The sequence below is a fragment of the Enhydra lutris genome, unplaced genomic scaffold (assembly GCF_002288905.1).
Source record: "Enhydra lutris kenyoni isolate GAN:26980312 unplaced genomic scaffold, ASM228890v2 scaffoldscaffold6, whole genome shotgun sequence".
NCBI classification, from domain to species: domain Eukaryota; kingdom Metazoa; phylum Chordata; class Mammalia; order Carnivora; family Mustelidae; genus Enhydra; species Enhydra lutris.
Window position 1 is genome coordinate 20,950,755 of NW_019154090.1, and position 60,632 is coordinate 21,011,386.

General features: G+C 51.7%; 1 protein-coding gene across 1 annotated transcript; it reads left to right on the top strand.

Moving 5' to 3' along the window:
* The first annotated feature begins 13,364 nt into the window (after positions 1 to 13,364).
* LOC111141771 (transglutaminase 2) lies at positions 13,365 to 46,115 on the top strand. The gene is made up of 13 exons (XM_022494576.1): positions 13,365 to 13,484; positions 16,517 to 16,696; positions 21,302 to 21,544; positions 25,055 to 25,173; positions 27,599 to 27,727; positions 28,804 to 28,981; positions 32,802 to 32,937; positions 33,608 to 33,711; positions 35,558 to 35,800; positions 37,382 to 37,654; positions 42,160 to 42,320; positions 43,358 to 43,494; positions 44,290 to 46,115. Exons 1-13 carry the CDS (start codon positions 13,475 to 13,477, stop codon positions 44,435 to 44,437), a joined length of 2,061 nt encoding a protein of 686 aa, XP_022350284.1. The 5' UTR covers positions 13,365 to 13,474; the 3' UTR covers positions 44,438 to 46,115.
* Positions 46,116 to 60,632: the final 14,517 nt, after the last annotated feature.

The following is a 60,632-nucleotide window of genomic DNA, read 5'->3' on the forward strand; positions in this document are numbered from 1 at the left end:
TTTTTTTTTTTTTTTTTTAATTTATTTTACGGAAAGAGAGCACAAGTAGGCAGAGGGAGAGGGAGAGGAGGCAGGCTCTCTGCTGAGCAAGGAGCCTGATATGGGACTCTATGCCAGGACCCTGGGATCATGACCTGAGCCGAAGGCAGCCTCAAACAGACTGAGCCACCCAGGTGGCCCTATTGGGTCACATTCTAGACAACCAATAAATGCACTGTAGAAATACACTTGTGACTTGAAAACTGTTAGACACGTACTGAAACATAACGGGTGACAAGATAGTCCTTATAGGCGGTTTTCACAAGAACAGGAACCACTCCTGTCCTGTGCACTTGTGTGTCTCGTGCGCTGTCGGACCTGCTTGGGACAGAGCAGGTGCTCAGTAAACATGTGTTGGGTGACTGAAAGAGATTCTACTGTTAGTCACTAAGTATATGTAAGCGGAAATGTATTTATATATGCCCAAACTTACAAATACACATAGATTTAAGTATGATTTAGGAACACTGAAAGAAATACAACAAAATGCTAACAATTGTTCTCTCTGGTAGTGATATTTTTTAAAAAGATTTATTTATTTATTTATTATTTGGGTGAGAGGGAAAGGGAAGAGGGAAAGGGAAAGAAAAAAAATCTCAAACAGGCTCTGTGTTGAGTGCAGAACCCGACGTGGGGCTCGATCTCATTACTGGGAGATCACAACCTGAGCTGAAATCAAGAGTCAGATACTTAACAGACTGAGTCACCCAGGTGCCCCTACGATATTTGATGTGGCTTTTACTTTGTTCTTTTGGCTCTTCTGTAGTTTATAAATTTTGAACAGTGGACACACTTCTATATCCATTAGGAGAAAACCACAGATGTTTGGTTAAAGCCGCAGAAAGAAAACATGCCTTTCTCATTTCTCATTTCTCTGGCTCCCTCAGGGCTTAGCACAGAACTGGGCCCAGAGTGGGCCTCAATTCAAGCTTGGTGACCAAGTGAGTGCCTCTTCGTTTGCTGCCTGAGGGATTTCTGTTCTTTCTCAAGGAACCTGAGGGAAGATAATCCTAACATGTTGGTGCTTCTCCCAGCTAAAACTGGCCAAGTGCCAAAGTCATGGGACTCTTCCCGAGTGCCATTCCTGAATGTTTGTGGAGCCTGTACCTGGGTGAGGTCATGCTCAAGGGTCTTTAGCAGCAAGATCAGTGACTCAGTCCTGGTCCTCCTGTGCACCTGTCAGGACCTGGGGCCATTGCTGCTTTGGTCTGTCAGCAAGGAGGCCTGATGTCACTGCTATTTGCTGGACTTAGCCAGACAAAGGCCCTGTGGGGACCAGAAAGGGGTGTCTGTCCTTCTTCAGGGCTAATCCTTGGTATTAACAGGATTTCCTCAGTGGACAGGCTGTACCACCTTCATGTACACAACTGTTGAGATCTTAGGTCACATTAAGAGGAGCACAGGGACCATAATGAGAAAAGTGAGAGTCTCAATTAGCTCTGTGACACCCACAGCCACATCTGGGCAAGTGAGCAGATTATCTGCCTCTGTTTCTCCATCAGCTTCTGCCACACCCTTTCTCCCAGTGGCCAGGAAACCTGGTAATGGCTGGGACCTTAGTGAGGGTTGGGGGAAACCCTAGAATGCTCGATAACAGTGCCATCACGTCATGTATCACACCCATAAATCAGACGAGAACACTGAAGCTCCAGAGGGGAAGGGATATGGTCAGGGTCCCACAACCAGAAAAGAAACCTGTAGGGAGAGGACTCCCTTATCAGTCACGACTTTCAGAGACTCCAGGGCAGGACTGAAGGGGAGAAACAGAGAAAGGGATGCCACAGAAGGATGGGAACTAGTCCTCTTGGGGAGAGTTTACCTCGCAGGACCTGCAAAGATATCCCAGCCTCAGACTCCACCCACCTAGAGAGACCAGGAGGGAGAAAATGCTTCTGACCCTGGCTAGCTATGGGCATCACTTCCGCCCTTGCCCCCTGAATTTGTTCAGACTTAAAATCAGGCTCAGGGATCACAATAATTATCACTAAATTCAAGCTCTAAACTTCCATGGTTAAAAATTACACCACGATCTTCCCCAAAACTCAGCCCTAACTCCATCACCCTCCTGCTTAAAAGTTTTTCTCTTGGATTCTTATGACTTGACCTGAGCCTGGCATACAAGGTCCTCTGTGGTCTGGCCTCTTACTAAACTCTCCAGCCTTGACATTCCTTCCACATCCCCCCAAGGTACAAGCCATGCTGGTTGACTCCACCTTCCCATAGGTTCCACAGAGTCTCCCTCATCTCTGTGACTTTGTCCCTGAATGCCCAGATAGGTCCCTTTGCATGACATGTTTCTCTTTGCCCTATTTGCCTGACAAACCCTTACTCACACTGCAAAACCCAGATTAACTGTCACCTCCTCCGTGAAGCCTACCCTGATCTGCCACACAGAAAGAATTAATTTCCCATTTGAGTCCCCTCAGCCCCAAGCCTTCCTCCACCTCAACCCAGTTCTGTCCCATAGTTTATGAGAATTGCTGTTTATATGGTGAGTGAATTAGAATCTATTTCCTCCACTGACCTGACAATTCCTTGACAACGGAACTGTGTCTTATTCATGGCTCACCCATAGGAGGTGCTCAAAATGTTCAATAAATAGATTATCTAGTAAGTAAAGTCATCCCTAAAACAAACAAAAAAACAAACAAACAAAAACCCACAAAACAAAACAAAACAAAACAAAACAAAAAAACCCTATCTGCAGTCTCTAACTCTTTATGAGTTTCTGGACAGTGTGAGCCTCAGCATCCCTAGCCATCAGATTGCAAGGCTAAACCTGCTGGTTTCTGAGGGCATGGCCTATCTCTTCTTACAAGCTGTGATAACTCAGAAACCTCAATGATGCCATCAGCTCACTTAAAAGCTAGTTAGCTAATGAGGAAATGGGGACACAGAAAAGTTAAGAAATCTCTAAGATAACACAGCATCTAAAGTGTTGGCCAAATCTTTACCCTGTCATTATTGAATTTCCTTTGAGCTTACTACAGCCTACTACTCAGACGCAAAACCATGCTCAGATAACCACATCAGGGAAGAGCATCTCAGGCTCCCAGTGGATCTGGGAGGGAAGGTTAATGAAGGCCAATGTCCTTCTGGCCACTGCCTTTCAGGATACCCCAATGGGTGGCCTATCTCAATGCCAGCAATCCAATTCCAGTGGCTTCCTTGGAGCTGCTGGTCTAGAAAGGTGCACTTTTCCTAGAGTTACTGATGGCCATTGAGTGGGTGAGGAGTGGGGGTGCCCTTTGCATTCAGCTGGCAGAATGTGTCATAACACAGGACCAGGACCTGCAAGAAAGGGACAGGTGGAATGCAAACCCAACCTGCAGACCCAGGGCCCATCCTGGCTCCCAAAGTCCCACCCACAACTGCAGGCAACCCCTTGCTCTCTCTGACCCTCACCCTTCTCATCTGGAAATTGGGGGGTGCAGCCATTCATCAGGCTGACAGAGGAGCACTGGAGAGAATGACAATGTAGAGTCCTTGGGCAGCCAGCTGGGGATGGAAACCAACAAAAAGCACTAAGGTGCGCCCATGTCCTCCACGCAGAGCTAGCAGCATTGGGTCTTGGTGATGCCAACGTCCCCTTGCACATGCCCAACGGAGCACACGGAAGCTAGGTCCTCCAAGCCCTTGGGAATCGTAGGAGTTATAAAACTAGCCAACATTTGTACAGTTTTTCCTGGGCCCCATGCTATCTCAGGCCCTAACTCATTATTCCTGAGTCTGGGAAGTGGGTGTTCCCTTTATGCCCATTTTGGGGGTGAGAAAATAGGTGCAGAAGTGGGAAGCCACCTGTGTCAGGTCCTGCAGCTGGAATAAGCCTGGGTCCTGCCCAGAGCTCCCAGGGAGGGTGGTGGCCTGCTGTGAAGGTGGGTCCTCATGCAGGATTTGCCCTGACCTGGGATGGGACACCAGTCACCTCCCTCTTTCCACTTCTTCATCTCCCAGCGAGCCAACAGCAGCCAACAGCCATCAGGAAAGGACAGGGTTAATCTCATTTGAGCCTTCAAAAAAAGGACCCCAACCTGTCAGGTCTTGTTTAGAAATCTGAACATTCTGAAAATATTGACAAAGCAAGGGGGCTGCATCCGTGAGAAGATTCTCCGGGAAAGAGGTGATGCTAATCCAAAGTGACAGGGGTATTTTTATCTGAGGCCAGAAAAGCAGAGGGTGCAAATTGCTCCTCTGGGGGTCAACCAGCCGGGCGCGGGCTCAGGAAGCCCTCTGTGGGGGCTGCCATGAGGTGAGTGCGGGGTTACGCTCCCCCACCAGTTCTATTTCTCTGGAATAGTTCATCCGAAGACCAGGGCTTGATGACTCTGCTCTTACAGTTTCAGCGTGTGGGAAGCACAGACTCTAGGGGCATCTGGAATTCACTATTTGGTCCAACCTTGTCATTTCTCAAATGGGCAAACTGAGGCTGGAGGAAAGGAGTGAAACCTTGATTCTATCAACCGCCCATCAGCGAACATTAGTTAGAACCGGCATGAGGGAGCTGTTCTCCTCCCACTCCCATAACTAGGAGTTTAGAAAGACAGCTATGGCTCCCTTCATGACTTTGATTTGGATTCAAGTCCCTCCTGTGTGGTCCAGGGCCAGGTATTTAGGCTCTCTTAGCCCGTCTCCTCGGTAAAATGAGGACAATAACCCCTAAACCCCATAGTGTTGTGGGGAGAATTATAGGAAAGAAATGTAGGTGCACCCGTTCAGTTCTTTGGTTGCATGAAGAGACACAGACTCAGCGAAGCTTAATATCCAAAAACTCAGTTGGAAGGGCATGGGGACTGCGCACAGATATTTACCCAAAAGAAGAGACGAAGTCTCAGGAAAGGCTCTGATTGGCTGAGTTTGGGTCTCAGGCCAGCCCTGTACTCCAGTTGGGCAGGGCTACTGATTGACAGCCCCCTAAGCCAATAGAAAAGGACAGTTGCCCAGAAGCAAACCGGTGGACAAGGCGTACAAAAAGGGGTCCATGAATTTGCAGAGACCTGTGTGCATTGGAGTTTCTTATTCTGGACGCTGAGGTCTGCCCTTTCAGGGATGAGGTCAAACTTCCCACCTCCTGTGCCATTGAGACATGGTGACTGCAGGCCCCCGTTAGGCTGGAAAGGTCTGGCTTCAGACTAACTGGGTCACGCTGAGTGTTGCCTCAGCCCTCCAAGCGTTTGGCTGGGGTAGACAGTCAGTCAAGTGGCTCATCAAAGAGGAAGGAGAAACAAGTGGTCAGTTCAGCCAAACAAGTGTTCAATTTAGTCAGAGAAGCTCAGCCACTGCCCTAGAGGGCCATTTATTTTCATGAAAGAAAGTGTGTTTGATTCTTATTGACTGAACTGGGTGTGTCAGACAGACACAACCCATGACTCAGCCTCAGGGGGTGGGGGTGGGGCAGAGATGCTGGGGAATGATGCGGAATCTGATGCCTCATCCCCGGATGGGAACTCAGCAGGCACTCACCCCGAGGCTTAACTCCCCTTGCCTGAAATTCTAGCAATATTGCTTATAATCTTGGACTTCAGAGAACCCATTCTGCTCCTCCCAAGCTGTGTGACTTCGGACAAGTCTCTTCACCTCTCTGATTCTCTTTTCAACTAAGAAAAAGATTTTTGGAGCACTTTCTTGGAGTGTGTGTGTGTCAGGGGGCGGGGGGGGGGAGCCTGTGGTGTTCCAGAAGCATCGTAAGACATCTGTAGGGCTATGGAATAAACGGAAAAGCAATATATAGTCCTCAAAATTCTGAATTTCAGATGTGGGAACTCTTATCATGAGTTTCGTCCTTATTCATGTCCTGTGTTTGTGGGCTTTATTTGTTAAGTTTGTGCCGATATTGTATTTTATGGGTTGGTTGTGGATTTTTATTTTTGGGGGGGCACACTTATTTTCTGTTTTATCTCTGTCTATATTTTTTCTACTAACTTTGCCAGAATTTCTTTGTTTTAGAGTATTTCCATTTTTACAAAGACTTGATTCTAAGTGTAAAATGGGTTATTCTTTTCTTCTGAAAAATCAGTCTTTAAGAACCACGGGGGGGCACCTGGGTGGCTCAGTGGGTTAAAGCCTCTGCCTTTGGCTCAGGTCATGATCTCAGGGTTCTGGGATCGAGCCCCACATGGGGCTCCCTGCTCAGCAGGGAGCCTGCTTCCCTTCCTCTCTCTCTGCCTGCCTCTCTGCCTACTTGTGATCTCTATCTGTCAAATAAATAAATAAAATCTTAAAAAAAAAAAAAGTAGGACCTCCTTTAAACAAACAAACAAACAAACAAAAAAAAAAACCACAGGGATACGTAAAAACATTTCCCCACTTAGCAATTTTCTCAACTTCCAGGGAATACTGAAACCACTTTTAATCACTGCTGCCCACCCTCCCAATCATGGCCCCCAAACCCCTCCCGCCAGTGTCAACAATTTGGAGTGCATTTTTTTTCAACCTTTCTGTATACTTACATTGACATACTTTACATATATTTCCTTATTCGTTCACATAGGAAGTGAACAGTCACGTGGAAGTCATCCCCCACATAATATCCTACCATTTCCTTTCTTTGCTCAACATTATGACGACTTGGAGTTGATCAACCCTGGCTGTGTGCGGAGGACTACCTCTTCCTTTTTTCAACTGTTGCCATCCCCTCCTTGCTGGGCACTCAGGTTGTGGCCAGTTTTTGCCATAACAAATAATACTGTAAAGACCCTCCCTGTCCATTTCCCTTGGGCAACATTCAGAAGCGCTTCCGTTAAGTTCTTGATTGGAGAATGGGGTACTATTTGTCAAAGATCTCAAAGATTTTCCTTGATGTTTTGTTTGTTTTAAAGCAACCCTTATTTCTTTTTAAAAAGATTTTATTTATTTATTTGACAGAGAAAGAGATCACAAGTAGGCAGAGAGGCAGGCAGAGAGAGAGAGGGAGGCAGGCAGAGAGAGAGAGGGAAGCAGGCTCCCCACTGAGCAGAGAGCCTGATGCAAGGCTCGATCCCAGGACCCTGAGATCATGACCCGAGCTGAAGGCAGAGGCTTAACCCACTGAGCCACCCAGGTGCCCCAGCAACACCTATTTTTAAACACCATGCCGCTGAGATATAATTCATACCCAAGAAGATTCATCCATTTCAAGTACACAGTTCAGTGGGTTCTGGTAAACTCACAGACTTGTACAACCATCACCAAATCTGATTTGAAAACGTTTTCTTCACTGCCCCCCACCCCAAAGAAACCCCAGACTCATTAGCAATGACTCCTCGACTCCCACTCCCTTCAGCTCCTGACAACCATGAGTCTACTGTCTGTGTTTATGGATTTACGTCTTCTGGGTGTGTCATGTACATGAAATCGTATGATGTGTGGTCTCCTGGGACTGGTTTCTTTCACTGAGTGTAATGGCTTTGAAATTCATCCATGTTGTAGCATGTGTCAGGACATCGGGCAGTTTTATCATCAAATAATCAACCGCCCCTTCCCGACTGCTTGTTCGATACCAGGCATGGTGTTAATCCTCACAGAAAGCCCAAGAAGGGTCACTACCGTGATCGTCCCTGCTTTACAGATGAGGAAGCCGGGGCTTAGAGAGGTGTCGTGATTTACACCCCCACTCCCCCTGCCATTGCATGGGAAAGTAACTGGCAGAGGTGGGGATGAACTCGGGTCTTTTGAGCTCCCAAGCCTGTGTCCTCTTAGCTGAAGTACATTGCTCCTATGAGAAGCAAGAAGGGAGTGGAAAGTGCCTTGTGGGCTCAAGATGCAGCTCACAAAGGGACTTTTACTCACAGGATGCCCCTGGGTTGCTGTCATGAGCGCTGACCAGTGCCCTGTGTGGCTGGACAGAGTAAGCTGGACTATTTACCCAAGGCCAACGGCCCCAGGCATGGCCACAGTCGGAGCTCCTGCGATGGGGCTGGCTGTTTGTGCAACATTTGGGGTTCCTCTCTCTCTCTCTCTCTCTCGTCTGTCTCGGCACCTCGTCTAATGCTTTTCTTTTTCTCTCCGATCCCAATTTCTCAACTTCTAATCTTGGGGATGCTTACATCAGACCAGGATGTTATCTCTTTGTTAAGACCGGGTGCCAAGTAAGGGATAATGGGTTGTGAGCCTGCTCTGAAGCGGGTTTTCCCGTGAGTAGAGCAAATCTTGCTGCCTGAAATGGTCAGCACTCCACTCTCCCGAAGTCCTACAACTCTCCGCTCCCTGAGGTTGTCTGGAAAGATCACAACTGAAACCACTTAGTGGGGACAACAATAATAGAACCGACTTTTCTCTCGGGAGGGGCTTTCACTTCCTCTTGGGATCTTCTCCTCCTCATAGCCCAGTCGGCTGGGGTTTTGGAGTCTCTTTTTGTAGGAGACAGAGACTTGAGGCTCAGATGCTTAAATCTGGGGCAGTGGGAGCTGGGTCAGCCCCTGCCATGCCGGTTCACACTTGTCCCATCCCGCACGCCTCTTGTCCCACCCTGCTCCCTGGGACAATGCGGTACCCCACTGCAAGTCACATAAAAGCAGCTTTCTACCTTTTCAAAATGAGGAACAGAGGTGCGGGCCAGAATTTACTTGGTATAGTGTTTGGAGGCTCTATTCCAACCCTGGCTGTGTGGCCCCAGGGAAAGTTGGTGGCCCTCCCTGAGCCTAGCAGGAGGTCTTTCTATTCCTGGGATTGTAGCAGAGGTAAGGTGGGTGCAAACATCTCGTTTCTGGGGCGCCTGGGTGGCTCAGTGGGTTAAACCTCTGCTTTCGGCTCAGGTCACGATCTCAGAGTCCTGGGATCGAGGCCCACATCGGGCTCTCTGCTCAGCAGGGAGCCTGCTTCCCCTTCTCTCTCTCTGCCTGCCTCTCTGCCTACTTGTGATCTCTCTCCCTCTGTCAAATAAATAAATAAAATCTTAAAAAAAAAAAGTCTCATTTCTGAGGGATATAACAAGAGTGGAGAGAGGCCCCAGAACCACATTTTGGCTCCTGGTCCAGCCACAGGCAACAGGCACCCCGCTTCCTGCCAATCAAGGCTCTGGGGTTAGCCCAGGCTTGAACAAGTCTCTTCCCCCCACCCCCACTATTGCAGGTCACTTACTCACTCAACAAACATTTATTGAGCAGGTGGGTGGAGGGAGATGGATACATACACTAGTTCTGTGACAGTACCCTGCATGTCAGGGAAAGGAAGTCCCACTGTGGGTGAGCTCCAGGAGGAGGTGGCCTTTGGGAAGGGCGCAGAGCCTCGGTGAAACTTTGAGAGGTGAAGAGGGGATGGCATCCCAGGCAGAGGGCGCAACTCAAGCAAAGGCCCAGAGGCAGATTACCTCAGAGTGTTTCTGTGGCCAGTGGCGTAGCGTGTGAGGCTGGAGAGTGCAGATGTGGACGACATGATTGGAGGGTAGGTTGGGCCAGATGTGAAGGGCCTTGAATGGCAGGTGGAGAGCTCGCCTTGCCTCTGAGGTATTTCAGCGGGACAGGCCCATGCACACAGCTCCCAGAAGGCTCCCTTTGGCTCCACGGCTCCCCTCATCATCACAGCAGTCCCGTGAGGTCTGGGAGGTGATTCGTGCTTTCAAAGAAACAGAAACTGAAGCCCCACCAAAGGGAACTAAAGTGCCCACATTTCCAGAGCTAGGGGGCATTGTGAAGGCAGAGCAGCCGACAAGATGGCTGGTTTTTCCATCTCTAAAATGGACACATTGGGAGGGCCCTTCCCAATCAGGCACTCTGCTCTTTGCTCCCCACCCCCGGCCACCAAGATCCTAGCCCCAGACAGGACACCCGTTGAAAGGTCATGCCTGTGCCTTGACATTTTCTAAAAGTCCCCTGTCCTACACCCCTACCTCACCCCATCCCACCTCAGGGGAGTCTGGCCCTGCCCTCCCTGGGCTCCCTCATGCTAGACACTGCTCATCTGTCATTAGTCACCAGCTGGTAGAAAAATTGAGGCCTTCAAATGCCCTATTATGGTCCCACCCACTGCTGCCCTGCCCTCACCCCTCCTCCTAGCTCAGCCATCCAGGGCCATCTCTGGCCTGGAGGTCCCTTGCCCTTGGGGAATGGCAGAGCCCAGCCATGTCCTGGAAGCCCAGCTGTGCTGTGTGACCTCAGGTGGTTTACCCAACCTCTCCAAACCTTATTCTTTTCTTCCTTTCCTTCCTTCTTTCCATTCTTCCTTCAGCTCTCTCTGACTCATCCATCTCTCTCTCGTGCCACAAACATTTATTGAACCTACACCAGACACCATGGCTCAGGAGCATGGACCACTGCCTTTGCAGGCCTCACTTGCCAAGAGCTGTAGGACTGAACATAACCCAGTCCCCTGAGACCCCCACCCCTGGGGGCCGGGATGGGACAGGACTGCGCTCTGAACCATGGGAGAGCCAGCACAGGCTTTTGAATCAAGCCCGGGTTCCAAGCCCCTGTTTCCTGACTGTGTGACCCTGGGCAAGTCACTTCACTGTTCTGAGCCCCAGTTTCCTTACTGAACAAAATGACAGAAGCCATATTGTGAGGTTTAAATGCCACATCTGGCTGGTAAGGGGTTATTCAAAAGTTCTAAAACTTCACCTTTGTCTCTACCTCGAGCCTTGGAGATCCATATGGAGGCAAAGGACTGATCTCTCTAATGGTGGGGGTTAGGCATCAGTCAGGGACCCCAGGTATAAGACTCACCTGGGATGCAGGGAGTTCTTCTGAGCACCTCTACCCCAACTGTTCTACGTGGTCTGCAACCTGCTTTACTTATACATCAGACTGTCCCTGTTCGGGGGGAGGGGAGTCCTGATTCTCGATGGCATCATCATTAAGTAGTTTTAGGTATTGTTTTTTGAGCACTTACTACTGTGCCTGGTACTGAACAGACATCATCTCTAATCCCCAGAGGTGGCGGGTGGGGGGGGATCCTTATTATACCCATTTTGTAGAGGAGGAAACTGAGGCTCAGAGAAGTCTAGTAATTGCCCAGAGTCACACAACCAAGAGTGACCTCAAATGCTCCCCATCCAACCGTTGCACAGCACTTCTCCTGCATGGGATGACGAAGGACCAGCCTCCACTCTTCGAGGACCTGGAGTGGATTATCACCCTCTCTGGGCCCCTGTTTTTCCTTTAATAAAATGGAATTTGGAATCCTTACATGTCCAGTAAGGTAAAGTAAGGCAGAGTTTCCCAGCCCATCTGAACGGATAGGAAAACTGAAACCCAGAGTAGGGTGGGGGTGGGGCATGTCTTTAGGCCCAGCCTGGGCCCTGGCCCCCCCACCCCCTGCCATTTCCTGGAAGCCAGTCCTGACCTCAACTGACCCTCGATTGCTCAAGTGACTGCATCACTCAGGTGACCTCGGTTCTCTGGAAAGGGGAGAGGAAGGAAGCAGAGATAGCTGTGTGGGCTGGGGACAGGCCTGGGGTCTGGAACAACCTGGTGGGTATTCTAATAAGACTCATGTGGGTTCCTGTGCCCTAGGGAGTTAGTTCCCAGAGGTTACAAGGGAGATAAGCAGCAAGTAAAGAAGTTAGCGTTTCCAAATGGAAAAGAATGGACAAAAGCAAAATCCACCCTTTCAACCAGGGCGGGGCCAACCCTTGTAGAACCATAACAGCCTGCAGATCTCTTTCGGCAGAACCTGACTGTCCCTAGGCCTCCTGTCCTTCAGGGCCAGGTTTGGGGACACTGGCATCTTTGTTCCAAAACTCAGGGACCCAGGTTGTCAAGTGCTCATTACATCCTTGGTGGTCCACCTCACTCCAGGCCTGTAAGGGAGGAACACTCGCCCCCATTTTGCAGAAGGGAAACTGAGGCCCAGAGAGCCAAAATACCCACCTGTGGTCACATGGCGGGTCATGGTCAGAGTGGGAACTCAAAACCGGGTTTCTTAACTAATGTCCACTCGCCCTGCTTCTTCCTCTGAGCTCTTGCCAGCTGCAGGAAACGGTTTTTACAACATCTGTAAAATGGGGGGCAATTACAAGTTTCGCTCCCAGTGTTACTTATATTTTACAGGTCAGCACTGTTATGAGTTTGTTCATCAAGACCCCAGGCAGGGCCCATTGGGCCCAGGGACAAGCATACATGGAAGCAACATGGGTTTATTCCTTGCATTGTGTTACACAGGAATGGGAACGAAGACCAGTGTGGTAGCCCAGATCCATCAACAGATATGGAACTCATTCCAGAAAAAGACTGGGGGAGACCTACAGGCCCCGGTCTCTCCAGGGACCCTCTCCGCTCAGGCCTCATGTAAGATGTGTCAGAGGCTCTGGGGAACCAGAGAGACCAGGATGGGCACAGCTAGGGTGCTGGGTTCCCGGGGTCAGAGGCTGAATCCCTAGAAGTTCAGGCTTTGGTCTCTTCTGGAACACAGGGGATCTGCAAGGAAGCTCAGTGGAGGGAGAGGGGGAGAAGGGAGGGAGGGATGGGTGGGTGAGTGGATTGATGATGGATGGATGGATGGATGATGAGGGGGACAGAGGGTTGGATGGGAGGGGCAAATTATCAGAGCTGGGCTACAGGAAGAGGTGGGGGTGTATCTGTTTGTGGGCATATTGGCGTGTCTGCACATGAGCCCGTGTCTGCATGTGTCCGTGTGTCTATGAGCACTCCAACCTGCTTTTGTGTCCACACCTGACGACGTGTGTGTGTGTGTGTGTGTGTGTGTGCGCGTGTGTGGTTGGTCCATGTGCGTGCGGGAGCTGGCTGCATCCGGACACCTGTTGGTCTGTGGGTGGCTTGGGCTGAGGACCTGTCCGTGTGTGTCTGGCTGTATCAATGTCCTAGCGGGTGTTGGTGATTTGTGTGTGTGTGTGTTGGTGATTTTAATCTGATTTTGTATCCATGTCACTGGTTCTCTGTGTCCAGGTTCATCTGCTGTATCTGTTGGAGTGTCCGTGTCACTGAGTGCCCATGTCCCAATGTCTCTGATTGTGTCTGTGTCTGCTTCATCTGTATCTGAGTGTGAGTGTGTGTGTGTGTGTGTGTGAGTGTCTGTGTGTTCTCCATCCGGGGCAGACCTGACTGTGGATCCGTGTCTGTGGGTCCAGGTAAGCTGTGTCCTGGTGAAGCTCTGTGTCTGTACCTGCCTGTGTCTATTTCTGCACCTCCACGTCTCTGTTACCCAAAATCTGATTAGGTGTCCAGGTGTGTCTGTGAGTCCTGGTCTCCTTGTGCAGCCCGGTCCGTTGCTGTCCCAGCCTTGATGTCTGTCCGTTCCCGCAGGGGGCGCCCTTGGCCAGCGGCTGTTCCCTCCCTCCCTCGGGCTCCTGCCCCTGGGGGCACCCTAACTGAGCGAGAGCGGTCCCAGACTGGGCAAAGGTGGCCCCACCAGGTCCCCGCCTTCCAGCACGGCCCCGCCCCCTGCCGCCCAAAGCAGGCTATAAATTCACAGCTCTCTCAGCTGGGGCAGTGCTTGCCTTCAGTGGTCGCACTTGGAGGGTGCAGCCACCAGTCGGAGGAGGAGGAGCTGCTGCCACCACCTGACTATGGCCGAGGGTGAGTATCAGGCTGCCACCACTCGGGCGCCCTGCCCCTGGCCATCCCTCCCTGGTCTCAGGGGTCCTGCCTGGGAAACACCTGGCCAGGGGCTGCTCAGTCCCTAAGTCCCCCAGTTTGGGAGCAGCAGGAAGGCTGGGCTGGGTGAGGAGTGCCTGGCTCCCAGTCCTGGCCCAGCTTGGGCCTTTTACTTTCCCATCCCCAGGGCATGATCATTAACCCCTGCCTCCCTGGATCAGATGAGGCAATGGAACGTGAAGATGTGTTGTAGACTGTAATGTACTGGGCTAGTGGACCATTGTCACTTGTCCTCAGTCAGATAGTGGGGATGGGTCCCATGAGGCTGTGCAGAAGGGTCTGGCCTGGCCTCAGAACGCTTAGTTTTGGTTAGTCCCTGCCAGCTGGAGAGGCGTGCGCGTTCTCCCTAGTGGTGCCTGGGAGACTGCTTGCGTCCGGGGCCAGAGAAGAGGTTCCAGCACCCTTCGAGGGACTGGCTTGCTAGCAGACGGGTTCTCTAAGATCCCTCCAGCCCTCAGATTCTGCAACTCTGGTCTTGGGCCACTTGCTGACCCTTAGTTTCCCCTCCAGTAAAATGGACAGCCCTGCAGGTCTTGGTACCTCCATGAGGGCCAAGAGTAGTAGAGAAGGGATCTGACCAATTTCTTACCTGCTCCTCCCACTACACACGCGCACACACACACGTACACGGTGGCAGCACTTCTGTCTCAGGGAAAGGATTTCTGCAATGGGGGATGTCAGTGCCCAAATGCGCTGTACCCCCGTCCCGGTTAACTCTTGGGTCAAGTCCACTTGAAATGGCCTCGGCACACTGCAGCCCCTGGATGAAGGTGTGGGGAGAGGGAATGTGAAGAGGGAGGCAGGGCGCGTGGAAAAGGGAAGAGAGGGAAAAACCTGTGGACCTGCCTGACTCGCAGTGTGACCTCAGGCCACTTTTAGTCCCTATCTGGGATCTGGCTCCCCAACACAGGGGCTCGAAAGGCTGGCTGTCATGGGTGACCTAGGTGGCTGCTTGTCTACAATGCATTTTCCCATCCTTGTCCCCAAGAGAGGCTCCATGAGGCTAGGGGACCCTGGAGGTGCTGACTGTATGAGTCACCTGCCCTAGTACCTCGGTGGCTACTTCCTACAGGGGTCCCACTGGCCTGGAAGACTGCAGCTCCTTTCTCAGCACAGAAATCCTAGGATCCTAGAACTCAGTGTTTCTGCGCCTTTGGAGCTGGTCATGATTTCTGGCAATCCTTCTTCAGACCATAGCCCAAGAAGGCACCCCACCTGCCCCAACCCAGAAACTGACCATCTCACGATGTTTGTGGGGACGTGGGTGGGGGGTGGTCTCTTAACCACTTAAGCTTTCTGGAATAGAAGTTTCCAAAAACAAAGTTTCCTTACCTCAGCAGGCCAGCAGGAAGCTCTTTCTGGTGGCTCAGAGGTCTCTCCTGCTGTGACTGCAGAGGGGTTCAGCTTCCTCAGGCCTCCTCCCATGCTCAGAACAACACAGGAGTGGGAGGCAGAGGAAGGAAAGAGTGGGGGGATGGTGAGCAAACCCTGAGCTGTGAGTGAGGTGGTTTCCAGCACAGGCTTCAGACTCCACAACCCTAGATTTAAATCCCTACACTGGTGCTTGCCGTTGGACCTGGGACCACAGAATATTTCCCTGTGCACTGGGGAGCTGGTGATAGTATCCTTGTGGGTGGAGAGGCTATGAGCTTTAAGTAGAGTTAAGCCATGTCAGGGTCCTCCCTCAGCAGTCACCAGGCACTGTGGGAATCTTCCACGGCAAAAGTCAGGGGGACCTGAGTCAATGTGTCCGTGGAAGTACCCATTTGCTGGGTGACTTTGGGCAAATCCCTGCCCCTGGCCTCACTCAATTGGACCACATACTCTCCAAAGACCCCACAATGCTGAGAGTCTACCTTGCTCACTCTCCCCATGCTACGGTCTTCCTAATCGTGACCTTGAGCTTGCCAAGATTTATGAGTTTTGCACTTTCCTCAGACCTCCACCCACCCACCACCCCTGCCTCCGCCCTGGTCTTCAGCTCCCTCCAAAACTATAAATAGAGCTTTCACATAACAGACTTCTGCCCTGGTCCAGGCCTTGGGGAAGGGGTGCCCAGCATTCTCTCCTAGTCCTCACAGGAGACTTCTGAGACTTCAGAAGAGGTCCAGAGAGGGAGAGAGACCTGCCCAGGATAACACAACAGGACCAAAATGGAGGTCCAGAAGACTCCAGACTCCCTGCATTAAAAAAAAAAAAAAAAAAAAAAAAAAAAAGTTTTTATTATGGAGAATACTGAACATACATCAAAGTAGAGAGAAGTTCAGAAGAGTTTTTTAAAAATAAGGATCCACATAGGCCAAAATGTCTCTTAAGTTTCTCTTAACTTATAGTTTCTCCCTTCAATGATTTTTTTTTCCCTTACAATTTATTTGTTAAGGATCCTCCGCCTATTGTTTCCCAGAGTGTGTGTTTCTGTCAATTGCATCCTGGTTCTCTGTTGAACATGTTCCTCAGTCCTCCATATTTCTTATAAATTGAAAATTGAAACAAAAAGGCCAAGCCTGTGTAAATAACCTACGCCAAATACTGCTCCCCACCTCATTTTTAACAAAAGGACCCTTTCATAAGGACAGAACAGCTTGCGTTGAAGAAAGCAGGTAATGGGCAAGGCACCAGGCTGAGGGGTTCGCAATGGTCCTGGGGACAGATGAGGAAGGTGACACCTGGAAAGGGGACTTGCCTGAAGTCACACTGCTGGAAGGTGGCAGAGATCTCCCCCACATGCCACAGTGGGCATGACCTTGTGATTGAGAGTTGGGGAAATATGGCCCAGTTAGCCCCAGGGTGGCGGGGCGGGGTGGGGCATTGGGAGGGGGTAGGACAGGTAGGCAATATTTAGAGAGGGCTGACTCCCAGATGACCCTGGGGGTCCCCACGTCCAGGGAGCCCCCGGGGTCACAGCCAGCTGAGGGAGGCCACCCCGGCTTACACCCCTCCCACTGTCTCCATAGATCTGGTTCTGAAGAATTGTGACCTGGAGCTGGAGGTCAATGGCCGTGACCACCACACAGCCGACCTGTGCCGGGAGAAGCTGGTGGTACGGCGGGGCCAGCCCTTCTGGCTGACCCTGCACTTCGAGGGCCGAAGTTATGAGGCCAGCCTGGACAGCCTCACCTTCAGTGCGGTGACCGGTGAGTCCCTCCACCATCCCCTTGCCCTGACCTGTTTTGTGATTTCATGGCCCCCTGACAAAGGGGCATGGGGCTCCATTCCTCTTTGCCCCCTGAGAAGTTCCTAGCAGCCACTAGCTCCATTTTACAGATGAGGTAACTGAGGCCCAGAGCGTGGAGGGGGTAATGCCCCAGGCCACCCAGCCTCATAAACAAGTGGGCTGGACACCCGGGTTCCGAAAACCCATTATCACCAAGGAGTGGGGCTCAGCTTCTGACCACAATGGTCTATCAAGGTCCGGCCTGCTCTTCCCCACATCAAAACAGCTTTCAACTCTTATCGACAGCTACTTCCCCAAATCCACATAACCCAACCAGGCCTCTGGCTCTGGCCCACGTTGGGTACATCTGGGTGGTAGAGAGAACCTAGCAGGCTCCGTCTCTCTGAGAGGACAGTTTTGTGTTCCCATAATTCCTTCTCCAGGCCCCGGTAGGCTGCCTCAGGCTTGGGGGCTGACAGACCTGGATTCTGGTACAGACTAAACTGCCCACCCGCTGTGTGACCTTGGACAAGTTGCTTAGCCTCTCTGTGCTTAAGTTTTATCCTGTGCAAAGTACTCACGGTGGAGGGTTGTTAGGGCAGAAGGGCCGGACATGGGAGATTGCCCTGTAGATGTTAGCTGCTGTTGCTGCACTTGCTCCGGGGCTGGGGTGGGGTGGGGGTGGTTCCAGCGATGGGTGAAGGGACAGTGAGGCCCCAGCCACCCTATCCCCGATGCCCAGTGCCCAGTCTTCTTGGTTTGCCATTCCTGAGAAAGGAGCCTTGAATGCCGAATCTCTGGATTGGGCTTTGGATGGGAACCACTCCCTTGAAGTCAGCTAGGGGCCGCCTGGCTGGGACTAGGCTGGAGGGTGAGAAAGGCCAGTTCTTTCTGAGACCTGCAAGGGCAGAGAGAGCAACAAACAGGCTCAGGCCTATATTTACCTGGCAGCCCTTTGATAAGGCTTATCGCTGAGCCTGCAGACTGGCCACGGATATCCACCCCATGCCTTTCCTCCCTCTCCCTCCCTTTCTGGCAGGGATACACCCACTCTCCAGGGCTGGCCCCCCTCACAGACAGCCAGCAGCTTCAGGGCCCATTTTAACTGACCCGAGGAGCCTCCAGGAGCCTCTGATCTTTTCAGCCTCAGTTTCCCTCTCTATAAAGTGGAACGCTGTGGTGCCTAACAGGATACCCTGAGAAGAGTCAGGCTTGGGATGATGAGAATCACAGCACCTATAGAGCACCTGCTGTATACATGCTCGTCCTAAATCCTCCCATCTTGGAAGCATAAGGAGACCCTATTTTATGGATGAAAATACTGAGGCTCAGAAAGGTTGAGTTACCTGCCCAGGTTGCATAGTGAGTTAGGGACAAAACAGGATTCAAACCCCGCCCCCAGCGTTGAAGTTTTCCTTGCTGCCAGCTGACAGCAGGCACATTGACCTACTTACCATGAGGGCCAGCCAGCCGGGCCTCAGTTTGTTCCTCTGTGAAATGGAATGGTCGAGGAGTTGCCAGTGGGAGCTACCTGTGACTTCCACCTTCTTTCACTTCTTTTACTCTCAAGGCATTCCCTTTCTTCTTCTCCCTGCATCTAGGCAGCCTGCGGCTCGGTAGTTAGGCCCTAAATTAAGGGTTGGGTGATCAGCTGCTCTTCCACCCTAGCAACTCATCTCTGTTCTCCAGTCTCCACCGGCTTATCTCAGACGCAAGCCAGTCCACCCTGATCACCTCCAGAGCCCCGGCGGGCAGTCTGGGAAGACATTCCCTCTCTGGAGGCAACACAGCTTCCATGTCTGAGTTACCAAGAACTCTCATGGAGTGGGGAAGCCTGAGGGACAATACCAGGAAGCTGGGCCTTTCACCTCAAAGCCTGGCTTGGATTAGCACCCAGCCTCGGGCCTGGTCTGGCCACCCTGCTCTGGTGCCAGAACATTCTAGCTTGTAATCAGCCTGTACTACCTCTTTAGGGAAACTGAGGCCCAGAGAGGGGAGAGCAATGGCGAAGGTAGCTCAGTGAGCAGAGTGTGTGGCCTGACCCTGTATAGACCGAGATGCTGTGTATTTTGCCCAGAAGGTTGGAGACCTGGCAGGCTCTGTTATGGGGAACAGACCACAAGAGACAAACATCGAGACTGAGGTCAGCATAAAGAATCTTCATGAGGCTGATAGAGGGCTTTCCTCCAGAAGGTTTCCCTCATCCACTCCCCCAACCCCACACCAACCGTGGTCTAGGAGAGTCCCCAGGACTCCTGAATCTCCAGGTCATTTAGGCCCAGAGGGGTCCCTGAAACATCTCTGGGCGCACAAACAGCACCACGTGGAGCGGCAGCCAGTGCATTTTCCGAGCTGGCTTATGTGAGCCGTGGTGGGGCAGCCTGTCCTCATGCCCCCTGCCCAGGGCCCCTTAAAAGAAAGGTGTGCGTGTGTGTGTGTGTGTGTGTGCGCGCGCGTGTGCGTGGCTGCCCCAGGATGGAGAGAAGGGGGAATGTGTTTCTTGACCTGTCCTTGAGGGTGGTACGTCAATAATGACAGTGGCTGTGGGACCCAGCCTGGGCTGTTACCATGGTGACCAGATCATTGATTCTCCAAACAGGGACATTTCTGAGAATGAAGGAACACCATTAAGAATTAAGCTGGGGCCACGTCTGTAAACAGGGACTGTCCCAGGCAGACTAGGCCATGTGGTCCCCCTGACTTGGTCCCTTTCAGACTCAGTTTCCCTCTCTGTAAAGTGATTCAGCTGAACAAGGTAATCTCTACATTTCACTCCAGTCCCCCAAATCTGTGGTTTGGCTTGCAGATTCTGACTTTTAATGGTCCTTTTTGGTGATGCGGAGGAACGCTCGCGTATCCTGTGTACTTACTGTTTTAGTCACTATTTGGAATGCTTCCTACGAAGTCTCTGACAGTCCTCTGAACTGCGTTAGGACCTGGGAGTGATGGTAACAAAAAATAGTCGTTTACTGAGCACTTAATTTGTGGCAGACACTGTGCAATGTACCTCCACCTTTTTAAACTTTACAGTGACCTTATAAGGAGGTATTTGTAACTGCCTGTAATTAACCCTATTTTACAGATGAGCAAATTGAGGCACAGAGAAGCTAAGTAGCTTGTCCAAGGTCACAGAGCCAGTTTGAGACCTAGAATCAGACCTTCCCAGGCATGTGGTCTAAGCCTGTTTTCTTCTTTGATGAAGAAAATTGCAGATCAGAGAGGCCTGTTGACTTAGTCCAGGTCACACAGTGCTCAGAGCCTGAGCAGGAGAACCAGACCCTGGCTGCCTCCCGGGGACCCAGTGAGGCCCAACTGCTCAGGAGCATTTAAAGGCTTACAGCCAACTCCTGGCACCCAGACAGGGCCCCGGAGGCCTGTGTCATGCCTGTTAGCTCATGGTTATATTTGGGCCTGGGCGTGGGTGGGGCTGGAGGGTTGGGAGGAGGGGCAGAGTGTGGAGAGGGAACCCCTCAGGGAATAGGCCCCCATATTGTCCGCAGCAGGTGGGCCGGGCTACACGGAGAGAGATGGAAGAATAAAAATAAACTTTTCTGGGCAGAGACTAGGCAGAGAAGGTTCTGTTTCTCCTCTCGGCCACCCAAGTCCAGAAAGGATGACCAGCCCCTCCTCGCCCTCCCCTGACTCAGACCTGCCTGCAGAGGCAGGGCCTTCCCCCCACAAGAAAAAGCAGCCAAGCTTGAGGCCGGCTCCCTCTCTCACGGAGCCTTCAAGATCCCTACAAGGAAGCACGGGAATGAGAGGTGCCGTGGAGGACAGCCCAGAGCCTAGAGACCTAGGCTCAGACGCTAACTTTGCCCCAGACCCCTGGTGCTATCCTTGGGAGACACTCCTTTCTCTGATCCTCAGTTTTCCTACCTGTACAAGGGGTCTCAGGGGAAGCGGGAAGTGCCAAGGCTGTGGGGTGGGAAGGGGATGGTGATGACCCCTCCTTGGAGCTGCCTATGGAGACACAGAGGCCAAAAGTTGGAGGGAGCTGGCGGGAGACAAACACCTAAAGGCTGGACGGGCCAACACCCCACAGCAAGGGGCCTCTCAGATGGGCTTCCGTGGGGACATCGGAGGACCGAGGTCCTGTCCTGCTCAGAGTCTGAGCTGCTTCTTCTGAAAGGGAAAGCTGCTTCCTATCAGGGAAAGCATTCAGGTGGGAAAGGGAATGGTCCCGAAGGATTCCTGTTTGTGCTACGGGTGGACACGTGGAGCCCAGAGAGGGGGAGGGTCTTGTGCACAGTCATGGCTGCCCAAGCAGCCTGACTGAGACCATGTCCTGGGTGGAGCTGTCCCCTCTCCCAGGAGAAATCCGTCTGGTGCCTGTGGCTTTTTCCAAATTCTTGCAAAAGCACCCCGCCAAGCTGGGGTCCGATCCTCACTTTGTAGAGGAGGAAACCAAGTCGCAGAGAGATGACCTCTTGCCAAGGTTTCCTCAACAGTCAGCAGCGGTCAGCAGCGGAACCAGGCCTCCAACCCCGGCCCACGGGACACCCCCCGGCCTGTGCCCGGCCCCTCTGCCAGGCCGGCTCCCTCCCTGCCCACATCTGGCTCACGGCCACGGCCTTTTCCCCATCAGGCCCAGCCCCCAGCGAGGAGGCCGGGACCAAGGCCCGCTTCCCGCTGTCCAGTGCCGCGGAGGAGGGCGCCTGGACGGCCGTGGTGATAGACAAGCAGGACGGCGTCCTCTCGCTGCAGCTCAGCACCCCGGCGAACGCCCCTGTCGGCCTGTACCGCCTCACCCTGGAGGCCTCCACCGGCTACCAGGGCTCCAGCTTCGTGCTGGGCCACTTCACTCTGCTCTTCAACACCTGGTGCCCAGGTGAGCCGTGCTCTCGGTGGAGGGGGGGACGCGGGGAGCTGGGCAGGGCTGGAGCACCCATGGGTGCCATGCACAGTGGCGAGGGGGGATGGGGCCGAAGATGGAGGGAAGGCCTCTGGGCGGCGCCCGTGCTCCCGCCTCACAGGAACCTTGCGGTGTCCTGTTGCCCCACCTCATGTCATACAGGAAGAGACAGGCACTTGAAAGCAAAATGCCTTGCCCGAGGCCACACAGCTGCCAAGCGACCTCACCCCGCATCTGAGGCACATGTGTTCCCCGAGTCCCGTGACCTGGGCGTGCAGGTGTCTGGGGTTCACAGTCCCAGTCAAGAATGGGGTGCCCAGGGGATGCCCGGGGCTGTGGCTCCACACCCGGTTCTGGTTCCTGGGGCTCTGTTTGAAATTTCACCAGACCGACTTGGGGAGGGGAAACTGAGGGAGACAGAGGCGGAGGTGGAGGGTGGCCAGAAGCAGTGGGCAGGAGCAGTTTGGTGACCTACGTGCCTCCTCGATGCTTCATCTCAACAATCCCAACTGGGAGACTGTCCGTGTCCCCGCAGGGCTCAGAGAGGTCTAGTGGCTTCTGGAAGCTCCTCAGTAAGTGGACAATGCTGGACAAAACTAGCAGGCTGGCTCGAGGAGGAAGGGGTGGCAGCCCCGGCCTCAGTTTCCCTCTCGGACTAACAGTGCAGTCAGAACTGTCTCCTTCTTGCTCCTGCATAGTGAGGCAGAAAGACAAGCCTTGTGGGTGGGCCCCAGCCTAGGAATGGGGTGTCCTTCCTCAGAGCTGGCACCCAGCCACAAGTTCTGGCCTCTCCAGCTCCAGAAAACCAACTCCTTCCTGGGACGCTGCTTTATATTTTTCTTCTCCATTTTGGGGCATTTTATAACATAGTTGAGAGGATTTTTTATTTTCTCTTTTATATATTTTGGCTTGTATTTTTACTTATCGCAGTAAGACATGAGGATGTCCTCTTCCTATAAGCTTTAAGCACTGTAGGGAAACAGCTCCCACTTTGACTCTCCTTGGGGAGCGGGATTATTAGCTGTCTTGGGGGACTCATCTCCTTAGATTTCAGTGTATATGTCTGGAGACACTGCTACCTTAATGGGTTTCTGCGTCCCTCTTAAACACAAAAGGATCCCACAGTACACATCAGCCTACGACTTATTTAACGTTCCCACTCCACCACACATCCTGACGATCTCTCCACATCGGTGTGCATACACATCTTTTTCTTTTTTTTTTTTTTTAAAGATTTTATTTATTTATTTATTTATTTGAGAGAGAGGGAGAGAACACAAGCCGGGGGTGGGGGGCGTGGCAGAGGGGGAGCCAGAGGGAGAAGCAGGCTCCCCGATGAGCAGGGAGCGCGATGCGGGGCTCGATCTCAGGACCCTGGGATCATGACCCGAGCCCAAAGTAGATGCTTAACCAAGCCAACCAGGTGCCCCTGCATTTTCTTTTTAAGAGCTCAGAGTGCCCTGTATCTAGCCAATGTGGATGGTTCATTGATCTGGCCCTCTATCCCGGGGAAATGAGGTCGTCCCCAGGGCATCCTTACAGGAAGGGTATCTATGAAGCACCCTTGTTCACAGGACCTGGGGCCACATGGAATGGTTTCTCGGGACAGAAGCGGCCTTGCCGGACCCCATTGTAGACTTGTTTGGATTTTGTCAATCTACAGAGCTTATGGCTAGTAGGCCACCTGGCCCAGGGAGGAGGAAGAAGCCAGTGTCCCCAGCTGCTCACCAACATGGCAGGGTTTCAGAGCTCAGGGAACAGGGAATGAGGTTCTGGGGATGTCCCCTTCCTCTGGCCTTTCCTCCAGCCCTGCTCCATCCCTGCCCTGTGGGTTGGGGTGGCTGTCAGCCAAACAGCACAGTGACTAAAGTGACCCACATCCCAGGGTGGGAACCTGGAGGGGGGCGGAGGAGCTGGAGATGCAGAGGCAGGAAGTTGGGTTCGGTGGGGGTGGGGCTGCTAGGTGGGAACACTGCTGTCCCTCTGGGACCTGCCCCTGAAACCAGAGCCTTCCACCCCTAGCTCAGTGAGGACAGGAGGATAGGAGGGAGCGAGCATGAAGTATGTGCGGGACCTCTTGTCCCCAAGGCCTCCACCTTGACCAGCAGAGCTGGGGGGAGGGCACAGTCTCTGCTACCTGGGTCAGGGTGGGGACAACACTCTCACCCCAGTGACAAAACACCGTGGGTTTTTCTTTCTCTTTTATTCTTTCTCCTGCACCATCAGCTGACTATAGTTCATTTGCTGGAAGGCTGATTTTTATCTGTGGGGGGGTAGCCACAGTGCAGGGTCTAGAAGGCAAAAGAGGCACGGCCAGTTCCACATTTACTTCGCTCTGTGCCATAAGAGGGGGCCCGCAGATGGGCCTGACGGAGTCTGGAGGCCCAAGGGCCCTGAGCAGCTGTGTTCCAGGCCAGTGCCACTGTATTTTTAGGGACCCATAAAAATATTTTAATTTCTTTTAAAATCAGAAGAAAAAAAAGAAAGTTTAGGTCAGAGAATATGTTTTAATATGTAATATTAATATATTTGTCATCATACCAGTGCAGTCATAAAATTTATTATTATTATTATTATTATTATTACTGTTATTATTATTTTTTTTTACAGAAGAAGGGGCCCACTGAAGTAAAAATGCCTAGGGCCCACCAAAAATCACAAAGTGGCTCTGAATTTCCTCTTCCCAGCCTCCGTTTCTTCACCTATGAAGTGGGGGGTGGTAAAGGCCAGCTTGATCTTTGACCCTCTGCCATCTGACCCTGCTGGTCCCAATCCTCTTTTCTGTGGTTGCCAGCCATGGGGAGCTAAGTGCCATCCCAGCAGTTGTCCCTGTCCTGTCTCTGGCCCTCTGCTTAGCAAGTCATTCCGCCAGACTCCGAGTATCTAAATCTTAGTCATTTCTCAAGGTAGCAATCACAGGCCACCACCTCTAGAGTGTCCTCCCTGACCACCTCCCCCACCACTGGACAGGACCCCACTTCCCCTGAGCCCCAGTGACCCTAGTAGGCTTTCTCTCTACCTTGAATTGAGCTCCTTCTCACACTGGCTCAGGGCTTAGCTTGCAGAGCCCCTTTGCAGGTCTGCATCCCATGTCACGCTCAGGGAAGACAGAGATGGGGACAAAGAAGGAGACGTGATCTCCCCAAGGTCATACAACAAGTGAGGATCAACTAGGAGATTCCTGACTCCTGTGCTCCTCTATCTCTTCGGTGGCCATCAGTTTTCCTACCTGTAAAATGGTCTTTCAAGGTCCCTTTCTCATCGCACTCTTGCGGAAATTAAATGTAATGCTGGTAACACTAGCCAAAAACACCTCATCTCATGGGTATGGGATTATTAATGAATGATTAGCTTTTCTGATTCAAAGATAGAAGGACCTCCGAGACTCTGACCTGGCCCTGGATCTTGGCCCCCTGGCTGCTGTGTCTTTGGGGACCCTGCAACCTGCCAGACCCAGAGCTGAGGTCCCCTCCTTCCCTCCCCCAGCGGACGCTGTGTACCTGGACTCAGAGGAGGAGCGGGAGGAGTATGTGCTCACCCAGCAAGGCTTCATCTACCAGGGCTCGGTCAAGTGCATCAAAAGCATACCTTGGAACTTTGGGCAGGTAGGGCCACATCCTGTCCTTCCCAACTGCTGCAGGCCCCCTGGGTATGGGGCCTTGGGTCTGAGGAGGTCAAAGCTGCAGATATGTGTGCTGGTCTCTGAGCTGGCCTCCCCATGCTGTCAGGGATTCAAGGGCCCTGAGTGGCTGGAGGATCAGGGGAGGGGTCCAGGCCAAGCCTGACTTCCTACAGCAAAGGGTTACCCTACCCACTGTGGGAACAGCAACCCCAGATTCAAAGTGGAACAAGAATCAGGAGAGCCTTTGGGAATTGTGGGGCTGGCAGAGAAAGGGAATATTGCAGGCCATATACCAAAATGATAGAAATGCTATTATGTGTGCTGAGAGGAGGTTTTATACTATTACCTAGATCAGTGGCTTTCAAACTTGAATGTATCTATAATCACCAGAAATGTGTGTTAAAATGCAGATCAGGGAGTCCCGTCCCTAGTTTCTGGCTCAGTAGGTCTGGGTGTGGGCTGAGAATTTGCATTTTGACAAGTTCCCAGGCAATGCTGATGCTGCTGATCGGTGGTCGTAGTTTACGAAACACTACCTGTATCAGTTAGCTACTGCTGAATAACAAACAAGCCCAAAATGTACAGGCTTGAAACAACACCTGTTTATTATTACTTGCAAATCTATGGGTCAGATGGGGCGTGGCTGCCTAGGCTGGACTTGGCTGACCTCTGCCAGATGGCACATCTGTGTTCCATGTGGTTCCTTGTCCCCCAGCAAGTCAGCCCAGGCTGGTCATTCGAAGTAGGGCTCTTATTTCCTCTGCCATCCAGCCTCCCATGACAATTCTTGAGACAGTGCTGAGAAAACTCATAAATCAAGAGTCGTCACACTTCTTCCTGGCCCTGGTGTGTTGGGGGGTATTGGCCTTTTGGGTCAAGGTTCACCATGAGACTTTTTCCCAAAAGCCCCTGGGGTAGGATTTCCATATGCAGGCCCCCAGAGTCCTGCCCTGGGACCACAGGGAAGTCTTCCCTGTGTGGTATGGGGCTCTTGCCTCAGTTTCCCCATCTGAGTACTGGGAATACTAATTGCGAGAATATCTGCCCAAGAACCTATCACCCGCTCTGGGATGTACATGAAATGGTGGTGTGGGGGGGAGGGGTACAAAAAAATACATCATAAAGTCAATTGGCTCTTATTTCCCAGCGATCTGTATCCCCCCCCACCCTGAGAAACAGAACAAAGTCAAGTCCTTCCTTTCATTCCCCGAGTTCCTGTTCTGTGTCCAGGCTTGTGCTGAGCCATTGAACGCAGCCCTCACGAATCTTCAGGAAGCCATCACAATCCAGAGTGATAAGACTGAGAGGAAGGAAGTGAATAACTGTGGATGGGAATCAGGGCGATTCCTGTCGTAGGCAAGATCTGAGCTGGGCAATGGAGGAGGTGGAAACATGGTATACAAGGCAGAAGGAACTGTATGAGCGAAAGCTCAGAGGTGGGAGTTTATGTTGTGCTTAAGAAGAATTCTGTAGCTCAGGAAGTGCTTTATGTCTGAAGGAGTCCCGAGAGATGAAGTGGGAGAAGTCACCAATGTCCGGGTTGTGAATGTCAGGCATATGGCAATAGAGAGCCACAAAATGGCTCAAAGCCATTGAAGCCTGGTTTGGGACAAGACGGCAGAGGTGAGTAACAGGTCACTGCTACTGGTCAGAGTGGTCAGAGACGTAGTCCGGTGTAATGGGACAAGGAGGGAGGGCCCTACTTTTGATAATGGTAACATTTGAGTTGCAAGGATAAGAAGGTGTGAGCCACACAGAGAGTGGCAGGAAGAGCATTCCAAGCAAAGGAAACAGTAAGTGCAAAGGCCCTGGGGCAATGAGTGGTGATAATGAGGTCAGAGATGGGGTGGAACACAGATTGTGAAGGGCCTTCCTTGCAGGTCACAGGGAAAAGTCTAGATTTTATTCTAGGTGCAGTGGAAACAGGAGATAATTTACCTCCGTTCCAATCAGAATAGTGTATTGGGGTGGAAGGGGTTGGGGGGTAGAGAGGATTCTCATCAGCTATGCAGGGTGAGTCAGGCCTTAGGGGAAATGAGATATTTGGCACAGCAGAGATGGGAAAGGGGCAGTGGCAGGGCCTGAGGTGACTCTGAGGAGAGGGAAGCCCCAGGGACACTGTGGTTTATACTCCACGTTCCCAGGACTCCCCCACCCCCCAGCCAGGCCCCGAATGCAGGCATATCCCTTCCTCTTTCTCACAAACTCAGTCATTGTTGTCCCCCCTCCCCCACCCCATCCTGGGCCAGGAAGATCTGGCATCACAGAGATGGGGCAGACCCAGCCCAGACTTACCTAATGTGTGAGATGAAACACAGAGGACCTATAGCTGCAGGACTGCAAGGCAGGCTTCCTGGAGGAGGTGGCTTCTCATTTCTTGCATCTTTCTCTTGTTTTTCCCAACACAGTTTGAAGATGGGATCCTGGACATTTGCTTGACGCTCCTGGACATGAACCCCAAGTTCCTGAAGGATGCCTGCCGTGACTGCTCCCGCCGGAGCAGTCCTGTGTACATGGGCCGGGTGGTGAGTGCCATGGTGAGTGAGGGGCTGCGCCCCACCACAGGGTCGGGGCCCATCGTGGGTCCTAGTAGGGCCTCCCACCTTCCCGTGATGATGGAGGTCACACTCCACTCTGGGCTTGGTTGGGGGGACCCAGGAGATGGGGAAGTCTCAGCTGAGAGAGCTTGTATTTGGAAAGACAAGATTTACACAAATAGGGGTAATGTCATGTGGTCCCTAAAAGCAATTCATCTATTAATTCACTCATTCAGCAAATATTTATTAGGTGTCACCTGTGTCCTAGGCACTGGAGAAACAGGTAGGTGTAAGGCATGTATGGTCTCTAACTTCATAGAGCTTATATTCTCGTGGGTGGGTGGGTGGGAGGAAACAGACATTGACAGAAACACTGCAGGAATGTGTCATAATCAGAAATGATGATGCAGGCACCGAAGGAAGCCAGAGGTGTGAGAGTGTCTAATTCAGAGTCCAGCTTCAGGGAGAGGCTGGGGGTAGGGGGCGGGAACCTCCGTAATTGATGATCCCTAAGCTGATATAGTAGGTGGGAGAAGAGTATTCCAGGGAGAGGGCACAGTATGTACAAAGGCCCTGAGGTGGGAACGACTTTGGCAGGTTCGAGGAGCAGAAAGGAGGCTGGTGGGCTGGGGTGGAGTGAGCGGGGAGGAGTGGGGTGCAGGAGGTGGGCAGAGGTGAGACCATGCAGGCCTCATGGGCCACAGTCAGGAGGTTCGATTTTATTCTCAAGGCAATGGGAGGGTGAGGGAAATGACACAATCCAGGCAGGGGCCGGAGGGGTCTTCGTAAAACTCAGATCACATCTTGTCACCCTCCTGCCACCCCATGGCCAAATTCACACCACCAGTATCACCTTCATGACCTTGACCCCTTGCCACCTCCTCCCTTCTTCTCCTTCTCTCTCCCACACATCGGGCTCCAGCCCCAACCATCTCCCACATACTAGCCCGTCACACCTTGGTATCTTTGCATGGGCTGTTCCCTCTCCTAAATTCCTTTCCCTGCCTTTCACCACGTACTGAACTCACAGCACCTGCTCCCCAGGCTCGGTCCCTCTGATGCCCTGCTGGTTGTAGGTCAACTGCAATGATGACCAGGGTGTGCTGCTGGGACGCTGGGACAACGATTACAAGGATGGTGTCAGCCCCATGTTCTGGATTGGCAGTGTGGACATCCTGCGGCGCTGGAAGACCTCAGGCTGCCAGCGTGTCAAGTACGGCCAGTGCTGGGTCTTCGCTGCTGTGGCCTGCACAGGTGAGTGGCATGCTGGGCAGGGGTGGTGGTGGTGGGGGGTGGTGGCTGGAATCTGCTCGCAGCCTCCCTGAGCCCTGGGGGAGTGCAGAGAGAGCACTCAAGTGGGAATCAGGAGACCCCAGTTCTGGTCCTGCCTCTGCCTCTGACACCACCAACATACTGTGAGGCCTGGAGTTGGCAGCTGCCCCTCTCTGGCCCTTTTTCCAACAACTATCCTGCAGGTGGTTATTAGGATCAAGGGATGTCATGTGGGAGGCTGCCTGGGCTCAGGGTTGAGAAGATGGGCTTTGGGGCCAGACACCCCTGAATTTAAAATCCCCGGTAACATTCACCTGCTCTGTGACCTTGAGTAGATGACTTCCTTCTGAACCTCAGTTTCCTTGTCTGTAAAATGGGGGCAAGAGGACCTTCATCCTGGGGTGGGTTGGTAGAAAACTGCTCAGCGCAGAATTGAGCCCAGTGCAGCTCTCAGTAAATATTAGCTCTTACTAATTTAATAGTAACAGTCATATCAATGTCAAGAAAGGGAAAGCACTTTCTGAATACAGATTAGGCAAGAGAAAGCAATTTAAAACCAAAATGGAAAATAAATCTTTTTAAAAAATCTTAAAAATTCGAGCCCAGAAAATGGTGAAAATTATTCTGGGCTGGGGATGGCACGTATGAGAATGGGTCAGTATCCTGTACCAGTTAAAAACACAGACTCCAGAGTCAAGGCCCGATTCCCAGTCCCAGCTCTGCTCCTTACCGCTGTGTCCCAGGTAATCACTGAGCCTCTCTGAGGCTCAGCTCTGTTACGTGGGAACCGGACCTAACAACAGTGCCTTTACCCTGGGGTGGTTGTGAGGATAACGTATGAAGGGCTGGAAATTATTTCAGATGCATAACAGCGAATACTTACCTCCTGCTGCTAGATTATTCTTATTAAGATGACTACCACTGCTATTATCATTTATTTTATTTATTTATTTATTTTTAAAATATTTTATTTATTTTTTTGACAGACAAAGATCCCAAGTAGGCAGAGAGGCAGGCAGAGAGTGGGGGGAAACAGACTCCCTGCTAAGCAGAGATCCCGATGCAGGGCTCGATCCCAGGACCCTGAGATCATGACCCGAGCCGAAGGCAGAGGCTTTAGCCCACTGAGCCACCCAGGAGCCCCTGCTATAATCATTTATTAGACTTGGGAAATCTGAATCTGGTCCTGAATCGCAGCTTCTCTGACTCCGGGGACCAGGACCCAGGCCTAGGGGAGGGGCCTCGGGGCGTCCCGGAGCTGTCTTCCACCCCAGCAGTCTGGGTAGGGGCGGTGCCGCCTGGGCTCCCCACAGGGCTGTCTCTGCTCCCCCTTCCCCATGGCCGAACCACCCATGCCTGCCTGCTTCTGGGACCTGAGCATTCCCTTTTCTTGGGCAAACTCCCTCTCCCAGACCTCTTCCTCTGAGGGGCCTTAAATGCCTCCTGAGAACCCCACGTGTTTTCTGGAGACCCACCACCATCTGTGGCCTGGGTCCCTGAGCTCATCTGCAGGCACCTCCCTCTCCTGGGGCTGTGACCTCCAGAGGTCTTTCTCGAGACCCCTCTTCCCTACAGCCTTCTCCCAGGCCTGGTGCTGGACGGAGTCAGGGAGAAGTGGCCCCGAGGAGCAGCCCCCCCAGGGGCTTCTACAGGGAGCGTCCTGCTGGACTGGCCCAGGGACTCTGGTGTCCCGATGCCTGTTTTGAATCCCAGCGCTTTCGCCAGCCCCTGGGTGGACTTGGGCAAGAGAACTGGGGTCTCCAAGCCTTTCTCCTCACCTATGAAGTGGACACAGCAGTGATGAAATAATTCCCAGGGAGATGTCACGTCACCCAGCGTCTGGTTCAGCTTAGACTTGAGTTTGTGGATTCCAGAGGAAGTTGGGATTCCTCAGCCGGATCCTGGAGCGTTTCAAAATGTCTGAGAGTCATTTGACTGGATGGGCAGTGACTGGATGGGCATTTGCAGTGACACTGGCAGAGACGGGCACCCGTGGCACCCTGCCCTTCTGCCCTGGGCACGGGGCAGACGAGACTGCCCACACCCACTGCCTCTCTGAATCACCGCCACATCCCTGGAAGTCGCTATTATTAGCTCCTCTTAGAAGAGGAAATTGAATCTCAGAGACCGGAAGTGGTTGCCTGAGGTCACACAGCTGGGGAGCAGCGAGGCCAAGCTTGAACTCAGGCGTTCCTGGCTCTGGGGCAGGCTTCGGGCCTGAGCCTGGGATGAGGAGGCCTCTTGGGACACCAGCTCTAGGACAGGGGTGATGCCTTGCTCCTCGAGTGGCGGGGACAGGCTTCCTCACGCCTGGTCTGTGTCCTGAGGCCTGTCCTGGGGCAGGGCCTGGGATTGGTTTGCTGGTGCCGGAGTCTACTGCCGGCAACCAGGCAGGAGGGGGAAGATCAACACTACCCTTCCTCTCCACTTCCCAGACGCCCTGATTGGGGCCAGAATCTAGGGCCCGACTGAGACCTCTTACCCTGCTTGACAGAGGGCCCAGGGCAACAGGGCAAAGGTCACACACACACACACACACACACACACACACACACACTCACTCCACCCACTATCTCCAAGACTCAATCTCAATAAAAACTAAAAGACCGAAGTCCCACAGGTTACATTCAGTAGGGCTTTTCTCACTTTTTAAGAAAAGATACTTATTTCCTCTATCCCACCCCAAGAATATGTTACTTTCACAAAACACAGAAAAAGCTCATTAAAAAACGAGGGAGTGAAAAGGCACCAAAAACACCGCCTGTCAGGAGCACCCCGCCATTCAGGCACGAATTGTGCCCTGGGTTTCCCTCGGAGGTCTGTAGGTGCCACCTGCTGTCCTGCCTCCTTGCCTCCCACGCCCCCATCACTGTGACCTCTGTAAACTGTGCTTTGCATGAGCATCAGGCCCTCCCCTTCCACGACGGTGCCCCAGCACAACTGCCAGCCCTGCGTGTGTACCATGACCTTGTGTGGTAGAGGAGGAAACAAGGCCCAGAGAGGTGGAGGGCCTGGCCCCAGGTCACACAGCCCAAAGCAGCCAGCATTGCAGGGAAGGCCCCTTGACCCTTGTTCCCTCTGCTCGCTGCTCCACTGTGTGCTCCTTGCCCTGAATCTCTACCATTCCTTCTCTTCTTCCCTTTTCCCCTTCTTCCTCCTCCTCTCTCTTCTTCATCCGCCCCTTCATCCATTTGACAAAATTGTCTGTGCCAGGCCTGTGCTGGGCTCTGGGCACATGAAATAAGACAGATCACTAACTGCCTTCAGGGGACAAATGAAAGGATCCCTCCTGTGCCCATCCACTGCGAATGATAATGAATCCCCAGTCTTGCTATGAATGCAAACGATGGAGCCATCTAAACCTGGTGGGTGGCCTTCCAGGCTGAGGGAATAGCATAGGCCAATGTCCTGTGGCTGGCAGGAGTGTAGAGTGCTGGAGGAACAGCGAGTGTGGCTGGGGAAAAGTGCCCAGGAGGTGGTCAGGGACCAAGCTTTGAGAGGTCTGGCCTTGACCTTCAGGGCCATGGGGAGACATTGAAGGTTTAGCAGAGGATTGTTGCATTTTGGGGTTTCCTTCTGTTAGCAGTGAGGTGAGGAGGCAGAGTGGACCTGGCGTGACCAGTGAGGTGGGCACTATCATCCAGGTAAGGGGTAGGTGCCCGCCCTCACCACCTGGATAATGGGTACAGTGCTGCCCGGGGTACAGATGGGAGCATGGATGCTCAGAGCAGGGCAGATGGCTCCAGATCCTCAGCTCATCCCCGAATCCTGCTCTCCATCCTGTCCCCTCCCCCACCCCCAGTGCTGCGGTGCCTTGGCATCCCCACCCGAGTGGTGACCAACTTTAACTCGGCCCATGACCAGAACAGCAACCTGCTCATCGAGTATGTCTACAACGAGTTTGGAGAGATGCAGAGGGACAAAAGCGAGATGATCTGGTGAGCTGGGGCCCAGAGTCAGGGGTAAACCCCAATGGGGGGGTCCCCTGGAAAGGAAACTTAGGAAGACTTCTCAGAGGAGGTCACATTTGAATTGGGATTAAAAGTTGAACAGTATTCAGACAAGGGGGAATGGGGCCAGGGAGGGCTCTCCAGGGAGGGGCCCCAGCGTGAGCAAAGGAGGGAAAGTCAAACACAAAGTCAATAATGCATGAAAATGTGTTAGGGTGTTGGTTTTTCAGGAGTCTGGAATGCCAGGTGAGAGGGTCTGGGCTTGACTCCAAAACCAACAGGTTGTCACCAAAGGCTTCAAACTGGGAGAGGGACTCTGATGACACCAGAGCAGGAGATCAGAAGGGGAGAGATTGCAGGCAGGGGGCTGGGGCGTGGCCCAGGCAGGCCTGAAATGGGGCAAAGCCCATGAGCTGGAAAAGAAGGGACAGCCGAGAAGCGAGGAGGTCCCATCCGGTGGACTCAAGGAGCCACTGAAAGAGGAGGGCTGTGGGAGAGGCGCTGACAATGACTCCCCGGGCAGGAGTGAGCACCTGGCTAGGGCCCCAGGGAGGAAGAGCAAGCAGGTGTGTTGGGGATGCTCTGGGGTGAGCATAGGATAGGTGAGTGTGTACTGCCCACGGGAGAAGTGTGAGTCCTCACTTCGTTTCTCCAACAGGAACTACCACTGCTGGGCGGAGTCATGGATGAGCAGGCCGGACCTGCAGCCGGGCTACGGGGGGTGGCAGGCCCTCGACCCCACGCCCCAGGAGAAGAGTGAAGGTGGGTGGGCGTGGCCCCCTTCCCTAGGCTGGCAAACTGAGGCTTGGTGAGAACTGCTCCCCCCACCGCCAAGTCCCTCAGCCTGGAGTGGCAGAGCCAGGTTCTAACCCCAGTTTGGCTGACTCCAGAGACCACTGACTGGTTTGCGCAAGTGTGGGGTTCCTCACTCAGAGCATTCGATCAGCTTCTTTTATCATTGGAAAAGTAATTCACATGCATTGTGGAAAACAGCAAATATGGAGAAGCACAAAGAAAAAGATCAAATAACATCTTTGTCCTCTCCCCCTCAAAAGAAATATCATTCATATTCATACACAGCTTCCAGTAATTTCCCATTATATATTTGTTGGTAGGTGTGTGTGTGAAAGATGGAGAGGCAGAGACAGAGAGAGGGAGAAAGAGACAGAGACAGAAAAAGACAGAGAGGGAGAAAGAGAAAGAGAACACCAAGGCAAAACTGGGTGAAACCAAATGGATCCTTTCTCAGAATAATATTTGTATTTATATTTTTTATTTTATTTTATTTTATTTTATTATTGTTTATTTAATTTCAATCAGCCAACATTAGTTTTTGCTGTAGTATTCGGTGATTCACTAGCTACGTGTAACACCTAGTGCTCATGACATCATGTGCCCTCCTTAATGCCCATCACCCAGTTACCCTGTCTTCCCAACAGAATAATATTTTTAAATGCATAGAATATATTACCTAGGGGAACAAAGAAAACCAATTACACCAAAACATGGTTATCAAAATTTTTTAAAAAATAAATTTATGATATGGTAATATCTGCTTTACAGAACAAGGTCTAGTGGTAAAGATAGTAAGTTCTATGATGTACTGTTACAGGTGCATATAAGCGGTATTTCCAGTTGTCTACGACAACTAAAAAGTGATGCCTCAGTGTCTGCGCTCCTTACGGGTGAGAAGTCATAAGTGCACCTAAGACGATGGTTTGTCTGCTTTCACAATCGAAAGAAGTGTTAGCAAAATTCAGTGCAGACAAAGATGTCATTTTTTGCCATCCAAGTTCATGGACCCCCGAACTCTCCTGGCAGTGCTTTGGGGGTCTTTGGCCCCTCGGTTAAAATCTCCGGCTGCATGTGACCTTTTGTCTTGGTCCTGTCACGTCTCCATGTGTCATTGACATTTCTTTATCTCATAGTTTCCCCTGATTTTAATTTTAAATGAATGTTACCATGCCTGTTGCATCAAATGGATACAATGTAGTGAGCTACTCAGCCTCTAGCCCTCCACAGTTAACTGTGTGGCCAGTTTGAAGCAGCTGTGAACCCCAGCGAGAGAAACATCCAGCTCTCATGGTCATTCAGTCAACATGCACCCCCTGAGTACATTGATGGGGGCGGCTGTGGCTCTCTGTGTGGGCAGGAAGCCGGAAGGACGGACCAACTGTCTTCTACAGCATGGCTCTCTCCCTTCCTCGGGATGCCTGGGGATACGCTTCTGCTAATATTTCAGACACTTAAAAAAAAAACAAACCCCATTTCATTTACATAGTAATTAGTATGCGAATCCTCATTAGGTGGGTCGTAAATATCCCCACCACACAAAACGGGCTTAGAGAAGTTAAGTCACTTCCCCAAGGAATAAGAAGTCCCCCAGTTAATGAGGCCAGCTGAGATTTGAACCCCAGAAGCTGGGCAGGCTCCAGAGCCTGGATTTTTAATTCTTACTCTCTGCTACCTTCCCACCAGTGGAGTCCCTGAGTCAAATGGCTGGACAGTCTCGAGATGCTCTGCAACAATGTGGCTGAAATGTGGAAAGTGGGAGAGGGTGTCACCCTCCCCTCAGCCCAAGCCCATCTCGCCTCTTACCCCCAACCAGGGACGTACTGCTGTGGCCCGGTTCCAGTTCGTGCCATCAAGGAGGGTGACCTAAGCACCAAGTACGATGCACCTTTTGTCTTTGCTGAGGTCAATGCCGACGTGGTGAACTGGATCCAGCAGAAGGATGGGTCCATGCACGAGTCCACCAACACCGCCCTGACCGTGGGGATGAAGATCAGCACGAAGAGGGTGGGCCGTGATGAGCGGGAGGACATCACCCACACCTACAAGTACCCAGAGGGTAGGTGCACGGCTCCCCAGAGCCTTCGCCAATGCCTTGCAGGGAAGCAGCCTGTTTTACCAGCCAGTGGGCTTGTGTGTGTGTGTGTGTGTGTGTGTGTGTGTGTGCGCGCGCGCGCACACACACGGATGTGTTTTCTTTGGCAGCCTGCATACAATAAGGACTTGTAGGTTACTCTCCATTTTACACCTTTTCTTAGAAAAAAACACACTGGGATACAGTAGTAGAAGAGTATTCATTTAAGAATTCTGTATTTCACAAAAGGATTCCATGGGGTTTTTTTAAGCCTTGCTTTTTGGCTATTTGGACTTAAACACAACTGGAGGATACTCGTTATGGAGGAGCTGCCTGCCTCCGAACAGAAAAATGAACGATGTCTGTGTCGTTTCATGACAGTATTTGTCATCATGGTACGTGCAACCGAAGACATGCAATCCCACACCCCCCCTCCTTTTTTTAAATTGCAACATGTTTGGACTAGAGAGACTTGGAAGTCCAGAGGGGTGGGTCCTGGAAGAGAGATTCCAGGAACTCCGTAGTGTTTATTTGTGCGGTGTTTCACACACAGCTGGGGAGGTGAGTGGGCAGATGGAGAGGGAAGGAGGGAAAGATCGTAAGAGCGACTTAATGAGAGAGCTGTAATCTGATCCAAAGATGAAGCCGCTCTCTGCAGCTTATATTCAATCAGGAGAGGGAAGAAGGGACACAGCTTATTTTTTTAATTGTTTTGGAGCACAACCAGCAGCCAATTCAATACAGTAGCTGTTTTCTAAGCATCCTTGGTGAGCCTGGGGGTGGGGGGGTGGGGCAGCTCACAGAGGTGCGTAAGGAACCATCACTCCTGCCCTCCTCTGACTCCCGCTGACTTACCTGTGCCAGCTGAGGGTTGGGGAACAAGCAGCCATACTCTGACAGAAGGAAAAGGTGCTTCCGCTGGTCTCTGAAAGGTCTAGAGCTGATGGTTTGATGGGAGACGTAGATATGCACCCAGCAGCACCGGGGAAGAAACAGGAGCAGAGGAGAGAGGTAGATGGGACACAGAGGAGGGGAGCGCTACAGGTAGGGAGGGGGAGGAAAAGATTTCAGGTAGATGAAATCAGGGCAAACACTGGGAGGTGAGAAAGTCGTCCTACTGGTGTTTACTATCTACCAACCACTGTTAGAGGCTTCGGGTATGACAAGAGATGAGTAAAATACAGTCTTAGTCTTTGAGTGGCTTAAGAGGGTAAGTACATAAACAGAAAACAACTTGGTTAAATAAAAAGCATGATAGGCAACAGGCACTGGTGAAACTCGAGGAGACATGGCGACTCATTCGTCCTGGGGCAGGAGTATTCAGAGAAGGCTTCCTGGAGGAGGGGGCATCATTTGGGACTGGGTTTTGAGGGATGTATAGGAGTTTACTTGTGGAAAGTAAATAAAATCTCCTATCATCCTCCTGACACAGGAGTGTAGACAAGGAGCTCCTCTAGACCTGATCTGAGTCCCCAGGACTCTGAAGAGCCAGCTCGCCCTGCCCCAGCCTCGTTGTCCTTGGTCACTATTTCAGCCATAGCGGAGCTCTCTTCCCCATTCCCACAGGGTCCCCAGAGGAGAGAGAAGCCTTCAAAAAGGCCAACCACCTGAATAAGCTGACTAAGAAAGAGGAGATGGGGGTGGCCATGCGGATCCGCGTGGCCCAGAGCATGAACATGGGCAGTGACTTTGATGTCTTCGCCTATATCACCAACAACACGGCTGAGACCCACACCTGCCGCCTCATGCTCCATGCCCGCACCGTCAGCTACAACGGGATCCTGGGGCCTGAGTGTGGCAGCAAAGACCTGCTCAACCTTTCCTTGGAGCCCTCATCTGGTAAGGCCCTGTGGTCCCGGAGCAGTTGCTGACCACCAACCAGCGGCGCAGTCGTTAGTGTCCTGAGCACTTGACACGTGCGATTGACCTCACGGATGTTTCTGTGACACTTCTGTGGGTCACGCCCTTCCCACAGCCTTTATAAACAAGCCATCCATTTAATTCTTGTAACAAAAGTGGGAGGCGGATTCTTTTATTGCCCCATTTTTCAGATGAGAAGACGGAGCGCAGAGAGTTTAAGCAACTTTCCCAAGACCACACGGTTAGGAAGGGACAGGACTGAGACTTGAACTTACGCTCTTAGCAGCCGTACTGCTTTGTTCCATGTCATCTCCATGTGACCTCAGACCGCTTCCTGGGGTGTGCTACTGCTTGCTCCCAGCTCATTCCTTCCCTCTGCCTCCACCCACAGCCCCTGCGAGAACTCGGCCTCAGAGAGAAGGGGTTCTAGGTCAGTGCTGCTCATAGAACTTTCGGCATGCAGGAGCCCTTCTGCGTCTGCGCTGTCCGGTCGCTGGCGGCCAGCTCCCTATGGCCGTTGAGCACTTGAAATGAAGTGAGCACAACTGTGGAATTCGAGTTTTAATTCCACTTAAAGTTAACCAGCCACATGTGGCAAGAAGCTGCCCTATTGGGCAGAGTAGCTCTGAGGGCAACAGGAGAGGAGAATGGCAGGGCCCCCAGGGAGGAAGTGTTTCCTCCCACCCCCGACTTTCTCCTCTGACCTGGCTCTGGCGCCTGGCCTGGCCTCCCTGTAAGGCAGATCTCCTGCCCTGTTCTGGGGCAAAATGATGTCAGTAGACGGCCCGATCTGCAGCCCCAGGGAAGAGCATCTATCACTCAAGCCTCGTGGTCAGAAACCCGCACACACGCATTCCTTGGTCTCTTTCCCTGCCTGGCTTGGTCACTGCACCCAATTATCTTCCTGAAAATAAGCCTGAGGCCCTGAGGGGGGTTGTGGCCCCTCAGGTAACTCAGTGAGGCAGCACAGAGCCTGGTGTCTTGCCCTCTACCCCCACCCCCAGCCACCTGATCCTGGCTGGTGCAGTGGCAGCCTTCCGGCCTGAGGAGGCAAAGGGGTCTTGGTAATGGAGCCTTCTGGTCGTCCTCTGAGGGGCAGTGTGGACACTCTTTGGCCCTGGAGCCTCAGAGAGGTGCGTCCCACTCCCTGGGTCACCTGGGCCAATGGCTGCCTCCCTGAACCTCAGTGTCGCCTGTGAGGTCCATGGCAGTCAGGACCTGACAGCCTAGGACTCTCTGGCAGGGGGGAGTGGGGAGGGGCTGTGTCCAGTGTAGGTGCCCCCTATCCAGGAGCCAGCATGCTCACGTACCGAGCTGGTGGAAAGGCCCAGGGCGGGGAGGGCTCTTGTTTGTGGAGTCTGTGTGCCTTCCCCTGGCCCCCCTACTCTTGCCTGTCAAACCCATGTTTCCTCCCCTTTATTGCCTCTGCCCTTGGCCCCTGTGTCTGGTGGGAGGGCCATGGCCTTGGAGTTCCTCAGAAGGCCTGTCTGGGTTTCAGGCCTGGAATCTGTGGTATAGACGGCCTCCTTCCTGGTTTCTCTATCTTGGGTCCCCCATGGGTACTCCTGGGGCTGCATGCTCACCCTTTGCCCCTCAGGGGCAAAGCCAGTGGCACCAGGACAGGGCCCCAACACTCAGGGCTGCGAGAACACACGTTCTGAGTCCATCCAGACATGGCTTTGCCGCTGCCCCCTGCCCCACTTCTGAATGTACAAACTTGGGCGGCATGACCTTGCACTCAGATCCTCGAATCACACCCATCATTCAGTGGGGCAACAGCACACCCTCCTGATGGGCCTCTGGGAGGACTGGAGGAGACTGTGCACTCGGGAAATATCTGGAAAGTATAAAATGGGGCCTGATCATAGGAAGGCAGAGAATCCCCGAGAATCTGTCCTGAACACCTGCTGTGCCAGATGGTGGTCTCGGTGCTGGGCCCAGGGGTTCCTGAGCCCCTGCCAACCTCGATGGCATGCAGAGGACCCAGCTGTCACCTCCGCATCCAGGTCCCGGGTGTCAGGGGCAGGGGTCCATTCCTACGGGTTTGTGCCACGGCCAGGATACCCAAGTTCTAGTTCCTACGATGCTGTCGATGGGTTGTGGGCTCCTGGGGATTTGTCCTCTCCTTTCCAGGCCTCAGGTTCCTCCCTTGCAGGAAGGCTGGTTCATGATTGAAGAGCCCGCCAGCCCCTGTGTGTGACTGTGTACCAGCAGGTTCTTCCCATGTTCAGAACCGCTGCAAAGGGAGGAACTGTCTTTCCTGGAATGTGTGGCATGAGGTGAACTCCAGCCCTGGCCAGCGATGCCAGAAGAACTTCCTGTTGAGTCACCCTTTGCCAGGCCGCTACCATCTGGGCCCTTGGAGCGTTGTTCTGCAGAGGCTCAGCCAAGCCTGTCGGTGTTTCCCATCATCCCGGGGACGTGTTCACCGCAGAGCGGTCCCTCCTGCCTCGGAGACCCATGAAGGGCACAGCCTGCAGAGAGAGGGCAGAGGAGGGCAGAGGTCCTGTGTGCTGCCTTCGGGCTGCAAGGTGGGGCTAGTCTAGGATGCTGGCCAGCGCCTCCAATGCCAAGCTCAGCCTCAGATAGATGATTCCCGCCACCCCCGCCCCGCCCTGCCCCGAGACCCCAGACTTTGGCTGGCTTGCTTGTTATTCTCTGATGATAAGATCTGGGGAATTTCCAGAATGTGCTAATGGACAGGAAACCAGGCCGAGGACAGGGAGCCATCCCCACCCTTGCCTCCTTGCGCTGCTTCTCTCCCTTCCCCTTCCTGCCCCACCCGTCCTCTCTCTCCTCCCCTCACCCCTCCAGGTGGGTCACTGGGACTGTAGCCACTATGGCCTCTGTGGCCACACCCATGGCACCTTCTAGAACAGGACTAGTCACCTAAGGAACGACTGGGACTGACCACACAGGTTCTATTCTCTCAACCAAGGCTGTGGTCCCTGGCCGTTGGACCACGGTTCTCAGAGGTCCTGCCCCACCCTCACTTCAGCCTTCTGGAAAAGTCAACAGTTGGGGCCACATCCTCTAAGCTCCTGGAGGGCAGTGTTGTCCTTTCCCGTGTAGCTGGCCAGTTTCCACTCGGTTCCACCAGGCCCTGACCTGGGGATTTTCACTCCTTTCTGTCTTCATTGGCAGAAGGTTGGGTTTTCTTCCCCAATGTCATCTGCTCAGAGGTTGTGGCGGAGCCATCCTGGGGATGAGCCGCTGGGACGCGGGGCCGGCTGGGGCTTAGACCTTGACCAGCAGCAAGAAGCTGGCTGTCCGCCAGGCCCTCACCGTCCTTCAGATGGGCCCCTCAAGGAGCACCTCGGGGGCAGTTACAGGCCCAGCACCCTTACCCCTCGTGGATCTCAGCCCAGAGCCCTCGGCAGACAAAAATATCAAGCTGGAACTGAGCGAGAGTGACTTGGCTTTGTATTTCTTTTTGCCAGTTACCTTCTATTTATAGTAAATGAGACTGGTTTGGTGCAAATATCGAAAAGTGTGCCCAGGCAGAAAAGGTTAAAAAGTATAAAGCGAGTGGGTTGAGAGCAAAACAATGAGCAAATAATGAGGTTACCCTCAGATATGTGAAAAGTCAGGTGAGTGGCTGGAGTCTGATGGGAGACGGAGGGGACAGATAGTGGGAAAAGAGGCTCCTCCCATCATGATCCGGGGATGGTTGAGCCCCGCTGAGCCCCAAGACTGGCCGTCCAGCACTCCCGTTTGACAGGGGAGGTCCGAGGAACCTTCCAGATGGGGTTTGCCCAAGTGACTCTGCGACGGTGTGGACAAGCACTCCATGGCCCAACCTGCTAATTCTCAGGCCTGTGCTCTTTGCACTGTTCTTTCCTGCCTCCTGCAAGCTGACCCCTGGTGCCCTCGTGCCACAGTGTTGTCAGAAAAATGGGGCTAGAAACCACACTTTGCTTCTCTGCATTGGGAGGGGCTGGCCCTTCTCATCTCTTCATCACTATGTGGCTTTTGCTCTGAAGTGACCCCTGGTCTTAGCTCCTCCCAGCAGGTGCAAGATTCCCAGGGTACAAAAGAGAAACAGAGAGGGGAGGTGACCTTCCCAGGCTCACACAGCCAGTCAATCAGTGGCCGAGCCACACCAGGTCTCCTGATCTGAGCACTTACTGGCAGAAGTATTTCTTCATCTGTAAAATGGGCACAATCCCACCAGCTTCATGTGGGGAAACTGAGGCCCTGAGAGGTGGAGTGACTTGCTCAGCATCACCAGCTGGCAAAGGGCAGAGAGGCAGGATCAGAATCCAGGCCTGTTGGAGCTCCAGCACTTCCCTGACCAGGCTCCTCCCTGGGAACCCCCAAGCCAGGACAAATGGGGGCCGGGGCGAGGCCTGGGATCTGCCCGTTCATTCACTATGTGACCTCAAGCACAGTCTTTCCCCTCTCGGTGCTTCGGGGCAATGCCGTGGGAGAAGTGGGGGCCATGACTCAGCGATCACAGTGTTCTTCCCTCTCGCCTCTTGCAGAGAAAAGCATTCCCCTCCGAATCCTCTATGACAAGTACTGTGAGTGTCTGACCGAGTCAAACCTTATCAAGGTGCGGGGCCTCCTCATAGAGCCGGCTGCCAACAGCTACCTGCTGGCCGAAAGGGACATCTACCTGGAGAATCCAGAAATCAAGATCCGAGTAAGGGATGGGCTGGGCTAGGGATGGTGGCAGGGGCGGGGTCCCAGAACAGCCCCCCGCTGCCCCGCCCATGTACATACCAGCAGCCTGGCCCCCTCCAGATCTTTGATGCCCCAGGCTTCCTCAAATCCTAACTTCATTGAAGGAAAGCATCGTGAAGCTGGAAGGATTGGGGACTCCTACCTCTAGGAATGAATCCTAGAATTCCAGAGTGATGGGGAGGTGGAATTTAGGGATCTCAGAATCATGGACCCTTGATTGCCTGGATTCCATCCAGGCCCTGGGGCCCTGGTGGGGCAGGAAGAGGAGAAGGAATTAAGGGCACAGACTCTGCAGTCTGACTCCCTGAGTTTGTGTGTGGGTAGCCCTGGGCAGGTCACTCTGCCCCTCTGGGTATCACTTTATTGTGTGCAAGGTGGAGTTACATACCTAGCACCTAGGCGTGTTGTAGGAATGAAATGTACATCCAAGGAAGTGCCTTATAAGGGCTCACAGTAGCTGACTATTCTTATCACTGTCATCATCGGCATCCTAGCGAGCCACAGCCCCAGAATCCCAAATGCAGCGTTAGAAATAAATGGCAAAGAGCAGAGGGGGCAGGAGTGGGCACCCCTGTGTTAGCTCAGTTAATCCTCATGAGAGCCCCGCAGCAAGGCATTTCTCTCCTAAGAAGAAACCAAGGCTCAGAGGGGGTCATTACTTTCCCAAGGTCACACAGTGAGGAAGGGGTAGAGATCAGCCTGGCCGGAAAGCCTGTGATCTTTCCATCCAGACCCTAGAACAAGGGAGGCACTTTCTGCATCCCCCCAGTCACGTGGAACCTCACTGCAGGTCCCTGAACATGTTTCCTAGATGAGGAAACAGGTGCAGAGGTGGGGAGCAATCATGCCCAGCGGGGCCAAATTGCAGCAAATACAGAGATGCCTCCCACACCCCGTCCTGCCTTCGCGGGGCTCCTGCCTGCCCCCGAGGGGCTCTAGGCTCCTCTCCCTCAGGGCCGCCCTGACATTTGTCCCTCTTGTCGTCTTGTCTTCCAGATCCTGGGAGAGCCCAAGCAGAACCGCAAGCTGGTGGCGGAGGCGTCCCTGCGGAACCCTCTCACCAAGCCGCTGTTAGGCTGCACCTTCACCATGGAGGGGGCCGGCCTGATGGATGAGCAGAAGATCGTGGACGTGTAAGTGCCGGTCCCTCCAGCAGGGGGCGGGGTGGGGGGGGAGCTGGGAGCACAGAGCCGGGCGGGTGGAGGGAGGGGCTGCCCGCAGGCACTAAACCCTGGCTGGCAGCTCCCTCCCATAGCCTCCCACCCACGCACCCACACGCCTGCCTTAATTTAAGGCTGTGACCCTTCGCCCGCCCCCTTAGGCACGGTTCCCACCCGCGCATCCTCCGTGAGCACCCTCACCGCGCAGCTAGCGCGCCGAGCACCTGTCTTCCCAAACCAGAGCAGTTGACACATTTCAGTCCCTAAGCACCTGCCTCTGGACACGCGAATCCTCGTGTAAACACAAGTACCCGCATCTGGAGTGTGTGCGAGGGGGCACCTGTGGCTGTGTCCTCAGAGAGACACATCTACTACACACACAAGTACAAGCATAGATACTTTTTAAAACTTTTTTATTGTAACTTACATCCGGTGAATAACAGAAATGGTGTATGTGGGGCTCAGTGCATTTTCACACATGTAGTCCCCTGAGTGTACCCACTCTTATCCCCAAGCACAGTGTCCACTTGTACGTGCGCGTGCACACACACACACACACACACACACACACACAAACACTCTGCACGAGGGAGGGCACATTGCCCCAGGCCCTTGGAGAGTGGTGAGTGCGGCCCATTTTGTTCTTGTCACATGACGTTGTGCACGCACAGCAGCTCTGTGCCAGGGTCCCTGGTCATCCTGGTCTGACCCCACTGCAGGGACCAGGCTGGGCCCCTCCTCTCACCCTCTTGCTCTTTCTCTCCGCAGCCCGGATGCCGTGGCAGAGGGGGAGGTCAAGGTGAGGGTGGATCTGATGCCACGCCACGTGGGCCGCCATAAGCTGGTGGTGAACTTTGAGAGCGACAAGCTGAAGTCTGTGAAAGGCTTCAGGAATGTCATCATTGGTCCTGCCTAAAGGCCACGTGCCCAGCCCTGCCTCAGCCAGCTCAGAGCCCCTAACCTGATCCCAATTTTTGTTCCAAGTTAATGCGCCAATTTGCCCCCTCTTGGCCCCAGACCTCAGAGCCTGTGGGGGCTCTTTGGGATGGAATGTACTCCTAGCCTATCTTGTGCCCCTGAACTTGGATTCCCATCTCCCTTTAACTGTGAAGAATGTTCTGTGCTTCCCCATTGGGAGCACTGCCCTTGGCTGATTGGGTCTGGGGTCGGGGAGGAGGGACCCAGGCCTCCCTTTATAACCTAGATGCTATTGGAAACCACTGACCACCCACCATATTGTTTGATTTACTCCAGAGCCCCTTGAAGCCAGCAGAAGAGAGACGGTATGCCCCTTGACCAGATCCCAGACAATACACAGGCCCCAGGAGCCCTTGGGAAAATGAGAGCCAGGACAGGTGGAGTCCCGGGAAGGGCCAGACCCAAGGTCCCCTCATATCCCAGCAGCCCTGGCCCAGTCATCCCCCCTGCCACCATTGTGAGGCACCGGCCATGTGCGGGACACTTTCCCTGCCTTTGCTAGTGCTCACACGACTACAACCCATTTAAGTCACCGTGGGAAACGGCAGGGTAGGAGCTGCTTTCTGGATGAAGACTCTGGGGCTTGGAGGAGGGAGGGGAGGCTCTCTCTGCACCAGCAGGATATTTGCAAGGCTGGGTAGTAGGAAAGCTCTAGAACATAACCCAGGACTTCTGACTCCGAGTCCAGCTCCTTGTTCATGGTCCCAGCCCCGACCTGAGAATATTAAAGAGGCCATTTGGGACCTGAGCAGAAAGGAGGCAGTTGGGGTGAGGTGGAGAGGAGATTGGAGGGGTCAGAGCCCTGGGTTTGAGCCCCAAGTCCAGTCGGTCACTGTCTTCCCCTCTCTGGGCCTCAGATTCCTCATTGGGCGATGGGGTGTTGACCCAGCCACAAGTAAGGCCCTCTCAGCTCTGCTCTTCCAATGCTTATAGGACCCAGCCTTGCAAATGACAGCAAGTCCTCATCCCTGGCTCCCACAGCCTGAGGCCACAGATCCAGATGCTTCTGAGTGCGAGACTCTGACCATGACCACCTTCCCACCCCCAGTCCCAACTGTGTCTCCTATCCATGCCCAGTCACCTTCCTTCAGACCACAGTTCTGGGGAAGAGAGCTCCACAGGCCCCTGTCCTACCCATGAACTTGCCCACTGCAATGCCTAGACTTCACGAGAGCCTTAGCCACCTGTGTTGGTCACTAACAAGGTTAGCACCTCAGCCGCCCCCTCTCTGCAGGACTAGGGCCCAGAAACACAGCCCCAGCCCTGACTAAGCTCCGAGAACCTAAGGGCTGTCATCTCTGACTCTATCCCCCTCTCTGTCCACATGACTGGGCTGGAAGAGGGATGAGGGAGAATGCTATATCTGGGGCGGGGTCACAGCCTCCAGGGCCCCCAAAATCTCAGAGGGGGACTTGGGGAAAGCCATGCAGACACACATAGAACTTTCTGATTTGCACTGGGAAGGATCCCCAAAGAAGCCAACTTGTGTATGTTCTTACGAAGGTTGCAGTAGTTCTCTATGATTCTGTAAACATTTTGGATTCCAAGCAGACAGTAGATGCATTTTCGAGCCACAGAGTGAGCACCGAAATAAAAGCGTTTGCTTTGCACATTCAAACAAAGTCTGGTCTAGTCCTTTTTCCGCTTTGGAGGAGGGTGTGTGGGTGAACGTACTCACATTGGAACCAGCCACCTCCTCCTGCCCGAGAGTCCACAGCCTCAGTTTCCCCCTCCCCAGGTCCAAACTTAACTGGCATCCAAGCTTTTACCCAGTCCAGCTCCATCTCTAGCCCCTTCCTCCAACGAGTCATGTTTAGATCACAGTCAAATTCCTGAATCCCTCAAATGCCCTGTGCACCTGTCAACCTCTTAGCTTTTGCCTCGGTATTGCCCTGAGCCTGGAGTGCTCTTCCTCTTCCTTATCCATATGGCAAACTCCTACTCATCCTATGCTTAACACCAAAGTCACTTCTTCTGTGAAGCCTTTCTAGATTTCTTCTCAGCTCCCCCCAGACCGCTGGAACATGGACCAACTCAAACACTGATCACTGTGAATTTTATTTCCACGTTGCTGTATCTGTCCCCCTTCTCATCCTGTCTCAAGTCCCCAAGAACATCCCATCTGAATTCTGTCTCTTAAATAGACTAAAATAAATGCTGAAATGATACACTGATGTTTCGGCTCAGCTCCCCTAAGCCCAGGATTGTCCAAGAGAGCTAGCATTCGAGCCACACATGCAAAGCCATAGGAACTTAAGTTTTTCTAGTGGCCGTGTTAAAAAGAGTAAAAAGAAATGGGTAAATTATGTTCTGATGGCGTATTTTATTTAACCTAGTATGTGTGAAACGTTATGTCAATATGTAATCAAGATAAGAAATGAGATCTTTTACATTTTTTTCATACTACATGTGTGAAACGTGGCCTTTGTTTTATACCAACAGCCTGTCTCGATTTGGACTAGCTGCGTTTCAGGTTCTCAACAGCCATAGGAGCCTTCTAGACTGGGATTGTAAAAGTAGGGGAACTTGTTCATTCACCTCATTCCCCCCTGACCAGCCATCAGCAAATATTTGTTGATTGAATAAGCAATGGAGGACAGCCTCTGCCCTCGGGGAACTCTTGTTGAAACACTTGACATGCACTTAAGAAAATAAATCAAAATGAAAACACGACATCGCATTTTCTGGGTACTGAAGCCTTCTGTCCCCTGAAAACTGCAGCTTGTCCTGGTCTATGTGGACTGAACATTTTATCAATAGTGACCAGCTGGAAAACAGAAACCCCTGGGCCATTTCAGGCCGAGAAGACAAGGGACATGGGTTCCAAATGCATCCAACGTGCAGGAAGAGTAGAAGGGAGACAGAAAGTGACAAGGCAGGTGCTGTCCAGAATAGTTGGGAACCCCCAGCCGAGCCAGTGCTCACCACCTACCTGCTGGAACCAGCAGGGCTGCTGGAATGGCTGAGGTCTGCCCAAGTCGACGGGCCCAGGCCGTGGCAGGAGCTGGAGGCCGGTTGGCAGCTCTTCCCCTCCCCTCCCTTCTCCCCACTGGCAGAGCCTAACCAGAAACAAGCTGGCAAGGGGCTCTGGAAAATATCACTTTCAGGCTTCCAGCCACCCCAAGAAAAATGGATGGCTAAGCAAGGGTACGGCGTGGGGATGGAGTCGAGTAGCTGATGCTTATCGCTCTTCCCTCTGCTAAGAACAGCTTCCCGTCCTCTCTACCTCATCAACACTTAATCAGCCTTTAAGACCCTGTTCCAAGGAGGCCGCCTCTGGGAAGCCTTCCTGGACTGCGGCCAATGGCTTCCACCTCTGGTTCTCCTGGGTCTATCATAGGTAGCTGCTTGTGTGCCTGACCGGCGCAGCACCCCAAGAGCAGAGTCAGGGCGCGCGCCCTACAAGGGTGCCCCCAGGTGGACTCAGGACTGCTGACTCTGCCTGCAGGCCTGACTGCCTCCTCAATGCTGAGCAGATCCAGAGGCCTCTCCTGACCAGCCCCCACATCTGTCCCACCCCCAGGAGCCCACTCGCCAGGAACCCAGAAAGGACAAAGGCCCTGCTGCTCCCAGAGGCCCAGACAAAGAAAATGAGCCTGAGCTCTGGCTCCCCAAACCAGGGCAGGGATGAATCTGGGTCCCTACAGGTCAGGGCAACTGTGCCTGGCTCCTCGGCGGCTCAGAGGCCTGGAGCCAAACAGACCCAGGATCCGAGCCTGCCAAAGACTCACAGTGTGGCTGCAGGCAGGTTCTCAACCTCTCTGTTCCTCCGCTTTCTCATCTGTTGAATGGGGATGATTTGGTGTCTCCTTCCATGACCAGTATGCAGGTTAAATGCAATGACGGACAGAAACTACCTGAGTCTTACACATTATAATCCTAAGAGCCAACTTCACTCCAGGCTCAGGAAACTTTCTGTGCACTGAGCTCCTTCCTCCTTGGACAACCTTATCCGCTTGTTGCCCCCATTTTACAGATTCTATAGTCACAGAGCTGGGACTGGCCCCCAGGCAGCCTGGCCTCCCCAGCACAGAGGCTAGCCTTGGCGAGGCCTGATTTCCACCCGGACCCTCTTCCCACCGTGCTCCAGGACACATGGCGCAGCGCCCTCCACACAAGCCCCGATAGGCCTCAGTGGGGACCTGTTGGGTCCATCTTCCCACCCCTAAAAGTCCCTCTCTTCTTCCACTGCTCTTGCTTACCTAGGATGCCTGCCAGCTCACCCCTCAGCCCCAAGCCAAGCCTAGAATAACAGAACATTGACAGAGTCAAAGGGAGGGGCCTCGGGAGGAGGGCCAGGCGGTGGCCTCCTCGAAGCCCATGCACCTTGGGGCCAGGACTGGGTCAGCACATACGCTGTCCCGGCTTCCCCGCTTCCCTCCTGCACAGGCCTGGACAGATGCACAGACACACACGCCCGCGAGAGTGTGAGACCCTGTATTCTGTTTCAAGAAGAAAAGCCCAATGAGACCCATTAAAAACAGAGGCAGTGAAAACACCGATGGTTTGCATGGCCTTGAATACAGGGGAGCTACGACGACACACGACAACATAATGAATCTCACAGGCCTGACGTCAAGCAAAAGAGACAAACGCAAAAGACTGTGAACTATGGAACTGCACTCATGTGAAGTTCATGAACGGGCAGAACTCACCTGTGTTCTCCCTGGCAGGGAAGACAGGGCTGGAGTGCAAGGGGGCTCGGGGGGATGGGGATGGGTTTTGATTTTCTTCATCTGGGAGATCAGTACAGGTACATTCAATGGTGCTCTTTTTGCCTGTAGGGCTTACTGCGATGAAAGTTCAAAAGATAGAGTACTCCAAAGTTCTAAGGTTAAGTCCAAAGGGGGATAGAGAAAAGGGACTTGGCCTCCAGAGTTCTCTCTTTTTCTTCTCCTAGGAGGTGGGATATGGGGAGGTGTTCCTTTCAGGGCTATTGTGAGGCTTCAGTAAGATGCTTCTTGTGTAACTACGAGGGATTTTGTGTGTCTCCTCTGCTGGCACATCAGCCACCAATGAACGGACACAAGTTGTGTTTTTATGACCTCAGCTCACCCTCAGCAGGGACCATAGGGATTGCCATCCCATTTCCCAGGAGGAAAGACTGAGGTTCAGAGACATAACATAGCTCAGCCGGTTGTTGGCAGAGAGCAGGGATTAGAATCCAGTTGGCTCTCCCACGTGTCCTGCAGGAAACTCTGCAAAGTGGAAGGGAGGAATGGGTCCCCAGACCCTGGGCACCGGGAGTGGCAAGCCTCCCTGCCATCAGCACCCTGGAGGTCTGAGAAAGGCAGAGCCAGGAGCCCAGGCTCACAAACATAGGAGCAATAATTCCACTCCTTCATATACACCCAAGAAAGCTGAAAACGTGGCCGTACAACAAACTCGACATGAGCGATTATGACAGCATTATTCACAACAGCCAAAGAGGGGAAACAACCCAAGTGTCCATCAGCTGATCCCTGGATAAATAAAGTGCAGTCCACCCGTACAATGGACTATCACTTGGCCGTAAAAAGGAACAAAGGACTGATACAGGCTACACCACAGAGGAAACTTGAAGACACTATACCTCGTGCAAGAGGCCGGTCACAAAAGACCACATGTTGCATGTGAAATGTGCAGAATAGACCATATACGGAGACAGAAAATAGATCGGTGATGGCCTGGGGCTGAGGGGATGGAGGGATCCTGGGGGAGCGGAAGGGGGTTGACACCTGAAGGGTACGGGGTTTCTTTCTGGAGTGGAGAAATGTTCTCAAATTAACTGTGGTGATGGGTGAACAACTCTGTACTCAAAGCCATTGAATTCTCTGCTTTAAAAAAGTGAATTGCAAGATATGTGAATTATATCTTAATAAAGCTATTTAAAAAAAAATAATTGGTCATGAGCAAGAGGGGGTGGGAAGAAGGCTGAGACCCAGAATCTGGGTCTTGATTCTGATTTGAGAGATCTGCCTGGATGTGCTCGGTGATGTTAGGTAAATGTCTTCCCTCTCTGGGCCTTAGTTGTCCCTGCTGTCACCTGGGAGAGGGGAGAGTTGGAGCAGAGGAGTTGTGAAGTGTAATTGATTTGGACATGTTATCACACTGTTCACAACAGCTGTCCAAGATCATGTCTGCTTGTTGTCCGCCCTCTGAGGTGGCAGTGGTGAGGTGGCGTTTGAAGGCTCTTCCAGGGGTTTCCACCCCTAACCGTTCACTGTTATCTTTGCAGATCATCTGGCCTCACCAGAGGCAGGCCACGTGTCAGCAATATCCTTTAAAGATGGCAGAGGAGAGATTTCTCCAAACATGGCTGCTGGCCACTGCTCTGGGTCAAGACGGACACCAGAGGCTTGGAGGGAAAATCCCAGCTTCTCTCCATGCCATTAGTCAGTCCTGATTCCACCCCAGCTCCTTCCAAAGTCATCCTGGAGTAGACAGACAGACAGACAAAAGGACCAAGGAGAAATACCACCCAGGCCAGTTGAGACAAATCTGCCTTCACTTGGTAAGTGAACCCCTCTTACAGATGGGAAAACTGAGGCACAGGTGGGCCAAGGCCATGCCCACGATCCCAGAGCCAATGACTGAAGCCCAGCCTGTTTCCATTCTTTCTGAACAAGCCTAAGTGCCTACTATGTGCTCATCTGGTGGCTCTCACTGGAAGGATGAAAGGTGCCCTGGGACCAAGGGTAGGCAGCTCACCCGGGAGTCCTGGGCTTATGTCTTCTCTCTCCCCTTTCTCATGCCATGTGACTTTGAGGGAGCCACTCACCCTTTCCAGACCTCCATTGCACTGGGGCTCCCAATCACTGCCCTGTCACTGACCCCAGAGATGTGGTTATGGAAGGGAAGAGGCCTTGTCACCTGTAAAGGCCTGGGGACACAGAAGCCAGCTCTGGCCCCAAGTCCGAGAAAGCTGAGATCAAGGTAGGCAGCCAAGGCTCATGTGTTCAGTTGTGCCTGCTGCAGGGGAGCAAGGGGGCTGCTGCCTGCGGGGAATGAGGGAGACAGACCAGGGTACAGCTGTGGCTTGGGGATACCCGGATGAATGTGAGCTCTGTTGACAAGAGTCAGTCACTCAACGTCTTCTCTGCTCCTGCTGTGTGCCAGGTGCCGCATTTGACCTGGGGAAACAGCAGGCCCCATGGCAGATGGCACTCAAGCTGATCATCCATGTGAGGGGAGATGTGCCGGAAGGAGAGAACCAAGGCTCATGATAATGGCGGCCCTCGTGACAATCTCACAAGCATGGGTGCCACACGCCCTTTCAAGTGTGTTAACTAGCAGGGTCCTCACGACACCCTGCCACGTGGGAGCTAGCACGGCCTACTTCACTCTACATGTGAGAAAACGGAAGCCCAGAGAGTCTGTGAGAGGTGTCCAAGGTCACACAGCCAGGAGATGGTGGAATCACGAGGTCAACCGGGCAGGCTGGGTCTGCAGTGACTGCTCTGTCATCATCTGTCTCAGGATGTGGCCTTACAGAATGAGGGCAGAAAAGGCCTTCTGAGAAGCTGACATGGAAGCTGAGACCCAAAAGAGAAGGAGTCGGGCCAGCAGAGCGGAGGAGATGGTCGGGGGCCAGAAGTCCTTTCCCGGGAAGCTGGGGACTCCTGAGCTCTGGGCCCTTCGCTCACAGGGGGTCTGTTCTCTCTCATGTAGCTGTTAAGCACTCCAGGCAGAGAGAGAAGCCAGGTCTCTATCAGGAAGCCCTTCAGTGTAAGCATTTCTGGGAAACAGCTTCAAAAAAAAATCTCACTAGAAAGGAATCTGAAGCTTGAAATTCTCCAGAAATATGTTATGATTTCTTTTCACGTTCTTAGTAAATATTCCTTTTTGTACCCCATATTATATTCAAAATTCTATTTTATATATTTTTTTCTCTTAAAGATAGTCCCCTAGGGGCGCCTGGGTGGCTCAGTCAGTTAGGCGTCTGCCTTCGGCTCAGGTCATGGTCCCAGGGTCCTGGGATTAAGCCCCAGGTCAGGCTTCCTGCTCAGCGGGGAGCCTGCTTCTCCCTCTCCCTCTGCTCTGCTCCTGCCCTCTCTCACTCTCCCTCTCTCTCAAATAAATAAATAAAAATCTTTTTTATTTTTAAAGATTTTAATTTATTTATTTGACAGAGAGATCACAAGTAGGCAAAGAGGCAGGCAGAGGGAGAGGTGGAAGCAGGCTCCCCGCCTAGCAGAGAGCCCAATGCGGGGCTCGATCCCAGGACCCTGAGATCATGACCTGAGCTGAAGGCAGAGTCTTAACCCACTGAGCCACCCAGGCACCCCAATAAATAAAAATCTTAAAGAAAAAAAAAGATAGTCCCCTCAAATCAAAATTAAGACCACAATATGATAATACAGTCTACTCACCAGAATGGCTAAAATGAAAGGAGTTACAGATACACAATCCCTCCTTCTGTCTACATTACACACACACACACACACACACATGCACGCATGTACACTCACACACACGCACGCACAAAGTGTCCATGAAGATCTGGAACAAGAACTCTGCTGTGTGGCCAGGAGAGGGGTGTAAATTGGTAGGACCACTTGGGAAAACGATTCACGGTGTCTCCTGAAGCCGAGCATTTCATTTGTCCCAGTGAGGTGGCAATTCTTCTGACGGATGCTTACCCAACAGAAACGAGTCCATGCATCCTCCAAAAGACATGTGCAAGAATGGCTTTTTCTCATCAGATCCCAAAGCCGAAAACAACCTAAAGGCTCAGCCCCAGCGTCACAGACATCTAAACGGCGGCTCAGGGGATGAGAGGGATGAGCCCTCGCAGAGGGATGAGAAAAGACGTCTGGCCACAGGCAACAGCTTGGTTGACTCTCGCAGACGTGTTAAGCCAAAGATGCCAGACAAGGGATGCACTGAATGATTTCATTCATCTGAAGCGCAGTGCTGGGCAAAACTCTGCTATGATGTAAGAAGTGGTTGCCATTAGCGGGTGGGTGGTAAACTAGAAGGGACCTGGGGGGCAGGTGTCTGGGTGCCGGTAACGGTCTGATTCTTGAGTTCGGTGTCAGCGCACACGGATGTGCTCAGCTTGGGGGAATTCATCGAGCTGTACGCTGATATCTGTAACTTTCCTATGTGTACGTTATATTTAATGACACAATGGCAAAAGCTTCAAGGCCCTTAAAACTTGTATCTGCCCTTGAGACCAGAGAAGGAATTTATCCTCTAGCAGCCACTGGCCCTGCAGGGTTGTGAGCAGCGGGTGACAGTGACCTCCTCGATGTTTCAGGAAGCTCCCTCCAGCCACCCGGCAGGGAGCGGGAGCACCAGGGTAGAGACGTAATCGGGGATGTGGAGTGGCTCAGGGCAGGTGGAAGGGCGGAGGAGTCTTGCTTGGTGGGACTTCAAGGGCAAGGCAGGCGTCAGGGAGGTGGAGGTGGGTGGAGGGATTGTTGGGGCAAAGAGGAAACTGGACTGGAACAGGGACAACCATTGTGAGGGGCTGAGGGGTAGAAGGAGGTCTGGGCTCCGATGATTTCACAAAGAACGGGGCCTCCTGGCACCGACCGCCAGGCCAGGCTCTACCTGGAAGCCAACTCCCCCTTCATTCCTTCCCAGGCCTGGCCAGCCCTGATCACGCAAGCTCTAAGGGCCCAGAGCCAGCTCTTGGCAGCCACTCAGAACACCCGCACCCCCAACCCCACTGAGTCGTGACAGTTTGTCTCTCTTCAGTTTTGACTCTGGGTTTTCCTTTTTTTTCCTTTTTTCCTGTTTTATTGATCCAAGCTTTCACAGAGGGCCTTCTCAGGGCAGGCCTCAAGCTTGACGATACCGTATCTCATGTGATTGAGGCCTCTGCTGGTGAAGTGGGTGGCACTAACCCATTTTATGGATGAGGACAGTGAGGCTTAATGAGGTGAAGTGACTTGGGGCCAAGATCACCTACCCAAAAAGGAGCAGAGCTAGATTTTACAATGATGCCAACAGCAGCTGCCATCTCTTGGCGCTAAGAGGGGCCAGGCCTCTGCCAAGCACCATGCCTACATTTACTCCTCCAGTCCTCACAATGACACAGTGAAGGAAATGGCACTTATGATCAGCCCCTTAAAAAACCTATTTATGGAAGTCTTGCATACGGGTGCAGAAAAGTACACAAATCCTAACAGCCCGATGGGTTTCCACAAAATGAACTACCCAGGAAACCAGCAACTAGATGAACAAAATAGAACAAGAGATACAACACCGAAAACACAAGTGCTAAAAGAAAACTGATAAATTTGACTTCAAAAACATGCAAGACTTTTGGATTTCAAAGGATACCAGCAAGAAAGTGAAAAGACAACACGTAAGTTGGGGAAAATACTTGAAATCATATAATTCACGAGCGTCTCATAGCCAGAATATATAAAGAACTCTTATAACTCAACAACAAAAAGTCAAAGAACCCAATGTAAGAATAGGCAAAGGATTTAAATAAGCATTTCTCAGAAGAAGATCTACAAACAGCCAATAAGCACATGGAGAGAGGCTTGAAACCATCAGCCACTGGGAATCGCAAACTGAAATCATGGAGAGGCCCATCTCACAACCACCAGAGGGCTGGGATCAACAAGATGGGTGTGAGAGAGGATGCAGAGAAATTGGAGCTCTCGTAGGCGGCTGCTGGAAATGAGGTGGTGCAGCTACCTTGGAAAACAGTTTGACAGCTCCTCCAAAGGTTAAACATAGCTGCCCTTTGACTCATCCATTCCACTCCTAGTGGGATCAGAAAATAAAAACATACCTGCATGCAAAAGTTGAACACAGATACTCATGGCGACACTATTCACAGTAGCTAAAAAGTAGAAATAACCTAAATGTCCATCAACTGACGAATGGATAATAAAATGTGAGGCATTCATATAATGGAATATTATTCAGCAACCAAAGGGAAAATGGTGCTGATACACGCTATGACATGGATGAACCTGAAAAACTTTAGGCCTACATGAAAGAAGCCAGTCATAAGAGATTATATATTGGATAATCCCATTATACAAAATGTCCAGAATAGACAAATAGAAAGTAGATCAGTGGTTGCCTAGGGTCACGGGGTGGGCCAGGGAGGGGGTGGGGTCAAGAGGATAGGGAGTGACTGGTAATGAGTACTTTCTTTTGGGAGATGATGAAAATGTTCTAAAATTAGGTGATGGAGATGGTTGCCCAACTCTTAGATATACTTTCAAACCACGCTTTAAGTGGATGAACTTTCTGGTATATAAATTATATCTCGATAAAGTTCAAATATAAAAAGATATTCCATGCCTTTATTCATGCTGCTCCCATGCCTGAATTTTTCTTACCTTCTTCTGTTTCTCTGAACGTCCAAAAATAACTAGTTTCCAAGGTCCAGTTCAGTGCCATTCCAAAGATTGCCTGGATCCATTCCCATCAGACGTAATTTCTCTCTTCTCGGAACTCTTGTGACAATTCACATCATTCACTCAGCAATGATTTACAAAGGCACATATCTGGTGTCTGGCACTTATTACATTTCACGTGATTATTTGAGTACCCATGTCATCCCGCTATTATACTGTAACCTTTCGGAGAGAAGAGAGTGTGTCTGGTTCCCTTCTATGAACTCAGCACTCAGCCATGTGACTGGCACACATGGAAGTATGTGGAATTCATTCTAAATTTCCTTTTCTTCCCGTTACCTCTCCCACGAGGAAACATAGGGATATAAAATGGTGGAAAGTAAAAGGACGGAATAAAATATAGCTTGCAATTGTGCCGTGACTATAGTCATAGAAAATAAAAGAAGCTTTGTCATTGAAAGTCTTATGATATACGAAGGGCACCGTATGACAAATGTTCTAGTAAACTATTTTAATTTTATAAACAACTAATGACATAGTTCAAAATAGACGAAAGAGAAATGGACAGACCTACTAGAAACATTCACATCCAAATCAGAATGGAAGATTCAATATCTCTTTCTCAGAATTTGGCCAGACATGGAGACAAAAAGTCAGTGTAGGGATAGTTTATGCAATGGTGACAAAAAAAAAATTAATACAACAAAGGTTTAATTCTTACACAAAGTGTGGTGGTCAGGTAATTCTTAGGGCAGTTTTCTTCCATGAAGTGAGCTAGGGATCTGAGCATCTCTCACCACATGCCTCTGTCATCTCAGTGTGCTTCTAAAGAAGAAAAAAATGTGGAGAGAGCACAGTGGTTCTTAAGTGCCTTGGCCCATAGGTTAAACATATCACTTCCACTCACTTCTCTTTAGCTAGAACTGGTCACATGGCCTCTCTTGTCTCCAAGGGTATGGAAAAGTGTAGTATGCCTACATCCATCCCTAAAAGAGAAGAATCAGATGGGAATGAGCATGAATAAACTTTACTCAAAGGACTTAAATAAATGACACATACAGATAACTGTATCCAACACCTTATTTTCAAACACATAAGACAACTTACAAAATTTGACTATGACCTGAGCTATACAGCTAGTCTCACCAAATTTCAGAGAACCAAAACCACACAGAGCATATTATCTAAACTGCTGTTTCTTACAATGAAGTTATAAATCAATAATGAGATAATTAGAAATTTTTCATAGACTAAGAAATTTAAAAATATACTTCTAAGTAACCCATGGGTTAAAAAAAGGACTGATCAAGGAAGCTAGAAAATATTTATATCAAGTGATAATGAAGAAAATTCATATCAAAATTTGTAGGTGTGGGTAAATCAGAATGTGGAGGGAAATGTATAGTCTTAAGTGCATATGTCAGAAAGGAAGCTGAAGACTGAGAAACGCTCACGCCAAGATACTGGAGAAAGAATATTGAAAGAAATCTAATAAAAGTAGGAAAAAGTAAATGTTAAAGGCAAGAACAGAAATGAATAAAATAAGAAAGCAAAGATTAAAACAGAGCTAATCCAACAAAGACAAAGTTGGTTCTTTGAAAAGACAGACAAATTGATGAACCCCTGAATGAAACTGATCTAGAGAAAGACATAAATGGTGCCCCAAAACCCCAATATTAGGAATAAAAAGTGAGACATCACTACAGATACTGCCACCATTAAAGGAAAAAAGAGGATGTTTTCAGCAACTTTGAGTCAATATGTTTGAAAATGTAAATGAAATGGACAACATCCTGGAAAGGCAAAATATACCAATTTTGACTTGAGACAAAATAGAAAACCTACATAATCCTTTAACAATTAAGGATATTGAATCAGTTGTTCAAACCCTTTTTCATACAGAAAACTTCAGCTCTAGATGGCTTCACTGACAAGTTCTACCCGACATTCAAAGAAACTATTTCTGTCTTTGACAATCTCTTCCAGAGAGTAGATAAAGGGAGTGAGTAATCTCCGGTTCACTTTATGAGGCTAACATAACCTGCATACCAAAACAGGACAAAGATATGGCAAGAAAGGAAAATTACAGGCCAATTTTACTTGTAAATAGAAATGAAAAATCGGGGCACCTGTGTGGCTCAGTGGGTTAAGCCTCTGCCTTTGGCTCAGGTCATGATCTCAGGGTCCTGGGATTGAGCCCTGCATCGGGTTCTCTGCTCAGCAGGGAGCCTGCTTCCCTCTCTCTCTGCCTGCATCTCTGCCTACTTGCGATCTCTCTCTCTCTCTCTGTCAAATAAATAAATAAAATCTTAAAAAAGAAAAAGAAATGAAAAATCATGGATAAAGTGTTAGCCACAAAAATCCATCAATACACAAAAGGATATCACAATTGAAATGGACTAATCCCAGGAATACAAGGTTGGTTTAACATTAGAAAATCCATTAAAGTTGGGGCACTTGGATGGCTCAGTCAGTTAGGTGGTTGACTCTTGATTTCAGCTCAGGTCATGATCTCAGGGTGGTGAGATTCTCTCTTCCTCTACCTCTGCCTCTCCCCTTCCCATTTGTGCTCGCTCTCTCTCTTAGAAAAGAAAAGAAAAAAAGAACAAGAAAACCCATTAAATGAAATGGAATTCAGGTTAATTCAGCACATCAACTGATTAAAGGACAAAACCTGCAAGCAGAAAACCATTTGATAAAAACTTGACACGTATTCATGATTTAAAACTAATAAAAAATAATCTAGGAAATTATGAACAGAAGGGAATTTCCATAATTTGATAAAGATATGTCTGCAGCTAACACGGTAAAATATTACAAGTGTTCCCTTTAGAGATCAGAGACAAGTCAAGGATGCCCACAGCACCCATTTACTCAACATTTACTGGTGGTTTTAGCCAATGGAGTAAGGCCAGAAAAAGAAATGAAAGAAGTAAGATTTAGAGAAAAAACAAAACCATCATCTTTCCAAAGTAACATAAGTATGTATAAAAGAAACCTCAAAATATGCAACTATGCCATTTAAATTGATAAGAAAATTGAGCATTTTTATTGGAGTCAAAATAAATATATTAAAAGTATGTTTTTATATAACAACCCACTGAATTACTGAATGAAGTTGTTGGGGGCAGGAAGCTCTTCTGAGCATTAAGAGCTGACCCTGCGCAAACAGGCTACTCTGTATGGGCGTGAGCTCCCTGTTCCTGGAAGGGTTCAAGCAGGAACAGGATGGGCTGTGTCCAGGGGGTCTGGGGAAAGAACCTGGGCTCAGGGTGAACCTGAGAACCTTTGCCAGGCTGAGCCTCAGCTGTCTAAACAGTTCTGGAAAGCAGCCTGTCTTCTTTCTTTTGGTTCCTCCCTCTGTCAGCTTAATCCCTTTGGTAAACCCAGTAAAATGAGCAAGGATTTACGGCTCCGGGAAATATATGCTCGGCAGTTTCTAATCTTATCACTGTCCACTCCCCTCTTCCTAGGCTCTACTTTCAGAGAAAACCCACAACAGCTACATCTCGTCCTCTTCCCCTTGCCCCTGTCATACCAGACTTATCTTCTTCCTACTTCAAGTTCTCCGTTCAGATCACACATTCTGAAACACCCCGCTACCTGGTTTGTGAAACGGAATTTTACATGGTCCCTTAATGGCACAACCTGGGAGAGGAGAGCTGCTCTGGGGGGAGTCCGATGGGGCCCTGCCTCCTTGGCTCTCCCACCTTATTCCCTGAAGCAGCTCCCCCAGCCACTGAGGCACCAAATCCCTCCTCACCACAGAGCCCCGCCCCCCCCACCCCCCACCCCGAGGAGACAGTGGGTAAGCACACACTTGAAATCAGACAGACCTGTGCTTTCCAGCTCTGTGACCTTGGACCTGGGTTCTCCCCCTTGCAAAGGGGCGGAGCTCATAGGCACTCCCACTTCAGCAGGGTTACTGCGGTGGCAAAGGGTGAAACGAGGCAATGAATATAAGGGCTCATCACCCAGGGGGGTGCTCCATGTACCTGTGTGGTTATTGGCAGTCTCTGGGGTCTGGGGGAGCCCCTCAGCACCTCTGTCTGGACTCATAAGGCCCCATAGGCTCTACCTACAGCTGGCAGGTCACGGGCAGAGGCAGGAAAGCAAGGCTGTTAATAAATCTGTCCCCGCCAGGGCCCCTGCTCTGACAGGCACAGCAGGAGGCCTGAGGCCCAGCTGCCTGCAGACCCAAATGTTGGCTGAGCCACTAGATAAGTCTGTAATGACCTGTCCCTCATGCTGGAGGCATTAACCTTGCTGCTGGCCTGGACGCCCCGGCTCTGCTGTTAACCCTTCCCTTCCCAGCCCTAGGGAAGCCGAGGGCGCAGCCTGGGTCAGGGAGAGCTGTATCGATTACCCACGGCCGCCTAACAAATGACCCCGTGATTCAGCAGCTGGAAATAACACCCGATTATTAACTCTCAGCTTCTGTGGGTCAGGAATCTGCAAGACGCTGCACGGCGTGGATCTGACTCGAGGTTCCCCGTGAGGCTGCCATCGAGCACTCAGCCTCGGTGGCGGTCATCTCAGGGCGTGACTGTGGGGGTGGTCAGATTCCAAACTCACTTCAGCAGCTGCTGGCAGGCCTCCGAAGACCCACGTTGCCTGGGCCTCTCTCCCCAGTGCCAGCCATGGAGAGACGGAGAGAGCGCGCCAAACAGAGGTCACCGTACTTTTATAACCCAGCCTCTTCGCCTGTTACCTCTGACATAGTCTTTTAGCTGAAAGTCACGAAGTGTAATCCACAGTCAAGAGGGAAAAGTACAAAGTTGTGAAAACCCAGAAGCGGGGGGGGGGGGGGGGGGGGGGGGG

Excerpts from the sequence above, each read along its gene's own strand:
- LOC111141771 (XM_022494576.1), top strand. Across the intron at positions 16,697-21,301 it reads CACCTTCAGTGCGGTGACCG|GCCCAGCCCCCAGCGAGGAG; the intron begins GTGAGTCCCTCC and ends TTTCCCCATCAG. Across the intron at positions 32,938-33,607 it reads GACAAAAGCGAGATGATCTG|GAACTACCACTGCTGGGCGG; the intron begins GTGAGCTGGGGC and ends TTTCTCCAACAG.